General features: G+C 39.1%; 2 protein-coding genes and 1 long non-coding RNA gene across 5 annotated transcripts; 1 reads left to right on the top strand and 2 right to left on the bottom strand.

Moving 5' to 3' along the window:
- Positions 1-16896: 16896 nt before the first annotated feature.
- On the bottom strand, positions 16897-24082 carry THAP5 (THAP domain containing 5). 2 transcript variants are annotated; one of them, XM_039726745.1, is made up of 3 exons: positions 23974-24082; positions 20477-20666; positions 16897-19835 (listed from the first exon to the last, which is right to left on the bottom strand). In XM_039726745.1, exons 1-3 carry the CDS (start codon positions 24054-24056, stop codon positions 18900-18902), a joined length of 1209 nt encoding a protein of 402 aa, XP_039582679.1. In that variant the 5' UTR covers positions 24057-24082; the 3' UTR covers positions 16897-18899. The 2 variants fall into 2 exon arrangements, with proteins under 2 accessions (XP_039582679.1, XP_039582680.1); XM_039726746.1 differs by having other exon boundaries at positions 23943-24074.
- On the top strand, positions 24082-33360 carry DNAJB9 (DnaJ heat shock protein family (Hsp40) member B9). Of its 2 annotated transcripts, none has more exons than XM_039726748.1 (3): positions 24082-24114; positions 27714-27941; positions 29879-33360. In XM_039726748.1, the coding sequence occupies exons 2-3, from the start codon at positions 27725-27727 to the stop codon at positions 30307-30309; spliced, it is 648 nt and encodes a 215-aa protein (XP_039582682.1). In that variant the 5' UTR covers positions 24082-24114; positions 27714-27724; the 3' UTR covers positions 30310-33360. The 2 variants fall into 2 exon arrangements, with proteins under 2 accessions (XP_039582682.1, XP_039582683.1); XM_039726749.1 differs by lacking the exon at positions 24082-24114 and adding an exon at positions 24900-25023.
- A 4528-nt stretch (positions 33361-37888) lies between these two features.
- Positions 37889-39323, bottom strand: LOC120510804. Its single transcript, XR_005629594.1, has 3 exons — positions 39215-39323; positions 38414-38458; positions 37889-38124 (listed from the first exon to the last, which is right to left on the bottom strand). It is a non-coding gene; the product is annotated as an uncharacterized LOC120510804 (long non-coding RNA).
- Positions 39324-71893: the final 32570 nt, after the last annotated feature.

Genomic DNA, 71893 nt, shown 5'->3' with positions numbered 1-71893 from the left:
CCTATTCAGGGAACTGCTGTACAGACTCCCTTGGGAAACAGTCCTTAACAACACAGTAGGAGTCCAGGAAGGCAGGACATACTTTCAGAAGGAAATCTTAAATGTGCAGGAGCAAGCCATCCCTATGTGCTGAAAGATGAGCCACTGGGGCAGAAGACCAGCCTGGCTGAACAGGGAATTTTTGCTGGAACTTAGGTTAAAAAAGAGGGTTTATGACCTTTGGAAGAAGGGTCAAGCAACTTAGGAACATAGACAGAAAATCAGAAAGGCAAAAGCTCAGCAATCTGGCCACTGCTGTGAAAGATAATGGAAAGTGTTTTTATTAAAAGGAGAGCTAAGGAAAATCTCCATCCTTTATCAGATGTGAAAGGGAACATTGCCATAAAGGGTAAAGAAAATGTTGAAGTATTTAATGTCTTCTTTGCCTGTGTAGTTAACAGAAAGAATGAATTTCATCAGGCAAACCAGGCCCCTGAACTGGTGGACAGGGAGCAGAATAGGCTCCCTTGAATTCAGAAGGAAGTAGTTACCAACCTGCTCTGCCACTTAAGACACTTGCAAATCTATGCGGCCAGATAGGATTCACCCAGGGGTACTGAGGGAACTGGTGGAAGAGCTCACCAAACCACTTTCTATCATTTATCATCAGTCCTTGTTCATGGGGGAGGTCCCAGGTGGTGGGAAGCCTCCCTTCTTGCTAAACGCAGTGAGTTTTGCATGACTGATGAAAGTGCTGCTACTTGGCACAAAACATTCAGGGCCTTGTTAGAAAAGTTTTCTATGGAATATAAATCCTTGAAAGATTAAAGTATATGTTCAGCACAACTCTCTCTATCTCCAGAAATGCAACCAACAGTGTATTTCTCCTAATGTATGTGGAACAAGCAGCAGAAAGCAGTTTTCTGTAGTGGTGGCTTTTTTGCAATTTAGCCTGTAAAGTAAGTTTACCTGCTTACCTTATCTTCTGTTTTGCCAAATAAATCTAGTTTGTCAAGCACTTGGGTGGTAACTGCTACTGTTTAATTACTGAGCAAAGAATAACTTTCTTATTTTTACTTGAAGTTAAGGAAGTGTCTGCTTTTAAGAGTGGTACATCAAAGGCAGCACCTGCTCAGTACCTGTCATCAATTCAGAGCATCAAAGAAAGTGTTCCTTGAGACTGCAACCTTTGGCCATATCTCTTTTAGGTAAGATAGCTACCACAGCTTGAAATAAAGACTTGTTTCAAAGCTGAAAAATACTTATCCATGTTTCTAAATGTGAGATCATAGGACATTTTATTAAAAGAATATATGTTATGGCCAAAGTAAACTATTCAAAAAGAATCTCAAAGATCATTTAATGTTGTATAAACCAATGACTAAAAATTTAAAGATGAGATATTTAGATGCAAAGCAAAAACACAATCCTCTCCTTCAAGAGTCAAAAACTGCTAGAGAGAAAAATGAAGTGATAATAAAGAAAAAACCATTGATTTTATTTATGTTGTTCCAATTTTTGTAAGACCCTTTAAAATGCAATATTTAAAGTAAAGAATGAAAAAAAGAAGTATAACCAAGTTTGAGAGAGACACAAACAGCAGCTGAGGAATGCTGAGAGCATGTGGCTCAGAGGATCTGCTGCCTGTGCACTGTGTGACCTGGAGCTACACTGCCTTGTGGGATCACATCCTGCAGCTGATGGGTCCATGGAGAGACCCCAGATATGAGGGAGGAGGGGCATTTGCTGCTGAAAGATGCTGAAGGTTGTACTGGGATGCTGAAGCTCTTCAGGAATGGGGAAGGGTCTGGAGGGAACCTGTCACTCTGCCACTTGCCTCAACGCCCAGCAGAGCTGGCTGCGGTGGGAGTGGATGGTGAAATGATCCTAGTGGTGCAAACTTTTCTGGTTGGTTTTGTGGATTGGGGTTGGAAGGTACAAGAAGGCAGTATTATGAGAATAATTTAATTTTCTTTACATCTGTAATTGATATTCAAGACTATTGTCAGTTTTTGCTAAAGCAGATTTTAGGGGCTACGTTCTTCCCTGACAGTGACTCATTTATGGTCTGTATTAGCCCTGTTTTACATTTAGGAAGAAAATATAAGCTTTTGTCCTCAGGAAATGAAATGTTATCATAGAAAATATTTTGTTTAGCTAGTAGTCTTTGATATCTTCAAATCTCATGATAGACTGTATCAGCAAAAGTAAGTGAAAACACAACTTGGAATTTACAAGTGACTGTAGCAAACTTCATATGATACTTCACCTCACTGAGTTTGCTTTCTTGAGGTAAACATACATGGAAAATTGAAAAGGGTGTATACTGTGAGAGACAGAAAACCTTAATCCTAATGTTTGTGTGTTAAACTTCCATGGAATGTGCTGAAGCAGACAACAGAGTTATGAGCTTATTACTGTTCAGTTTCATGGCACCATTTTTTTTCCTCTGCCTGCTTTTGATTCGAGTTTTGAGCAATAATTGTTTTGCCAGTTTGAAGACTTTATGACAATACAAATAGGTTTAACCCTGTGCACACAATATTTTTTTCCCATATTCTAAAGCATGCAAGATCAAGACAAAATTTTTATTCCTGTGAAAAATAAAGCTGTGTTTTATGGCTCCTTAACAAAGCATCTTCAGAATCATTGCTGTCATACTCACAGATAAAGCAAGTGACTTTTTTCTCATTAAAAAGCATGGAAGACATGCCCCCAAGTTTTGTCCTAAAAATATTCTTTTAAAGGTTGCAGGCATTGTCATGAATAGTCCCATTGAAGTAATCCTTAAATGTATTTAACAATGCATTATTAATAATTATTAACTTCAATGTATGCAAAGGTCTTTTAGGTTCCCTTCATTTGAATAATAACTTAGAGGTTACTACAATAATTACCATAAATCAATGTCAGAACATGAGATGATGGTAGCAGCTCAAGCCAGAGGTCTGCTTAGCTTGCCATTTTGTCTCAACAAGGGTCAAAAGCACAAGACCGTGGCAAATGCAGATGACACTTCCCACCCTTCTGGATGTATTTTGCTTACTGAGTGAGTCCAAGCAGTAGAAGGTGCCCAGATGGTTCCTTTCCACCTCATCATCTGACTCCTTCTGCGCCAAGTTGACTACTTGTACCCAGTGTCCTCTGGCCAAGTCTCATGAAACTCCCTGTTCTAGAAAAGTTCTGTCTCATTGCATGATGCATTACATTTGATTAGTTCAAACACTTGTAGGTTATGGAGTGGAATGCCTGCTCTACAGAAAATTTAATGGAAAAATGTCACTAAATCTTTTCCTCTATAGTATGTGTTTTGTTGTTACTGATGTCTGGATGGTGTGACACCTGTAAGATAGGTGCAGTCATACACTGCAGACTTTTCAATCAATTCAATATGTATGGCCAACATAAAAGCTGAGCAGCCCCTACTTTTCAAAATAACAAACAAATGGTCCAGGTAAAACACAGGAGCAAAGCTTGAGCCATGTGGAAAAATCCCATATGGCCTATTACACCACCTGGAGCAGGTCTTCATGAGTGGTCTTTTCCCTTCCATGTACAGATGGAACCCCTTTGGCCTCTGCTGGCACATTCTGCTGCCAGCAAATGTTGGGGCTTTTCAGGGATGGGGAAAACTTGGGTGCTGGAATTAATACAAAATCTAATAAAATACTATAAAATACCATTTTTAATGTGGATAGCACTTTAGATCTACAAACTCTTATTTCAGAAAGTTGTTTTTCTTTGATCATAAGATTCAGATGCAAGAGGAAGGACTCAGCAGCCTGTGGAGCTGTAATGGGAAATTACAAAGCAGTCAGCAGACATCTTGGCACACACATGTTCTTCTGAAGGTGGCAGCTGCTGTAGTCTGATTAGCAGCCATGAAACTGGTTGGTTGTAAGCCAGGCTGATAAATAAAGTAACTCTTTCAGTAACAAATCTGCCTTTAGATGTTAGAATGGAAATATATTTTAAAAACTCTTGTTTATATTTTAGTCTTCCAGCATGTCTGTTAAACTAAAAGAAGGGTAAGACCCCATAATGCAGAAGAATGCTACCTGAATGTAGTGGGGTTTTTTTTGAACAATGAGACAAACAAATAAATGAGTTAAAATTGTAGAATGAGATCAGAATAATGTTGGTTCAGGTAGTGAAAAGTGATCTTCATTTCCCCTTGGTTCTAAAAAATGTGGCTTGCTTTCTGCAGTGTCCAAAACTGTTTTGATTTCCTTTTTGGCTAAGCTGGGCTTCTGAACAGCGTGTTTGATTCTCAAATCAGAATTAACATGTTTCTAGATACAGTGGTTTATGGGACTCTCTAGGCTGCCTACAGGAACTGCAAAAGCTGAGCATGCTAAAGAATGGCTCCTCTAATCTTTGGCACACAAAAGATTTTATGAAGGGATAACACTGACTTAAAGATAAGCAAGTTGCTACAAAAATTAAATCCCATTCAGTATGACGACAGCTGGGGAAACCAAGTAAGAAGATTAGCTGAAAATGTAGCAGTCATAAGTCTTAGCAAGTCAGCAACTCCTATTTGATCCTGGAAAGCATTTTGAGGTGGTGAAGAAAATAACTGGGCACTCCCTAGGTACCCTTCCTCATGGTATAAACTTTATTTACACTTAAATGGCAATGGCAAAGAATAGAGGAAAACACTAGAAAATAAATTAATTTTTATACAAGCGGCCAAGATACCTGCAAGGCACTTTGTTCTCAGTGAAAATTCAACCAAAAGAGAGCATATAATTAGTGCCCACTGAAACACCATCTCCCAGGAGTCTGCAAATTGTCAAAAGCTAAACCCTAGCCACATCAACATGGTACAGATCCCTTAGTCTGCTGGAGGTTGTAAGCTCCTCTCTGCTCCTTATGCTTGAGTACTACCATGCTGTGTTGATGAGCGTGGCAGCTGCTCACTTGGATGTCATAGTGTGCTGCTCGTGGTGATGTCTGATGGGAGCTGCTCAAGCAGAAAGGCTCTTTGTGTGGAAAATAGTGTCTGTCTGCAGCCTACCAGACTGTGTAAGGGCAGCTCAGGCTGTCAAATGAGACACTTTGCATATTGTAATAGCCATGCTGCTAAAAGCAGAGGTTTGCCTAAGAATCAAGGATTCAAAGTTATTAATAGTTGAGAATGTGTGACCTAGTGAAATAACTGGAATGGCACATGGGAAATAAGAGGGTTTATCAATTACAAGATATTTCTTTATCATTTAAGTTCTCTGTTACATTTCAGTCATTCCTGGGCAAACAGTGTGCCAATTAGTTCAACTTCCCTGGGGAAAGGATGTGACAGTTTTCTTTCCTGAGAGCATGTTTTCACACTTTTAATCAGACTATGCTGAGACTGCCTCGAATAAGAGGAGTATGTCAAAATCCATAATAAAGCCTGTAAAATGGCACTCACAGGTTGGCTTTCTGGTTTTACATTCCTTGGTGTTTTTACCTGTAAGGAAACAAACTTAAACCTGTATAGAAATATATATACATATATACAGATATAATGATTGGTGACAATTTTGGTGATTGACTTCTAGACTGGTTTCAGATACTGGCCAATAAAAGCAGAGTTTAGGGGTGACTGGCAGCCCTGGGGGATGCTATCAGAAGTAGGAATGACCCTGTTTATTCCAAAGAATATAAACTGATATCCAGGCCCCTTTTTACTCTCCCAGTGATATTTCTCATTAGGATCAGCATCACAATCTGAAAACAAAGCAGGGCTTAGTGTGGAAGGATTATGCTGTTCCACTGCCACTGAATCTAATGGATGTTCCTGGATTTCCCTTAATCATGCTGGGTGTCTCCAATGCCATTGTAACTTCAAAGCCTGAAAGAGGCTCTGCTGCCCCCTTGTTCTCCAGCCTTTCACCTACTATTTCTTGCTAAATATGGCAATGGGAAGGATGATAAAAGAATTGCAGAAATATTATAAAGTATCTATGTGTTAGCAAAAATAAACAGTTAGCACCAAAGTATTTTCTGTAATTCTGAGAAGCTGTGTCAAAGAATAGAGTACATTTTGTCTTTGCCTTTTCCTCTATCTGGAGAAGGTACAGTACAGTGCATTGTCTCCATTAATTCTGATGTTTTGCATGATGATGATTCACTTCCCTTTCAGCAGAATCATAGCTCTGCTTGCAATCTTAAAATAAAAATGGCATTTTTGCAGCCTCGGAGTACAGCTGGGACATGGATGGGAATCATTGTTATTTTGTTCCATCTTTTTTTTTTCCCTTGAAGACAAATTTTCACCAGTAGCAAAACCAAAGGAAAAACTGCTACTACTGCTCCTACTAATTTAAAATGCTTCCACCATAGAATAATGTCTGCCTGGTCTGTAGATTCTTGTGTGAACACAAGCACATCTTTGAGCCAATATTACAGTCAGAAATTATAACTGGGAACACTTGCCTTTTGTTTCAGGCAGTGTTTGTTGGCAGAAGAGAGAGTGTTTCAGAGTGGTGCTGTGGGCCATGCCAGCACCAGGACCCCTGTCCTCTCCCTGCTCCTGGCAGAGAGCTGCCCAGCTTGGAGAATCCCATTGCATCAGGGCTTCAGTGCTGGGAGGGGAAGGGCTGCTGAGAGAAGGAGCCACAGTAAGTGACCTCCAGAGCCCTGCTAGAATCTGCATTTCTGGGATTTTGTGGTTTTGTAATTTGTGCATGGATACTTAACTAGGTCTAGAGTTTGGAAGATGTAGCGTCTTTTCTCAGCTTTCCCAAAGCCATTCACATCTCTATCTGGTTATAGAACTATACAATAGGGGTGGTAAAATCATCTTTCTTGTACTTTTTAGTTGATTCTTCTATTAGATTCAGAACTGGCTGTATTTGCAGGGTCCATCACCCCTGAGCCATGTTCCCTTCATAACAATAATGGAAATTTAGCCAGTGGGCAGTCATATTGCAATTGTGATGGGTCATGGGAGATGGAATGTGGGTCAAAGTTTGACATTTTGTGAAAGTTTGGCCCTCACTCTCTGAAACTCTTTAAAAGTATTTTTATATGTTTCATAGTCCCTTCAGGATCATGAATTAGTTCCTCTTCTCTTCTGTTTTTCATATCAGATTTATCTTTTGGCTCAAATCAAAACCCAATGTTTTTAGCTATAAAGCTTTTTATCAGTTTTAAGAGCATTGTTTCTCTTTGCACCAAATATTAAACCAGAAACATGATATTCATGGAATTAAATCGTCTGAATATTTATTACAAACTATTATCTTTAGAAGAACAATATTGACCACTTAGGAGTTTTGAATAAAGACAAAGTGTGATGCCAAAGGCATGTTGTATGTGTGATTTGGTGAAGCTGTTCTAAAAGTAAGCAGTTGGCAATAAAGGAATAATGGAGCTTGCACATGGTATAAGGCATGTGGGTCATCTTTGCCAGGATTCATGTTCTTATAGAGCTGCATTTTACTTACGGTATTTGTGGTAGGTTACTGGTTTTGTGTTTCAAATGTTTTCTCTCTGGAAGGGAAGGTTTGCATTTCTTCCTTTGGCAGCTACCTTACAGTGACCTTTTTCAACATTGGATGTGACAATAGACTTGACAGAGAGCAAATATTTGTCCTTCACTGGGGTCGCTCTGAAGCCCTTTGCAACAAGAAGGGATCACAGCTGGCTGGGAGGCAGCTCTGGGCCATCCTGACTTCACTGGGAATTTCATTTCATGCAGGCTCTGATATATTTGAGGGAGAAGAAGGAGTAGCATTTCTCAGAGGGAGCACTGAGTATGCTGAGGCCAGTTCTGTTATTTCAGGTCTGCATACATTTCATGAGTATAGTGCTTGAGTGCTTTGTTATTGCGCCCTGTCAGGTGACAAAGGTATCAGCTCTCTCTCTCAGCATTTGTAGCATCTTCCCAGACCTGAGTCTGTGTAAGTTGCATCACTTCCTCTTGGCAGCTACTGCTGTCCCTTTGAGGGGCTGGTTGTGAGGAAGAAGTGTGCCTGGGGTGTGTGGTGTGGCTCCAGGCCACTGGCACGGACTGTCAGCTGTGGCATGCCACTTCCTGCCTCTGGCCAAGCATCTTGGATCTGCAGAGAATAAAAAAGATTAGTGGCATGATTTGTAAAGGCAGCCTAATGTATAACACCTACATACCTTTAAAATGCAACCTTTAGCTTCTTCTTAAGGAATAGAAATACTTGAGGAAAGTGCAGCAACATGAAAAGTTATATGTTTGGAATTACTTACATCTTGCCCTGAGAAATGGGGCTGGGGAAAAGTGCATTGGAAATTTGTAATCTTTGTTTTGCATAAAGGACATGTTAGAGGACCATGCATTTAGGAACTTCAGTGATGTCTTACATCTGACTAGGTCTCTGGTGAGTCTTCACACTGCTTGTGGGATCTAACACAGGGCTGCCTGCCTGAGCCTGGCTCAGAGAATTTCTTTCATAACAGAAATTGGCTTTTGCTGTAAAGGACAGGAAACAGTTTGTGTGGAGAACAAAGAATATCAGGGTTGGTTTAAATTTTTAAAATTCATTACTCTATTTTTGTTTATGGCCTTACTCATATCCCTTGAAAATCATAAACCTTTTGGGAAGAAAATCAAAATGAACAGTCACTTAATGCTTTTAATGTCCCTGCAGCTCTGAAATGTTATTTGCTTCTGCATTTTCTCTGGAGAACTGCAGAAATATGGTTGTTGTGCAGGTGTCAGCATTCATTTAAAATTGTTCATTCTCAGTTACAGCTTTTCAGGAAGATAACTTGATAACAGATAAACTTTCTGTTTCAAAATCCATCCATTTGCTCATTAGAAAGCAGTAAAGGGTATTCCCCAGAAGGTTATTGATCCTGTCAAATGTAAAATACTAATGTCAAATACTGCAGTTTTAGAGACTGTCCTGAATGAAAAGGAAGGGCATATTATTCTGTCATATAATATTTCATTACTGCTTCATGTTCTATTGTTAAAAACTTGTATAAACAATAAAATGCATTTTTACAACAAACGTAAAGAACCAAGAATGGGTTGGTTTTCATGCTTACAGGGAGAAAATAGTAGTGTGTCTGGGATTTGCTTTGGCAACATTATTAAAATATATTTTTGCTTTTTAAAGTGAGTACAGTATCTTGAGAGTTTTTGGGGTGTGAATTTGTGTATGACAGAGTAAAAGTCTTCTGCCTCTGTATCAGTTGCCAGCACTTCAGCATTGTGTTCATATTAATGCACAACACTCGCAGCATCACTTCCCCTCCAATTAAACTTATGTTAAAAACTCATACTTTAAATTGTTATTAAGCTTACTTATCTAAAACCCAAAGCAAAACTTTTATTTCTGGCTAAAACATAATTTGAGAAACTTGCAATATTTCTTTAACTGTCAGGTTATTTTTTTTCCTGTTGTGAGTAACTACAAAATTTAAAAAAACCTGCAGGTGTTTAGAACAGGCAGTTGTCACAGTGACTCCCAAAAGCTTTCCGTCTTTTATGTCTCTTGTGCTGGAGATTAGATCAATGATTTCCACTATTATATTATCTATGTAGCTGTTGATGGCAAATTTTTAAAATCTGTATTTATTGAAGAAACAGATCAAATAACTAGAAAAGCTCCAAAGCGTGTTTGTATTCTTTGCTTTTTTCTTCCATTTCCATATATTATCTGCTCTCAACAATGAGGGAGCTGAAGCTGCAGAGCCCCACAGTGACAGATTATTATAAGAAAAATCCTTTCAGACATAATGGAGAGTTAATTTTGAATAAAGTAGGTTAAAAAGCTACCCTACTCATTGAAAAGAACAACACCTAACATATTTACATCAGCTAGTGGAAGATTATGGACCTTGCCAGCCAGGGTGCAGTCAAAGGAAACTGAGGATTTCAGTGCAATAAGCCATGGGCATATCTACACCCCACAAATTTAACATGTGAGCTTGTGGTAAGACAAAGAGATGTAGGCTGTAAGCAGTGCCTGTTACAAGCAGCAGGCTCCCAGCAGCCTGGTGAGGGATTTTGCAATCGGATGTTGTGTTCTTGAGGTCCTGAAATGAGATTGGTGCAAAAAGTGGACAAAATAAATAAATAAAGGTAAACAAAGAATGTCTGCAATCCTTCAGTACACACCAAACCCCATTGATAAAGCTATACATTCATTTTAGATGTTAAATACAGAATAAAATTTATTGAAATCTCACAAAATGGATACTTGAAGAAGCAAATTTATGGTTTTAATGTGAAAGGTGTAAAATACAATTTCATTTGGATTTATGACTGTGATATCATTATGGTGATTTATGTTTAAAAGCTGTGAAATTAGTCATTTCATATGAAACTGTGGCTGAGCTCACGTTTCTGTAGCAAGTCTCAGATAAGTGTCAGTGTCTAATATATTTTTAAGTAAAAATCTAATTGTGATTTTTTATTGATTCTAATAATGCTCATAATAAAATGTAGCTTTGTGCTCATTATCTGTATGTTTCTTCCTTGCAGGATTTCCTACCCTAGTAAGTCTCAGAGCCTCAGATTATTGGTTCCTCTTTCAGTGCAGCAAGGGGGAGGAAATAAAGGAATATAAGCCAGCATCAGTCCAGGTTTTGCTGCTTCGTCAAGTCCCTGCTGGAGGTCTGAGCTGTGATTCAGGTCAGAGCAGATGTCCTCTGAGCCAGCCAAACCTCGAATATGTGCTTTCCTCACAGTGGGAAAACACAGTGTTTCTGTACCAGGGGGGAAGCTGAGCTCCTTGGGAGAGAGTCCCCCCACTTGTTAAGGGACTTCACAGGCGCCTTTAGCTCAGAGAGGGGCTGCTGCACTGCTAGTGAGGTGTGGGTGCCTTTCTACGGATGTGGGCTGGGGCTCTGGCCTGAAAAGAGAGTCTGTATTGTCATCATCCTTATCTGTCAGCAGCAGAACCTTCACCATTTCCTGCAAACAGTCTGTCAGTCTGCTGGAGCCAGCCCTGGGGAGGTTAATTCAGTGCTGTGAGAGTATTCATAGCCTGTCAGTGGGCACTGAGGCAATATGGGGCTGTCACTCCATGCCATGGCTTAACCCCAGCCAGCAGCTAAGTACCATGAAGCTGCTCGCTCATTCCCTCAGCTCCCTGCGGGATGGGAGAGATAACTGGGAAAAAAAGAAAAGGTAAAACCTGTGAGCTGAGATAAGAACAGTTGAAATATTTCAAATGTTCCAGGTTCTCGTACAGTTCCTCCCTAGCAGAGCATGGGAAACTGGAAACTCCTTGACTCAGGGTAAGCACTGTTTCACAACAATTAAAGAATCACTGAGTTATCAACATTATTCTCATAATGAATTCAAAAAAATGACAGCACTGTACCAGCTACTGAGAGGAAAATTAACTCTAGTCCAGCAAAAAAAAAAGGAGGACATATTAAAAAGCAGGTAGTCTGTATCTACCCCCCAGCTAGAGCCAGCTTTACATGGTACAGGACTTCTCACCACATAAAACACAGAATAAAGAAATTTGATGTAAGATTAATAACAGTTGCTGCTAAGTATAAGATCTAAAGGGCTTTATATATTTTTATTGCTGTGAAACTATCCCTCTCATGTCTTTATTATCTCCAATCAGTAGCTATTCTTGTCACTGAGAGCTCCTAAAGCCTAGTGGTTTCACAGTCCAGTGACTCGGAACGAAGGTCAGACTGCTGGTATTTGTGATCTATAATGTGCTTACCCAAGCAGACATGGCTGAAAAGGACCCCTCGTGGTGTGTGCTGCCACTCAGGAGAGGAGCTATAGCAGCAACAAGTTTGTTTTCAGGCCTGAGGGGCTGTCAGAGGTCAAATGTGTCTGACTGCAACCAGTTTGTACTATTAATGGAGGAGTGCAGAGCTTTTATAACTGATGTGCACCCAGTGAGGGTGTTTTGCAGCACCAAACTTGTGCTTTTGACATACTTTGACTAAGGCAGTCCCTGGTGAATCAGTTTTCCTACTTTCCTACAAATTTCTTACAGAGATAGAGATATCTTTCAGAATCTTAAGGAAAAAAAATGGATTGTATCTGTACAAATGATATATATGTATATATATATGACATATATGTATATATATATATATATATATATGATATATATATATAAATGATATATATGTATGATATAAATGTATATATGCAATATCCGAGCAAAATCCCTTCTAGAATTTTCAAAGGACTTCATCTTGTCACTGGTTGTACAGGAAACTTGAGGCACAATTTTGGACTGTTGTGCCCAACTCCTTCAATGTTAGACGTTAGTCTTTCTAATTAGTCCTTGTCTGAGAACGAAAAGTGATTTACATTTGGAAACAGGTGAGATCTATATTAGGGAACTTAGATATTTATAACATATTAGGTGTTTATAATATATATATATATATATATATATATATATAAATCTGAGATATCTGTCTAAAACATCCCCCTTCTATATTCAGTAGATGAACAGACATTTACTTAGTTAATTTCTTCTTCTTCATATCAAATATCTCTCAATTGTGGTGCACTTCATGGTGGAGACATACAGAGTCAGGTGAGAAGATTTCTTTCAGGAGGTTGTGATGGAAGGGCTGACCACCACTCCCAGGGGATTCAGAGAAACTGCAACACGTGGCCCCACCAGCCTTGAGGATCGTTTATACTTTTGAAGGCAGTGGCTGCCATGCTACATATCCCTTCACTCTCTGGTTTTGCAGTGCCACTGCTGCTGCCCCATTCCTTTCATTCAGACAATCACATGTGTACTTCTAACCTTTACTGTAATGCCCAAATATTTGCTAATATTTTGAAAGTAACAATGAAAAAACAAGAATCTTACTTGAATGTGCACGACCAACACTCCCTTATTCTGATCATCTCAAGTTGTATATTCTCAGCAAAATTTAGAGGGGATTATGCCACACATAAGCTGTTGTGCACATATCTTCCCAGTCTCAAAAGCATGGCTGCAGTACTTGAGCAGTGAACCAGACACCCCTGATGAAGGCTGTGATTAAACACTCACACTATTATCCTGATTTATATGCAAATAAGCAACATCAAAATGTTTGTGGGATTCAAACAGTAATCACTGACCCACTTCAACAAATGAGGAAGGCAATCATGCTCCACGTAAGGACAGTGAATACATTTCTTTTTGCCATTCATTTGAGCAGAAAGCTCTCGAATTTAATGTTTTATGTTCAGAATATAAATGAGTTTCCTCTTGTCTGAAGGTTTATTTCTGTAAGATTGAAGAGAATGTCACACTGTTTTGTTCATATGTTACCCTTCCTTATTAAAGATACATTTGAAATTCAAAGACGCATCTGAAATAAGGGAAAAAAACCCCCAAACCCCGCATAGTTAATCTGTTTGCAGATGTTTAATCAACAACAGAATAAAAATAAAATGCATGTCTTTAGTTTCACGTCTACCGCGTGATCCCGTAGCACCACCTGCTGTTCACAGAGAGCAGTGCTGCTTTAGTTATATGCAATAAATACTATTTTTATATAGAAATATACATACGTTCCACAGGCACCTCTACGGTTTAACCTTTTTGAATGGCTATGAAAAAGGCTTATAAATTTTGTACCATCAGAAATGTCAATCCTTTATAGGAAAGGCAAGTATTTAAACAGTGACAGACTTTTTGCAATGTACCCCATAATATTTAACAGTGCCAAGAGATTTGTTTACTGGAAAACGTCTATTTAGATGCTTTACTCTTACTGTTTTCTTTGTGGAAAATATTTTGGCTGAAACTCATATCTTGGCAGCAGCAAATGGTCTGGTAAATTAGAAAACCATTACACTGGTTCTAGTAAAGGAGAAAATAGAGCTGTGATTTTTTGTAAGTGGGAATACAATTCTAAAGCATTTACAGAGATCTGTTTGAGTTTACAGAAATTTAGTGTTAGTAAGTCAGGAAATTGTCTCATAAATGAACAAAGGATAATATATTTTTTGTCCAAATCTAAGCTCATTTAAAAGTAATTCATGAGCATATAATTTGCCCTTTTCCCTTTCTCTGTTTCTCTCCACTCTTGCCTTGGTGCTGGCAAATCATGACATTTAGCGCATTACTTGGTTTTCTCTGAAGCTTTGAGCTGTGTCTTGCGTTGGGAACACAACGAGGGGGACAGCACCTGCAGCTGGTGCTGCTGTGGTGCAGAGATGCCCCACAGAAGAGCACCTTTGCCAATGCCAATGCCAAAGCCTACTCCTTCCTCCCATTTCCCTGAGTGTCTCACAAGGTCCCGGTGTACAGGTGTTGTTTCTTCTCCAGCCTTACTACCACACTCCTGCTCATGGAATCTATGGAAAGGAACTAAGTCATTCACTTATATCTTATGCCTTTCCTCAAGGTTGGATGTGGAATTTGTCCAATTCTGCCTGGGTGGTTAAAAAATTCATTCTGCTTCTCACAGTGTCTCCTGGGTTGCCCAGAAAGGAGGTGGGTCTTTTGTGGTGTCTGTTACTGTGCAGCTGCAATCTCTCACAAAAGCATGCTCTGGATCTCATTGCTCCACTGTCATTATGATTAAGACTTTAACACCTTAAAGGTTTTAAAAAGTCTAAGACCAAAGAAATTTCAGCACTTTTTCAGTTGGTTCAGGAATAACATATTCTGCCATGCAGTCTCTTACCACTGCCATTGACATAATTATGGCTGTAGGAGTCCATGGAGTGCAGACAGCCTTGCCAGCATGAGCCCTGGCCTGGTGATGTGATGGGCTCCCTGGGTGTGTGATGGTCCCTGGGTGTGTGAAGGGCTCCCTGGGTGTGTGATGGGCTCCCTGGGTGTGTGATGATCCCTGGGTGTGTGATGGTCCCTGGGTGTGTGAAGGGCTCCCTGGGTGTGTGAAGGGCTCCCTCGGTGTTAGACCACCTCTCTGTGACAGGAAAAGGCTGCTAGGCTGTCCTAGTGCTTTGCTGAGGCAGCACTGGATAAGCTGAAGTGCAGGACGTGGATTTGTGCATAAGACATTAACCTGCAGTTCAGGGGCATCATCCAGGGAGAGGAGGCATTGAGCTGTGCATAAAGCAATCAGGAACAAGGTGTGTGTCATTGTTAAACCTCAGTCAGAAACTAAGACAGCCTCATGCTGCCACTTGCACACTTTTCCTGGTGGGATAGGGAGAGAGAATCAGAATAATAAAAGAGAGGGAATTTGTGGGTTGACGATAAAGATAGTTTAACAGGGAAAGCAGAAGTTATGCATGCAAGCAAATCAAAAATTGGAATTAATTCACCACTTTTCACAGGCAGGCAAAGAGAGTTTAAGTGGCAAGTGGTTTAAATGGAATAACTACAAATTCACTGTGGTAAAAAAAGTGAAAATAGATCAAAGACATTGAATGAGAGATCTAGACAGACTTCTAAGGAATGCTGGTGATGCATGCAAGAGTGCGGTCAGTATTTGCACTTCTGATGCAAGAAAGCACAAAAGAGAAACTGTGGACAGCTGTTAGTCTGAGAGGAATAAAAAATCCCCTGTAGCTGTTCCTGCATTCTGAATGAGAGATAAATTTCACAGCATGAGAGTGATAAATTCAGAAGATGGAAAATCATGGAAAATGAGCACCAGTTTATTCCAGATGGAATGCCTTGTAGGCATTACCTACTTCTTGAGGGTAAATTTAATAAAACTGGTGGAATTTAAATAAAGAGCCAGGAGAAAGCAAAAGCCAAATTTCTATAGTAGTCATTGTACAGTGGAAAAGAAAGAGCTGAACAATTCAACAGGTGCCTTAAGAAAACAGATTGCATCTGTCGAAGTAACTAATTGAAGAAATAGTTACTTCAGTGGAAGTGGAAAGATTTTTTTAAAAATTTATGTAAATCAAAATTTATTGGAAAGATAAACATGCACATTTGACTTGGATCAAGATAAGCCCAATACATTACAAAAGGAATGATGAAGATTCAGTGCACTACTCAGATGCAGGGCTCCAACTGTACAGAAGCAGTTTCCACTGGATTTTAAGGAGTAATATATAGCACAAGTGCCCATAAATCTTACTGAAATAAAATTGTGTGTGTGCCAGGCTTAATGACTGGGGGACACTGAAATGGCACTGCACATGTAGCATCTAATTCAGAGAGTTTGTTGATTCTCAATATGCTATTTCTCCTCACTTGCAATAATTATCCCAGTAATTCAGGGTTAGTGTATAACTGAAGCAAAGGACCCAGACATACCTTCCTGTCAGCAGCAACAGCCAACTGTAATGCTGAATATTTTTAAATTAATATATCCACCCTGGGCCCATTGGTCCTAAACACATTCGGAAGGAAAATTTGTAAACCTGGCGAGAGGCCTGTCAAGTAACTGAGTTTTTCTGCTATAATCTAGGACTGAGACAAAGTTCATTTCTCCAGAGCAGCCCTCACAGTGCTGTGCTGTGCACTGGTAGCTAGAAAGGCACTGGTAACACACCAGTGTTTTGGCTGCAGCTGAGCAGAGCTGGCACAGCATCAGCACAGTCTCCCCAGCTTCCTGGCCAGGGGTGGGCAGGATCCCAGGACAGCTGACCCAAGTAGTCCAAAGGGATATTCCATGCCATATGGTGTCAGCTCACATATAAAAGCTAAGGCAAGGAAGAGGAAGGGGGGAATTGGTTATTTACAGTATTTGCCTTTTGGAGCAATCCCTATGCGTGCTGAAGCGCAGCTTCCTGGGAAGCGGCTGAATGTCACTGCCAGTGAAATAGTGAATTAACCCTTCTTTTTCTCTTTCTTTGCTTGTGTATGTGGAAATTTTTGCTTTTGCTTTAGTAAACTACCTTATCTCAACCTATGAGTTGCTTTCCATCTTGTTTTCTCTCCCTTGTCCAGCTGGAAGGAGAGAGATAGAACAGCTTGGTAGGCACCTGGCATCCAGCCAAAGTCAACCCAAGAAATTCCATAAAAGAAAGAGAAATTGAGCATTTTGGGTTTTCCCCATGTTTAAAGAAATCTATGCCACAAACAATATTCTTAATTTTAATACTGTAAGTCTTAGTAAAAGCAAAAATGTATCAGCAATGCAAATCCCATGTTAAACCTCACAAATTTTGGAGGGAATAGAACTTTGCTAAGACAAAAGCTTATGGTGTTGCTATTCTTTTGCCATGTCTGAGTTCTCACTGCCATTCAAGGACTACTGTAAACTTTTGAAATGGGTTGTCAGTCTTAAAATATACAGCATCAGCAAAGGATTTGTAGTACATTCATGCGACTTCTAAAATTGCCAAATCATTTAGCAATTTCATATAGCATTTTGTAATAACTTTTAAAGATCTCTTACTTTGTAAAACATTACAAAATGTGCAGTTCAGAGAGGCCACCTGGACAATGCTCCCAAGACAGGATCAGATATGGCAGCAATGTTTCTACAGTATACATAACAGCCCTTGTGATTTCATAACAGACAAGGCAGAACAGGAATGTTCTCTTGTTCCAGGGAGGGCAAAATGAGTGAGTCAGAGACATGGTAAATAACTCACCATATTGTAAGTGACCTTTGTCCTTTAGCAATTTTACCAAGCACAGCCTGTGCTTCAAGTCTGAAAGAAGTTAACAAGTTGCAGGACAAAGCAAGCCTAATCCAGTGATTACTAATGCAGACTAACCTCCTACAGCACTGTGCTTGAGCAACCCAACTTCTGCCCTTTAGGATGTTTCAAGTCTCAAACATTTTGAAATTGGAACTTATTTTCTAGTTGGAGGCTGGCTTTGTAGCCAGTGTAAACTGATTCTCAATTCCTTATGAAAAGATTAAAAGAACAGCTTAGAAAGCATGTACAAGACTTTTCTAAATAACATTGAAAAGGAACCCATCTGCTTCAATCCTAGACTGAACTTGTGGTGGTGGGGATGAACCATTTCGAATAATGAAAAACACATTCTCAAGCAATCTAATGGTTGTGGAATATAATACACTAGAAAAGTTCAGCCGGAAGGGGTGTGACAAGGATCACCTAGCACAGCCATGATGTCAAGTCAGGAATCAGAAGATCTAGGACTTTTTCACTGTACTGGAGCATACAGCAAGGCACTCTGACAGAATAAGGAGAAAGTATTTAAGCAAATTAATTTTCCTTGAAATGAATTATAGTATGTGTTTACTATAGTGATAACCCATGCATTAGAAATAGTTAATAAAATCAGGAAAAGGGAGTAAATTTCTCGTTTTGTAATTCTGTTTCTTGCAAAGTAAAATTCTGGTACTTTCACTAGCAACCTGCTCTGCAGAACAGTTTCCTTCGGTGTATTATTAAGGGTATATGCATTGCCAAGCTGTATGCTGTAACAGAATCAATGCAGACAGCATTCACTAAATAGAGCTTGCCCTTTTACTAACTAGCAAATACATCTGTGATTAAGATTGCTTTCCACTTGAGCTGAATCATAACAAAAAAAATTAAAAATGAGATGTGCGCCTGTCCACTGGAACCATATTCTTATGAGAATTTTTGTTTCTAGAAACAAAATAAACACCCTTTATGCAGAAACAATTTTAATAAGATCAAAGTGTACAAAAAACTATCAGAACAAATGTTAGGTGAGCAGGAAACTGAAGAGCAATTTTGACCTCACTGGACAATGCATATATGTAGGTATATATGCTATCATATATGCTTCATCCTATATGCTTATTCTGTCCATTCTACTGCTGTCCCCAGCGCAGGCATTGCATGTTTCAGAGAAGCCTGCAGCTAAGAAAGGGTTAAATTATCTTTTACTGTCTTGATTCACATATTTAAGAAAATTCGCCCAATTCAGGTTTTTTTTTTTTAAATTTTACCTGCCTGTCATGTTTTATAGACAACATTCTACCACTTAGCTTTGTTTGATGTTACATTTTAAAGAATGCTATTCACATGATTTTCATTAGATGTTTAAAACACCACAACTGGAAAAAAGTTAATTTGTCCAAAAGTACAGTCAAAGAGGTTAAAAAGATATTCGAGAACCATCAACTGAAAGCCTTTACTGTATCATAGTCACTTCAAGTGTTGTAAAGTAGTTTTCTACCAACTTGAGCTTTTCTTCAGAAAGCAGGTTTTCTTGCTTCAATTGTCTAATAAGAGCTTCCAAGGACCTGAGTCTTCCCAAAGTTTTTACCTCTTGCATTTCAAGTAAAGTTACCTTAGAGTGGAGTTTTGAAATTTTTTTCCAAAGGTGATCTCTGTCTATGTCTTGTCTGCAGTATGAATGCTCAGTCTGCAGTATTTCATTTCCGTCATGTTCAATCACTTCTGTCTCCTCTATGTCAAGAAACTCTTCCTTAACAGGCAGGAAAGAAGTATTTACTCTTTCAGGCTCTTCTGGACTCTCAGCTGGCATTATAATAGCAATTACAGACTCTTCACTTCCACTGAACTGTTCAATAGTTTGTGTGAGTGTACTCAGTAAAACCGCATCTTCACTTGTCTGCGCTTCACCAGAACAGACCACGTGAGGGACAGAATTTTCAACTGCATAGTCAGTAACCGACCCTAAAGCACTGTTCAGTTTCAGAGATGAATTCAAGTACTCAGGGTCTGTAAATTGCAGGACTGTAGCTGTACAACCTCCTGAATCCTCTACAGAAGTATGAACACTGGTAGCCTCCACGCTCTGGACTGCTGCTGTCATTAGAATAGGATTAGGCTGATGCACGTACTGCTTAGATGAACTAGCAAGAACGGCACTGTCTGCCTGGAAGCCACCTTCATATGGAAACTGCAGGTTTTGAATTTGCAAAGGTTCACTCAGTGCAGTTGAGTAAACCACTTCTGCTTTTTCCTCTACATTTCGTGCAATTACAGAATTCTTTGGTGTACAAAGTTCAAGTGGTACAGATACTTTCTCTGACACAACATTTGTTTCTTCTTGGTCTTTTTTCTGTACCTGCTGCGAACTGTTCTGAGAAGAATCTTTTTCCTGGAGGAGGAAAAAAAAAAAAAAGAAAATCACCACCTTGTAACAAGAAAATCACTGAGCATTAAAAAATTACGCAGATATCATTTCATAGCATGGTATTGCAAAAGGACTAACTTAGATGAGCACGGTTTAAAAATTACATCAGAGGCCCAAGAATTCATGTAAGTATCTTTCACAACTTTGCTTCAGGTCCTACATGTTAAAATACTATTTTAAAAGCTCTAAAAGCAATAATAGTGTTTGGGTTTTTAGTTTTCTTTTTTTTTTTCTTACTGTGTTTTGGGGTTTTTTATTTGTTTTACTGTGGGTTTTTTCCAAACTCTAGGGAATTTGGACTGTTTTACACATGATGCAGTAATTATTCTCATAAGAAATTTAACATTTTCTATAGTAAATGCTTCTGTAATCTCCAGTTAAGAAAAGATATTGAACCTCCAATCAAACTAGGGGAAGTTGTTCTTCCTTTACATTATGGAATCGCATACCTGTTTTTTGTCAGTCCTGCTGACAAATTGTATTGATGGACAGGAATTCTATTTTTTAAATAAAATATGATGATCTGACAGATTAGAAAATCTGTATTACATCAATAGTTGGTTAGCTTCATACCACAAAACAAAAAAAGGATAGAAATAGATTACCTCATCATCTGAGGAAGAGAAAATAGTTGGCACAGCAGTATTTTTCAAGTACCGTATCCCCCACCGCACATCCAGGGAATCGGGGGTAAAGTGGTCACTGCAGAGGAGCTGGTGCTTACTTGGAGTCCATGAATCTCGCTTCATATTCCGCAACCATTTCTCAAGTCTCTCTTTATCATGAAGTGGGAATCTTTTTAAAGCAGTTGAAAAGACAAACAAGAAAATATACAAAACCCCCTGTTATTGTTGTCTATCTTTGTTTTAAATAAGAATATCTCATTGTTACTTAGAAGGTAGGCTTCCTTTAGAAAAGATTATAATAACATTTTTTTCAAAAATTTTAGCTATTAAATGCTAATTTGGATGTTATGTACACGTTAATCCAACCACGAGACAGATTGTTTCTAGTTATGATTTCTACTAGCCAAGGGTTTCAGAATCCATGGCCAAGATGTTTCGAAAGGTTTGATCCTAACACTTGCTCAGAAATCAGTTCTGCTGAAGGGAGATCAAATACTGAGACATAATTTAAAGAAAGTTAAGACTAGTCCTCATTTTATTAATAGTATTTCTGGGCTTATTTTTCTTTCTAGACACAACTAGTATTTTCTGTTTAACAGAGTACCTCCTAATACATGCCCTCTTTGGATTGTCAGATAATTTGGCAATGTGAGTATTTCCAATACAGGTTTTAAATTTTGTTCAAAAAGTAAATGCATGCAGATGCAAAGCACTTCTATATTTTGTGTTTCAGCAATTAAACTTTCTCACAGCATTAGGAGCCCACATCATATTTTATCATTTAGAATTAACTTTTCAATTATCTAACCTACCTGAAAAAGTAAATGATGAGTATACACCCTCATAGAAAAAAAAATTGACTTAAAAAATACATGCAAATGGTCAGACATCAGAATGAGAACTAAGTGAAAAAGAAAGTGTATGACGATATGTAATTTACTTAATGACAGGTAATACACAAATGAAAGGCAAATTAAAGGCTTATTATGATGCATGCACAGTCAAGAAGTGATGGTAACAGGAACATTCAGACCACTCTTGTCTCTCACCTCTTCTCAGTCAGGTATCAGGGTATTTGAAATGTACTTCTATGTTTCCCTGGTGCATAGCAATTTTACTTTAGCATATAACCACATATGATACATAAACCATAAGTTGAATTCTGAGCACTGTTAAGTGACTACTGTTCAGAAAACAATATCCCTGAGAATCATGAGCAACAATAATTCCAAAGGAAAAATCTCAGCTTTTGTGATGCACCCTCAAATCCCTGAAGCTGCAGGTTTCCTCCAAAAGCCACACATAGCAGCAGACTCATACACAGGCCCTGTGCTCCAAAACTGCAAACTCTGGTGATTCTGAGAGAAAGACACAGCATAAAGGTGCATGTCCTTACCCCTTCCCCAACCTTTTGAATTTGCTGCTATGTAAGTCTTCAAATTACCAAGGAAACAGAGCAGGCATTTGATGCATCCAGCTCTGCGTATCTGCAGGGATGCAAGGAATAACGCGAGGAATAATGCAAGGAATAAGAACACAGTAACTGGTGAAGGACAAGTTAGAGGTTTCAGGCTTTTCAAATCCTGTCTGCTTCCATCATGTGCACCCAGTAGCAGCATTACATGTGTGACAGAGCGTGCTCCTTGGTAACACAGCTTAGCCTGGCTGTTACTGTAGAGGCCCAAAAAAGTCTCTCAGGAAGACGATGGCTTCCTTTCACTGAGGGTCATGTCACAACTCTCTCTCTCCAAGAAGGTCTTGAGAACACTTGCTCCCACTGCAGTTACCCTCACAACACAACACCCACTGCTCTACCCACACTCAACGAGCTTCAGATAGAAAACATAACAATCTGTAGCAAGATAAGGGTCTGACAGTGAAAGTTATTATTTTAGCTTAAAGGCAACTTTGCTAAAACCTGCTCATGCTTCAATAATTCCTCACCAATCAACAGAATGTAGCGTAAACAAGACACAAAAAAAAGGGGAAATGGAAAGAGGAAATGGACAGAATTTATTTAGCAGCTGCCATCACTACACAAGTCAAAGAAGTGAAGAAATAAAACAAGGGCAGTTAGGCCAGTTGAGACTAGGTGCCAAAAGATTTGGAAGGGGCTCAGACCCCGAACACAGCGCAGCAGAGGACTTCTTTGGTGGTGGTAAGAAGAAAGGGAATAAAACTTGCAATTCATGTCAGCAGTAGTCACTAATATAAGGCAAGAGAAATCAATACATCAACTCTCAGCACCCCTTCTACAGGAGAATGAAACTCAGAATGGAGCACAACTCAAGGGCTAGATAAACCAGCTAAGATTTGGCAATCATCTCCATACTGATGCCATACATTTGAATATAGACATGTCTCAGTGCTCAAAATTCTTTTGATTATCCATATGACACTCACACTCTCTAAGGCATAAGGAAAAAGAAATAATTTTCCTTGTTGTTTTATGATGCATTCCATATTAGAAATGTGCCAGGGAAATAAGCTTTCCTTCAACCTAAAATAAAATTTCTTTCAAAGAAGTCTTCCTGTAGGTCTTCCTACACAGCCCTCCTGCTCTTGGAATAATTATGACTAATCAGAAACTGAAACAAAACCTAGTTGGAGGTATAAATTTTACCATAACCAGATTTTGAGGCTAATTGTGAAATTTATTTTTCAATTTTTAATTAAGTTGCTTCTGTTGACAAACAGTTTTGTACTATTCATATTTATTCATATTATTATATTTAGCTACCAGCACTATGCCTCTCTCAGGACTGTGAAGTACTGTTTACAACTCAGCATCCTGGGGAGCGACAGCCACATAACCACAACAGGGCAGAGGTCCCTGCAGGCCTGGGACGGCGATGCTCCGTGCAGAGTCTGCACGGCACAACGCAGCCACCACAAGCTGGTTTTTGGCAACCGAGGTAGCCAAGTTCCAGCCAACTCAGCTGCTTCCAAACAGCCAGCAATGCCTCTGTTCACAGTGCAGGTAAGGTAATAATTCTAGCGGCAAAGATTATTTTAAGTAATCATTTTATGTTTACTTGCTTACTCTTCCGGGCCCTTCACCTGGCATGTAAACCGCCATACACAAGACATTTCACCATCAAGCCAAAGCCTCCCCTACTGCCTGTCCTATCGCTTCCATAGAGGCAGCAGCCAAACAGAGTCAGAAGTGCAACTGTTATTTTTTAGTCCAATCTCCTTGCTCTTCACTTCACGGGCCCTCTGCACCTATTCCAGAGCGCTGCCGTGTCACCGCTCCCTCCCCAAGTTCCGTCTGTCTGTGTGCTACAGCTGTCCGCTCTTTATTCCCTACACCTTCCCTTCCCTCGGGGGGTCAGCGTCGTTTCCCCCCAGGCTCCCGGGAGCAGCCGGGGCTCCAAGGCGACCGCCAGCGTGCTCCACCCGCGGCACTGTCTTTCGGCCACTACCACCCCCGGCCAGCGCTCACCCAGACCCTGCCCCGCTCCGCGGCCACTCACGGGTAGAAGCTGAGCTTGCGTTGGTCCTTGGCGCTCTGGCCGCCGCGGTTCTTGCAGCGGGTGGCGGCGCAGTACCGCGGCATGGCGGCACCGCGGGCCGGGGAAGTCAGGCAGGCGGCGGACAAGGGCCGCGGCCGCCGGGTGAGGGCTCCGAGAAACTGGAAGGTTGCTGAAGTGGGTGGAGTGAAGGCGAGCGCGAAGGGGTCGGGAGGGGGGCGCTGGGAAGCTTGGGGCAGCGTGGGAACCTAGGCGGGGGAGCGGAGAGAGGGGACACTGGGGCTCGGTGCGGAGCATTAATTTGGAATTTGGGCCTCTCCGGGCCGCGCTGCGGTGGTGTTTCCCAGCCTGGCTGCATTGGAGGGGGGACAGCAGTGGCTGTTAGCGGCTGCCCAGCTCTGGCCTGGCCCCGCCCGGTGGTGCGGTCCGGCTCCAGAGAGGTCTTGAGGGGTCTGGTAGTAGGGTGATGCCAGGTTGATTCCTTCGTTTCCCTGTGCTCCAGGGCAAGATTCAAGAACCTTCTTCTGTATTTGCTTTTGAGTCAGTGTAGGAGAGGCCAAGACAAGTACAAGCCCCTCCGTTTGGCAGACTTGCCTGTAGCTGCTTGAGGACTGGAACACTTGCTTACTCATCAGATTAGTCGTGGTAGGAGAACCGAGAAGACCTTGGAGACTTTATTACTATTAGTAAATTGCTTGCAGAAATAATTACAGGACGTGAGCATTCCACAGGTTGTTGTATAGCAATTCTGTAATGAAAGCAGTAGCAGAGCACTAGTGATGCACTGTGTTCTCTGAGTATGTGAGACTTTGAATGTAAGCATTTATCCAAGATTTTGGTTAATTACTTTCAAAGAACGATGGAATAGGGCATTTGTGTTGCAAGGATTAGCTTCTTTTCTAAATCTGACAGGTTTTATTCTAGGTACATCATCCTCAAACATTGCTTCATTGTGCGGGTGTTGGTAAATGTTGATAAACTAATGAAGAACTGATTGTTATTGCCTCTGCAGTACTTTGGATAAACATTAGATAGTGCACTTCTTATACAAAGGTGAGCAGTAGTTGAGATCTGTACCTGCTCACCCAAGAGAATTAAATAGTTATTATGTGGCGTAAGGTCTCTTACTTCATTGACATATGTACCTAAATTAAGTATATAGATAATTATTAGAAGAGCTCATTAATGCATGAGCTTAATGCGTACAGAGTTTATTGAATTCTGGAATGGTTTAAGTAGCTGCAGTGTATGATCTGGAAAGTGCAACTTATATATCCCTTTTTGATTGACAAACAGAGGGTGAAGAGACAAGCAAAAAAAAGTATTTAAGAGACTTTCTTTTGAAAAGGGTTGTAAAAATAGCTTGGAATGGCAAGGCTGAAGTAGTTGGCAGTAGCAACGCTAAGATACTGATAGCATATAAAACAGGTGTTTTCTAAAAAGTAAATCCAATAAATGACAGTATCTAAATATAAGACTTGCTCTCTCTGATAACCCTGTGAAGTTTAAAATGCTGCTTATACTGGAGTTTTATTTGTATTTGGTTTTTATTTACATCTTAAATTTGATTTTGATTTGTTCAAGGGCAGCATTAAATCTGTGTTTGCTAGTTTAAAAAATTGTGAAACTTAAGTCCCGTTTTTTTACTATGCTTTAGAAATCAAATATAGCACAGAACTCCTAAGGTAAAGAACTGTAGAAAAAGAAAAATTCAGGTGTACTTTGTTATCAAAAATAGTACAAGTTGAGATGATGAGCCAGAGCAGAAGACCTGAAGGACTAACTTGATGATCTCTGGCTCTCATGACTTATGAAAGAGAGTTTTGCTCTTAATGGAGGACATGAACTGTTCCTTTTAGCTCTTCTCAGTGTTCAGGAGTAGAAGCAGGATGGTTGACCTTAAGAGAGTGCAGCAGGTGATTTTGCAAGCATGATGCATGTGTGGGTTAATGAAGTAAGTTAAAACAATCATATGTGTGAGATGAACACATAAGTCTGCATCTATAAAGCACAAACAGGAAGAAAGCCCTAAAAGCATGGAAGAAGGTACATGTGTGTAGTTCTTAGTGCCCAAGCAGTAAAATATCAGGTTAGTTAAGTGGTGAGAGAAGATATGTAGGAGAACTTGGTACTAAAAATATGTCTGATATTGTGCATGGAGAATACTGGAAAGAACTATCCATTTGGTATCTAAGTACACTGATCAAAATACAATTTGTTTCAACTGCTTCCCCTTAACACTTGATATCATCCAGGCTGCTGGCCAAATAAATGCTTAAGAGGGCATGGGTAGATTAATCTTGCAGGCCTTTTGGTCTTGTCTCACAGCATTCATTTTAGCCCTCTGACTTGCCTATTAGAAATGGTATTCTTTTTTCCAGTTTTGGTTCTTTTTAATTTTGTTTAGAGGAAATTCACTTGCACATAAATGTTTAATTTTCATATGTATCAGATATTCAAAGGTTTTGAATTCTGGCTGGCAAAAACTGCTGGCTAGCAAAAGTGTTCTGACTTTAATGGTGCTCAGACTGTAAGTTTGTTTATTCACCTTTGAGGAAAGTAGCACCAACCGTCTCTGAGTTGTTCTTACATTACATTTAAATCAGTGTAATCTGGTGGGGGGACATTTTACATCTGGAATGTTGTACAGGGTCTTGTTGTACTCCTTCTGGTCAAGTGTCAGCCAGCATTCTGTCTTTGAGCATTTGCCTTTCTGCACTCTGTTTTAAATATAATATGCAAAGGCATGTTATCTGTTCTCACCTTCTAGTAGGAACAGCTCACTCTGTCCTTTATGAAAATCATGAGATCTCATGTGGCTATGTGGAACTGCTTAAGCCATTGATATATGCCACAATTTCCCCCTAAGTTCTCATATATTTGTTTCAAAATATATTTTTGACAGATGAGTTGCTGAAAAAAATTACAGCTTTTAATTATTGTTGAAGCTATTTGTCATGTATAAAAGACTTTTTTTTGCCTTTAGTTCTAACACTGAGGGTTTCATATGTAAACCTTTTTATGCAGTGATATTTATCAGATGAATTTTTTAATATCAAAGATATGGTAGGTGTTGTCCTTTATAAAGCAATCTGATATGCAGATGAGCTAAGTCAGCCTGTTGTTAAATAGAGGAAAGTGTGCTTTACTTGGCTGAACTCTGGAAATGAATGATCTGCTCTTTATCATGTTCACCTTAGGGGGGTGAAACAAACTGAACCGGAGCATGAGTGTCAGCCTTGTCTTCCTGCACCTCACGGTCACCTCTAGGCCAGTTGTATTTTCATGCTCCTGTTGTTGCACCAGCTAATTGGTGACTCGGTCTTCCAGTAGGGTCAGGTTTTGCAGCCTCTGCTTAATTTAGGGGTACTCTGTTTGTAGTCCTAGAACTCAAGATTAATGGAAAGCTAGTTCAGGTATGGCAGTGTGAAATGTTAGATGCAATGGAATGGGCTGTGTATTTACTTTTGCAACTTTGTATGACAATGATCCGTTAAGTGTAAAACAAAGACGGACACTAAAGTGGTTAGCATATGAAATGTCACTTTGCAGTATTTTCACTTAGGTATTCTGTGCATATGAAAACAGCGTGATAGAGTTTGACAGGTGTAAACAGTGTGCTTACAAGTCTGCCATTGACTCCTGTACCATGCTGGTCTTCCTCTGCCAGCCTACAGCTGTAACTAAGTTGTTGTGGAATGTAAAATAACTTGTTCTTCGTGTATATTTCCTTTTGTTTTTAGGAACTGGAGAAATGGCTACTACACAATCTGTCTTCACATTTGCTCTCTGCATTTTAATGATAACAGAATTAATACTGGCTACAGAGAGCTATTATGATATCTTAGGAGTTCCAAAAAATGCATCTGACCGCCAGATTAAGAAGGCATTTCACAAGCTGGCTATGAAATACCACCCAGACAAAAATAAGAGTCCTGGAGCAGAAGCAAAATTTAGAGAAATTGCTGAAGGTAATATACACTGTGTTTGGTCATAATTTGATATGTGTCTTACATCTATAAACTATGTGCATTTTGTTTTAACTGAATAAGAGGCATAAAGGGTTTTTTTTTCTGAATCCCACTTAAGTACTGCATCAAAATCTGAGTTGTTTCTGTGTTCTTGCAATAGGAAGGCCTTTTACACAGTTTATGCATTTCTGCTTAGTAGGCTTTTGGCGTATTCTCACAAAAAATACTTAGTAGTAGAACAGCTTTAGGCCTAGGAGGTTAATTTTTACTTTTTCATCTTTTTCATAAGATCTGGCTCAGGATTACTACCAGGGCTTCAGGAGGGCCTAACAGCAACCTTGCAGTTACCATGGGGAGATTATTAGAAAACATGCAGCAGGTGCTTCAGTGGGTCATGGTGGAAATGCAGTAGACAACAGGAGCAAGAGGTTCAAGTGGTTATAGGGAAAAACTTTTTCACCTTGAGGATAATGGTTGGATTTGAGGATCTCGGAGTTCTTTTCCAGTCTTAACAATTCTGGTCTACAGGCCAGTGTTAGAGCAGATTACCTAGAGAGGTTGTACAGTCTCCAATTTGGACACTTTTCAGGAATGACTGGGTAAAGTGATGGCAAACTTAGTCTGATCTCGTGACTGACCCTGCTTTGAGCAGGAGGTTAGAGTAGAGACTGAGGTCACGTCTAACTTGAACTACCTCTGATCCTACAAATATAACACTTATAAGTATTGTCTGGTAAAATTGTGCAAGTGCATAATCAAGAACAGAAAGACTTGCTGAAAAATAAGGTATACCTGCTTCTATTCCCTGTAGACCCATGTATAACATCCATCTATTTGTGTAGTTCTCTTAACTAAGCTAAATGGGATTTCTGGCATTTACCTTGTCTGCAGAAGAGTTCTTTTGAAAGAAAAGTAATGAGTAATATAATGAAAGAGTGACAAGCCTCATTAGATACTACTGTTGTTAGCACCTACTACAGGAGAAGTAGGAACTCTTAAATGTTGAATTATATAGAATAATTGCAAATCTTTGACAGGTAAGAAAATGATTTTTTAAAATATTTAGTTATCAGAATGGGTGCATTTTCTAGCAGAGTTTCTGCCTGGGAATACCAGTAGCTGTAGTTCTAAACCAAAGATTGGAGGAAAATCTAATTTTGTTTTGAGTATATCCAGTCACAAAATCTAGATTTATTGCTGAACTTGCAAAAAAAATTGGTAATTGGCACATGGTGAAATTTTCCTTATCTCCTCAGTGTTTGTTGTTGCTTGTAATTGGTGTGGCTAGAATTTGCTGGGTGGCAAGTAGCTTTGCAGATGTTGCCTGTGTTTCTGTGATAGGGAATGCAGCAGATCCTTTGTCTTGTTAGGTAGAGGTCCTAATTTGGTGTGGCTAGAATTTGCTGGGTGGCAAGTAGCTTTGCAGACGTTGTCTGTGTTTCTGTGATAGGAGTGCAGCAGATCCTTTTTCTTGTTAGGTAGAGGTCCTAACTCATCTGTCCTCCTTCAGGATTTCTGATCACCACCTTTCATTGTTATTTTGTTTCAAATCTAAACACTAATATATATTGGTAATTAAACTGTGTTGTATTATGTGTAACCTGTCCTCATAATACAGCTGTTTTTGTTATTCTAAGTAACTATGTAGTTTATTTTGGTTTGCAGAAAGGTAGATAAATTTAGAGCTCTTGATTGGGCTTGACATTGAAAGTCTTGTTTGAAATTTATTTGGTTCAGGAAGAGTGGGCAGAAAGGTAAATAAATTTAGAGCTCTTGATTGGGCTTGACATTGAATGAGAGTCTTGTTTGAAATTTCTTTGGTTCAGGAAGAGTGGTAGAGAAAGCTGCTATTCTTTGTATTTGTGTATGGCTTTCTTTTTTTCTGTTTTGTTAAATGGAAATGAACTGTAACTTTTTTTTTTTTTACCCATAAATAGCATATGAAACATTGTCAGATGAGAATAAACGAAGAGAGTATGATCAGCTTGGCCGTCATGGAGGAAGAGGAAGTAATGGAAGTCCGTTCCATCAGTCATTTAATTTCAACTTTGATGATCTCTTCAAAGACTTTGACCTATTTAGTCAAAACTCGCGGTCAAAAAAGCACTTTGAAAATCACTTCCGAAGTCATCGGGAGGCTCATAACCGGCAAAGACGTTCTTTCCAAGAGTTTTCTTTTGGAGGTGGACTGTTTGATGATGTGTTTGAAAATATGGAAAAGATGTTTTCATTCAGTGACTTTGAAAATGCACACAGACACGCGGTGCGAACTGATGCCAGGTTCCATGGATCCAGCAAGCACTGCAGGACTGTCACTCAGAGACGAGGAAACATGGTTACCACCTACACTGACTGTTCTGGACAATAATGTTTCCTTTCTTCTAAGCTCTTCGTCTTTACTCAACATCTTCATAATCTTTCTTGGTTTTGTGCTAACATGGAAGAAATTCTCTAAACTGTATTTTCTAAAAAACACTTAAACTACTATAAAGAAGTTGTAGATAAAATTAATCTTCAGACTAGAAACAACATGCCGTTGGGAAGTAAATGTGTCAATAACTACTTAGAATGGGAGAGAAATAATCTCATGTGACAGAAAAAATTATATATATTTCAGTTGAGTAAACACTTTCCCTAAATTTGAACACAAGATATATATTGTTCATTTCAGAAATGTAATATAATTTTTTTCTTATAAGTCAGTTCAGGACTGATTTAATTACTGGTGTGTGGATTGAAGCAGAGGAGATACTTTAATTTTGATGTGCTGCTTTTTTTTAATAATTTCTTTCCAAGGTTGCGCTTGCAGTTTTTACCTGATACAGATTTATTGTGCAAGTTACATAATTTACACAAAATAGCAGCAGAAATATAACTTCCCTGGGTCTTTGTTACTCTCTCTAGCATTGCAGAAGTGTTAGTAATACCCTTAGTTTTTGAAGTTGAAAAATAGCAAGGGAATGAAGACTGTGAGTGATGTAGGAATCAGTTTCATTTCTGAATTGGCCTGAAACGATCTTAGGATTTGAATAACCCTTGACTTATTTAGGGGGATATTCATGTATGTAAATTTGTGTGCACACAAAGTTTTTGTTTTGGTTTTTTCACCCCCTCCTTCCACAGTATAAATATCTCTCTGACAAGGTTTGGAAGGGCACACCCAAAACAGTCTTGTTTGATCATTACTATATTACAACATGTGCAATGTACTTTTTATGACTCACTTTATTGAACTAAAATATCCCTCTGAGATCTTAGGAAGTTCAATAAGATAAGCTTGCCTACAGATTTGTGGTGTTCCTGGAAGGGCCTTAGTAAAAGCTACAGTGTTTAGATTGGCAGATTTATTACCTGTCAGCAGGAATTTTTCAGTGTTGTGATTTGAGAGGTAAATTCTTAGCCTAACCACAGAGTAAAACTGAAAATTAGAATCCTTGTATTCATCCAATGCCTTGTGGAGCTGGAAACAGCTAATAAGGACAGTACTACTAATGGGTATTGATTTTAGCACCATGGAAACCCACAAGCAGTGTAAACTACTTAAAACTAAAAAGGAAGAAAAAACCACCAGAAAATGCTGCACATCAAAGCCCTCAAATACTTTAGCTAATGTCAATGAAAAAGTTCTGTTGTATCGTAGTTTAACTAGTAACTTCTGTTTAACTAGTCATACAGGTTCAGTATTGGCTGTCCCTTTAGAACTGGGAAGTAAGAATTTACCTTTCAGGTTGATTGCATGAGCAAAATAAGCATTTTAGGTAGCAGTGTTCTAAATAGGCTTTGAGTTAGAGGTTTAACCCTTTGCTTCTCAGATGGATATTGAAAGCTGCCTATTTGTTAAGGAACTTTAGCCTTCCCCTCAAGTGTATTATCGCTTGTTTTCATTGCCTAATCCTTGGAATGGATTGTTGCGCTATATTAAGTGCTTTTCCTTTTCCATGTTCTTCTTTATTTATTAATAGACTAATACCTCATATATGGTCTTTATTAAAAGCCAGTAATTTGTGCAACATTATCGGAATGTGCAATATTCTTACAGTAAAAAAAGTGCTGGATTGAGTGTGTTTGTTTTTTTCACCTTTTTCTGTGTAAGTAGAGATTTTTGTTTCTGCTGTTTAATTAATATATGATTCAAGCAAAAGTTGTACTTTTCTGTAGATTTCTGCATTTATTTTTTTAACATAATCCTTTAGTCCTGTGCATGAATCAATCTGCCCAATTCATATCATATGGGCATCCAAGTGATCAAATCATTAACTTGAAGTTAGGAATTGCTTTCTCTCGCAAAGATTAAGTATTAAACTTGAGAGTATTTGTGAATGTCCTTTGGTGGGAGGCAACTCTAAAAGTGGGATGCACAGGTAAAATATTAATGCCTTTCTTAGTCAAGGGAATATTTTCTTAATTAAAAAAAAAAAAAAAGGAAATAGTAGAATGAGCAATGCACTTAGGTCCCTTCCTGAACTCTGAATTAAAGGGAATGAAAGCTAAAATGAACACTATCAATTGTAGGAAACACATTTTGGCCCAAAAACTCAAGTAATTTAGGTGACTGTACAATCTTTCAGGCTAAACTTTAAGGTGAAAATAAGGGTACTGGCTGCTTCTAGGCTAGTTTGCCCGCTTTAAGAATGCTCCAAACTTAGTACAAAGTGTACTTGTTTTCCTGATCTCTTTAAAGTGTAAGTATGAAACCGATAAGAAAACCAGTAGTGTTGCTATTTTTATAGCTGATCCACCTTAAAAAAACTTCTGCCTAGTCTATTTTGACTTGATTTCGTATTATTTCTCTTAATTACTTGTCATGGGAAAAAACAACAAAAGCTTTCCATTATTTCTATGGCTTCTCTAAGTCACCTTCTGGTTGTTTTTGTTGATCCAAGGTCAAATCTGCAGAAAGCAGTGTATGGCTGTCCCTGTGGTTTTCTATGATGATTTGCTTTGAATAGGCCTTAGCTGGGGAAATTCGGGCAGGCTTTCCTCAGATAAGAGTCTTCACTTTCATGGCCCTCAGAACACAAGCTTGCAAAACATGTTGTGCTTCTCACTTATTCGGAGCTCTTGCACATTCTTTCCCTATTTATAGTGTTTGCTTCATGGCAGGCTCCAGCGGAAGTCCTGGTATAACCTTATGCCACCCCTGACTTCAGAGTTTCTTAAGTGCCATCTTTAAATCTTATGAAAATACCCAACAAAATCAGTTTTTGTTAGATACGGGTGAGAAATAAAAGCCTGAACAATTTTTTGAAAGTAATTGATGCATATGTAACTTCAAATGATTTAGTTTTTAAAACTACCATCAAAGTGGTTTTTTATGTTTGTTTTCTTCCCATTATACTTTTGAAACACAGTATCTAGTGGAGATAAAAGTACTGTAAAGTTAATTTGAGTGCCACTACATTAAACACATGAAAATTAATGGTGTGGTGTGTCTTTTTTTTTTCAAAATAGAGATGGTAACCAAATTGAAGTGGTTTATGTGGTCTGTTTTGAACATTTTGACCACTGCCTTTTCTCTGAATGAGATGATGGAGTTGACAGGGAGAAGAGAGTGGGGCTGAAAAAAATGTGGTTATTTCACCTGGTATGTATTTTTTTTGAGATGTTTGGAATGGTTTGGAGTTCAGGTATTATGTCGTTAAACAAAGCAGGCAAAAAAGTCTGTGCAAAAGGACTTTTTTTTTTCTGAGAAGCAGGGGCTGTAAGAGCTGAGAGCTTCTGCCTGGATGGAGCTGGTGGGTCGCTGCCTGTGCTCTGCCCTGCTGAGGTGTGTGAGGGCAATGTGGCCAGCACTAGAGGCTTGGAGTGCCACAGGGAGTCTCAGGTTCTGAAGCCAAGGTCAGGTGCTGTTGTGCTGATTCACAAGATTGCTTGAAAGTTCTTGTTTTCTGGGTCAGATCTTTAAAAGGTGGAGGGTGTGAAAATTTTGGGACTTGGTTTGTCTCATCTGGCCATTTCTCCTTAGAATCATCTTCCTTGGAACCCAAGCACTGTCATCTTGATAATGCAAGCCTAGATTTTGGGGACTAAATGTTAGAAACAATGTATGATCTGTGTTATAGTTTTATGGTGAGAAGTGTAGGGGTTTTTAAAAATTATTTGTAAATTGAAAACTTACTAGAAGTATCTGTTTGACTTAAAAGCCATGAGTAGAGTTTTATCAGCTGTGGCACGTATAGGGCTCCTTTCAGAATAAATGCTGTTCAGAGGATTGTTTGGCTCTGGCAGCTGTTGTGGTTGAGCCTGACTGGTCTGCCCTCAGCTAGTGAGTGATTCACACAGCCGTGCTGCTGGTTTTGCTCCTGTGGGCACCTGTTCCTTCAGGAATGGGCAGAGACCAGCCCTGTAGAGGCCACTTAGCAGTTGTGATATCCACTGACTGTCAGTCACTCCTGGTACAGGTCTGAATCAATTCTAGGCTATGGCTGTGCTTCATCCTTGATTCCAGTTCCTTTTTTGAAAAGTTTTTCAAAACAACAAACTTTCACAAAATCAAACAAAAAATTGACACAGTAATTTAAAAAAATACCAAAGCTTAACAAATTTGCTTTGAAGTAATGTACTCCAAAGCTAAATTTGGGGCATGTTACCTATTATGCAGTGACATGGGATTCAACAGCACCTATTTTATGAACTACAGTGGCACTGAAATTAACATTACTGCTTGTGTTCCTGCTGAGGTTGCAGTCACACCAAAAGATGGTGTGGAGATGCTCATGTCCCTAGGGATGGCCGCAGGATTCTGCCAAGACTCTGAGACACTAGATGGAGATGGCAGACTGTCTTGTCCAAGAAGCTCTTCTGGGACAGTCCACCAAAGAATGAATGTGACTCTGGTATTAATATATCTTTTTTGTGTATTTGCATGAAAAAGGAGGGGGTTGTGCTGGGGGTTATCTTGACTTGTGTTGCTGGTCTGTTGAGAATCTGACTTGTGTGTTTCTCTAGGCTGTCAAAAACTGGTGCTCTTCTCAAAGGCATCCATGAGGGGAGAGAGGTGTCTGACACACTTTTGCTCAGCCTGACACCTGATCTCCATGAGCAGCTGGGAATGGGTGCTGACAACTGGCCCGGTGGTGCTGGTGCAGTGGAGCTACTGACCACTGCTGATCACTGATGTTAATATCTGGCTCTGTTACTAGCTGAAATCAGGAACCTGTCTTAGGTGGGCTGTAACATCTCATATATTAAGCTGCAGAATTCAGCCAGAAGCAAAAGCAGAGACTGTTATTGCTACTCCAGATAGTTAGGCTGGATTTAGAGGAAACAGAAGTAGAGTATATTGAATAGTATACATCAAGGGATCCTGAAGCTATACCTGTGTTGATGCCTTATGAAGATTTTTCTAATGCCACATTGAATGTTCTTGTTAAGCACCATTTATTACTAAAATTTTATCTAGATGCAAGAAAGAAAATGAAGTGTTAGTGGTTACTTGTTGGATGTTATTGCCGTTTCTGTTCATCTCCAACTGATGTAGGAAAGATGAAGTGAGCTATCTGGAGGTTACAATAGAGTTTAACCCATTTTACTTTAGGACTTGGAACTTGCAAGATTTTTAGCCTTCAATATGCAGGATTTTAGGTGGTGATCTAAATGACAAGTTGTGTGTTATGGCCACATGGCAGTAGTACCATACCTGTCTATTCTGTGCAGCAATAGGCACTTCAGGGAACTCACATAATAAAGTGGAGCTGAAGTGCCTGTGTGGTAGCAGCGTTTGCCAGACTCCACCTGCCTGAAGCAGGGGAACCCATTGCAGCACAAAAATCATTTATGTTGAGCATGCAGAGCTCCAGCTGAGGAAGAAGGTGCTCTCTGCCCAAATTGCTTAATGAATCCCAACAATTAATTTGATTCAGTCCTTCTGCTTTAATACGTGAATTTTTGCATTGAAAGGTGTTTTAAAATAACATGGATCTTCAGTCTGTCAGGCAGCCAATGCCTGCTTGGGTGGGTGGTTCTTCCACCTCTTGGTAGCTCGAACTTGGAGACAGGTGGGGAGGCAGGGCAGAGGAAGAGCTCAGACTGTTGCTGGGAGCAGAGTGCAGATGTTATCACTTGTGTACAAACAAATTAAATCATTACCTGTGCAGATGGAGCATAAATATAGCTTGCTTCTGCTGGGAGCTGAATGCAGAGTTTGTGGCTTGGTGGTAGAAATGTTATTACTATGAGCAACACATATTGTCTTCACCTCTTACACAGTACTCCCCTCTGGTTTTTTTCTGCTTTTGGTGACTGATGACTCTGCTCCAGTTGCTGTATTTCCCCCATTTGGCAGTGGCTATAGCAGTTATGTTTCTACTTGCTTTGCAAATTTCTATCAATTGACTTTAGTCCATACATACAAAACTTATTTTGCAAATCCAATTTAAATGGGTTTAGGGTTTTTTTTAATAGCACAAACCATTTAATTTCCTCCTGCCTTTTGCATATCCTGTTGAGTTAGCTACATGTGCAGCATGAGGTTTTGTACTGGTTTTCTGGTTTATTCCATCTGTGGGAGGACAAATGATACCTAATTTGGCATAAAGTGAGACAGGTGCTGGCAGATTGTATCTTATTTAAAAGCTGCTGATATAAATTTAATCTAAAAATTTTTGGTAAAAAATATCCCTGGCAGAATAAGTTGGTCTAATCAGCACTTAGCATGATAACCTTGAAGCTTAAAGATGAAATAAACCTGAAACCCTGCCCAACCAAACCCAAAACCAGTACCTTTGTGAGTGTGAAGGTTAACCTGAGCAGGGTAAATATTTTACACAATGTCTTCTGTGTTGAGGGAAACAGAGTTTTTAATAAATGATAAATAAATATCTGTAAGAAGTAATGGAAGGAAGTGGCTGGAGCACTTATAACTCCACAGGTAGATTTATGATTGCTAAAATAAGAAAGATTTATTTCAATTTATGGGTACCTAATGAAATCAACATAGGGCACTCTATGAAGTTATCCCTTTGGCAACTGAGTATTATTTACACTTTCTAAGTACTGTTTTGCATCTGCCCAGATTCTTGCATCAGCTTATGTATCCTTCACTGGCTATGAGAATGCAAGGAGTTATCATGAGTTATTGCTGCTTAGACCCACAGTAGCTTATTGCACACTCATAATTCAGTCACGCGTTTGAGCCCTGACCTGAGTTTCACATAGTTACATAAATAATCTGATATACAGCCATGAGGAGAGGCCAGATTTCTTGACTCCTGACATTGTACTCTTATCATGAAGTTGTTCTGACTATTCAATCAGGTTCTGCTTCCTGAACAAGTGTCAAATTAACAGACTGCTTCAGGTAATGTTTTTGGCTGTGTTACAAAACATGTCCTGTGTATGAAGAGCTTCTATTGAAAATAATGTGGTTTTTTTATGTGTGAACCTTTAATGAAGAAGATAAAGGTAGTTATTTTCATATCTGTGGATTTACAGTAATTTAATTGGTCTAAAATTGGTCCAATTTAATTGGTGTACTAAAAAGAATGTGGATGGAATAAACTGCAAGCTCAAAAAGACTATATTTGAAAACGGTGGATTGTGTCATAAAGAATGGATAAGAATGGAGAATGGGCAATTTGTCACAGAGCATCACAGCTGCCCACTAAGTGGTCTTGATTTTCCAAGGAGAGTGCATTTGAAAGAGGGTATATGACTGCATTATTGCATTTATGTGCTGCAGGACTCCTGTGGATACATATTATTTATGCCTGTATGCAGCATTTCCAGTAGGTGGCTGACTGTCACTTCACACTGACTTAAGTACTGTAAAATAACAGCTGTCACACCTCATGAGACCCACAGTCTATTCCAACAATGTCATAAATCTGTTTACTTGCTGTCCATGAAGCCTAAGAACCACAGAAATGCTACATGGCACAGCAGTACTCTATGAAATAAGCAACAAGCCATCTTTAGTGCATTTTTTTTTAAGGCATGCAATTCTTTTCCAGGCAAACAAATACACAAATTACGCTCAGAAAATATATTAGTCGCTTAACATAGTCTAGAAATACAGGCTTGTTTCTGTTGTACATGCCTAAAGGTTTTACTCCATTTCAAGCTGATATGTACATCCGAGGTGATTCTGACCAGAAAATTGTCGATTTTTTGCTTGTTTTGTTCATTTTTAATAAGCAAATTATTTGACAAGCTGATCTTTCTGTAGATACTGTGTTTCTTCTTCCTGAAACTGTTATAAAGAGCTGCTGAAAGAGGGGAAGAAAGTCACCTCTGAAATTTTGTTGGATTAAAAATGTGAAAAAGAGAAAGGGTGATCACTGTAAGGGTGGTCTCTTCACATTTATTGTAAAAGTAAATTAACAATATCAGTGATTATTTTTACTTCCAGTGAAGCTTGGATGATTAAACAGTGAGGTGGCAAGTGGAGATTGAAGTAGATGAATGTAAGGTGATGTTCGTGGGGTAAGACAAAAATTAATGAGCCTAGATTTGATGATCAGTGTTAGCAAGACCTTGGAGTTGTAGGGCACAGGTCCAGGAAAACATCAGCTCTGGGTCTAGGAGAAAAGAACAAAGCAAACCATATTTTAGGAAGGAGTAACTAATGAAGAGAATGTAGTTATGCCACCATATAAGTCCATGGTTTACCTAACCCTTGACTCTGGCCAGTTCTGATCCCCTAATCTTCAACACACAATGTTAAAACTGGAAGGCATTTGGAATATGGCCACAGGAATAATTAGATGAAAGAATTTGCATGTGAGATTCGACTGAGTAGTTTATCTTCAGCCTTGAGTAGTGGCCATGGGGTGATGCACAGGCCTCGTCAGTGGTAATGAGGTCATGAACAGATTGACTGTTCACAGTCTTTTGGGCTACAAGGACCAGTCAGTTCCAGAAAAAGAAAGAAAGTTGGCAGTTCTTCATACAAGAGGTAGTAGACTTAGAGAATTTGCAAAGAATAGGGTGATGACAAGACTGTGAGAGCGGTTCAGGTTGAAACTGGGCAAATCTTGGAAGAGTTTTCTCTTGGGGTTTAATAAACATATAAATGTCTTCAAGCCCAGGAATTTCCTGAGCAGAAAATATTTGGAGGAGTAGAAGGGAACACCAGCAAATGTGCTTGCCCTGTGCTAACCATCCAAGGGGTTTGCTAATGGAATAGTTGAGGAAAGAGTATTAGACTTGAAGGACCTTTGGTTTGAGCTAGTGCAGTCGTTTCGATGCATTAAGACTCTTAAAATTCCATACTATTTTAACATTTATTAATAATTTTGGGTTTTTTTATACTCACTTTTTTTTAATATACTCACCGTCCATCTTGTTAGTAAGCTGCCTTCTAGCAAGTGTAATTTTACAGGTGCATTCATGCTCAGCTTGATGGGATGTCCTCTGGCAGATACAGCTGTCTATCTTCTGTCACTCTTAATTCTGTTTTAGTACTGTGATTTTTCAGGACAAATTCTGACTGCACACTTAGAGTTATTCATTAATGTTTTTTAGTAGAAGAAAGAACTTTAGTCTTGTTCTCATTTTTTCACCTGTATTGGCAATTTCTTATGACCTAAGATACTGTGCCTGGTCTTTTGACAGCTAGATTGTAAAATCAATGGATAGCTGCAAGTTGCACAATCTGAATTCTATAGATTATGATTAAAGAGAAAAATTAAGGAATTAGATTGGGTTAAAAGAAAGGCAAATATATTTGAATGAACAGCAGAGGAATTTGAGTTCTATTTTCATTATTTTTGGTGGTTTTTTGCACTCTGCTAGAAACACGTATACTCAGGAGTATGGAAAATAGGGAGCACACACAGACACACACACACAGACAGACACAAAGTGCCTTGTGCTGCTGCTTGGTGGCTGTCAGGCCTCCCAGGCACTGTGCACCGCTGTGCTCCGAGTCGCTATCTCTGATGCAGAACTGTAAGCACAGATACAGCCATGCATAGCTGTGAGATATGGGAGTGCTGTCACACCAAAGGGTGTCCTGTCCCCCAGCCATCTGGAATTAGTGATTGTTTTGAAAGAGCAGCAGAGCAATGCTGAACTAAGTTCCCAGAGACACAGATATGTCCTAGTCTGGAAATACTGGAGCAGGGGTGGAGAAATCCCAGCTCCCAGCACAATAATGCCCTGACAGCAAGGATTTCTGATAACACATTGTTTTTCTTCTCAAGTTTCATTTATTTATCACAAGCTGCAATTGTAAGATATTAATCCTCCAGGCACAGGAGCAAAGTCAATGTTTACCAACCCTGTAGCTAATGATATACTGGAAACCTCAGCATATTTTTGCTTAGCACAGAGCAACACAGTGACTACAGTAGGCACCTAGAAGACAGGAAGCAAACTTTGCCTTAGATATGCAAACAGGTCTAGGGAGGGGATTCATTGGAAGTTCATTCAGGATTGCTCTTGCTTGTTCTTTACCACCTATTTGCAAGACCCTACCTCCAAGTTGTCATCTGGACGAGGGAAGGACAAAAATCCCTCTGGAGGGGTTCTCTAGCAGGGGTTAGGAAGCTTTCTGAATCCCTGGAGTGACCATCAGCACAGCAGTCTGTGCTGGGGGTAAGCATGGAAAACTTCAACTCCACTTAATCTTGAGCCTGGAGTTATTGACAGGGATGGGCAAGAGACATATCTGAGAAACAGAACTAGGCAAGGATCCAGTGATTTGTGGTCACTGCCAATTCTTCCAGTTACTCAGAACAAGGCTGGTATGATTTAAGCAAAGCCCTGCACTATAAGTGTGGGAGTCTGGGAGTCTGGAATCTCTTCAATCAGAATGAAGCAATGACTTGTTTTAGTTTAACAGATAGAGGAAGCTTTCCATGAAAATACTTCTACTACCTAATTTTTCTTTCCTTGGACAAAAGGGTGCATGAATAATCCCATGGACTAGAGGATTTAAATACAATGAGTGATTTATATGAGAGTTTGGGCAGTTCAGGGCCTTTTCCCTGGGGCACTGTAAATTGGCCAGAGTTACTTCCAAGTAAAGTATGGTGGAGAACTCTCAGGTTATTGCAGGCTGATGGGACCAGGGGATTTGTGAGTCACAAGGTGCAAGGCTGGGAACTGAGAAATCAGCTTAATGTCACAGACAGCCTGTGTCATCAGCAAGTGTCCAACATTTATGAGCAATCCCATTGTCTAGAAGTGCAGGTAGGTGATTACAAGTATCTCTTACAGCAAGTTTTTAGGAGAATGTATCTGTTAAAGAAGGTGGAAAATGAAGGTGAGTGTGAAAAATGAAATGTGGTGAGAGGGTCTAGAGCCTGGTTCACAGCCCCACTGAGTATGCACTTTTCAGTATGAAGTCTGTGCTCTATGTGCACTTGCTGATAGCTCTCATTAAGAGTTAAACCACCCCTTGGCACCATACTTTAATCCTTGAATGGCAAAGATAATAACTTTATATGATTTTTTTTACAATATGCATCTCTGTTAAGCAGTACAGTTCTTGTGGGATTCACCTAAACAGCAGTAGGGGCAGGAGTCCCCATGCAGAGGCAGGCTGGCTCCATTAGCATTGTTGCCAGACTTGCAGAACTGCTCCTAAGCAGAGGAGACAGCTCTCAGGTGCTCACATCTGCCTGTTTAAGGAATGCAGATGCCCTTCAGGGTCTTCTTCAAAGCACCAGTGGAACCATCTAAGTCCAACCTGAATGCTTTCCTTGACAATGTAGCCTGAGGATGGGAGCTGGTATGTGGGGGTGTACTCTTGGCCAGGAAGAGATATAGGAAAGTCCAAGGGACTTGGAGAACATTTTTTTTAAAAGGTCACATCTTTTCAAAGAACTACATAATCTATTTTAAAGAAATCCATGTGAAACAAAAAGGGAGATTGTTTAACCCTTAGTTTTATAATAAACTAATGATTTTCCTGATATAGATTTCCATCTGTAAAAATAAATATCTTTTCTTAGCACTTCAGTAATGAAAGGAGAATTATCCTCAGTACTTCCAGATTTGCACTTTGACCTAACAAGAAATTAAAACTAGATTTTCAGCATATTTTCATACATAACTTGGTGTGCTAATAGTACCTTACCAGTCCTGTTCAGTTTAGAAGGACCATCTGAATGAATGCTGTTATCCAGGAAGTGATCCAAAAAAAAAGGAGGTGCTCCAAACACTCCTGAACTTTCTGGTAAGACTTGTTTAAAAACTTTCTGGAAACAGGGGTTTACCTGGCAGCTGAAGGGAATAGCAAATGAGCATTCCACAGTGGCTCTCCAAATATCTCAGGCACAGCTTTACTGACAACTCTTTTTATCAACTTCAGAGCTATCACACCTTCAAAAGAAAATAGGCCGTACATGGGTTTATGAAATGCTGAAAGGCAACATTGATTTCTTCCCAATCCCACACTGCAGCTTCGTAGGCAAACAGCACATACAGTGGACCTGCACAGGCTTCAATAGTGTCCTCAGAATACAAAGAACCAGTCTGAACTGTGCCAGCTCTGCCTTGAGGGTAGTCCAAGGAGATGGGTTAGAAATGGATTTGCACAGTTTTTCAGCCTCAGGTTTCTGGAGATCAGCCAGGCTTTGGCATACTTGAAAGCAATTAGGGAAAACAAAACAAAACAAAGAGCAGGTCAATGTAATATTGCTGAGAGCTTGGCACAGGCCATTTATTGTCTGAATTAACCTTTCACACCATTTTTTGATAAAGTTGGTGTTGTGCTGCTGAGAAAACATTTTTTCTCTTCTTTGTGAGAAGAATCTGAGACTGAATGTTTCCTGAGGCCAGGCCAAAAAAACAAAGAGAAGGAAAACAAGAATGTGTTCCTGGAGGCCAAGGTAAGAGTCAGGCTGGGGCATCCTGTCTTTAAAAGACTTAAAGCACAAGCTGCTACAGTGAGGAATAAACCTGGCATTCCTTTGGGTACGGCTAGCCAACTGCCTGCATTTTGTTCTTTTCTGTCCATGGCAGCTAAAACCAATGTGGCATAAGAACGGCAAAGAATCAGGAGCTTAACTAATTACACAGTCTCTGCTGGCAAACCCACATTAATTCTTCTAAGCCTGCACTCTCTTTAGTGGTGCTCTCCTGCTGCAACACATGAAAAATGTGAACTGCCAGAAGCCTTTTTTTACATTAGCAAAGAGGAGGTTATTGATGTGGCTGTATTGAACTGGAGGTGGAAGGGGCGAGGGAGGTGTGTGAGGCTCTGCATTCTCATCTCCAGGAACAGTTACAATGGCAGAAGAACATCAGCTTTCAAAGACAAAGCTGAAATCTGAAGTGGGATGAGAATTAAAACCCACAGCATTTACTGATGAGATTTTTATGATAAAAATACAAAAGGGGTTTTTTTAATATGTGGAATGTACATTTTACGTCTCATTTAGGGTCTTTCAATGAAGTTTTCCAGTTTCTAGCTGGGCAGTTTAAAATCAAGACATCATGTGTTTCATGCTTTGCAAAAAGTCTGAAAAACTGAAGCTCCTGGAAAGCATCATTTTAACATTTCACCACTGGATGGAGACAGCACTCCAACTCTTGTGAGTAATTACTACCGGCTCTGTAATGAAATGCCTTGTGTTTAAGAGACTGAATAATTAGTGGACTGCAACTACAAACAGTGGAACACTAGCTAGATTTATGGCAGAAAATATATTGAAGGCACATCCCCCAGATTTGAGCTTGACCTATTTTTATGGTGAGAAAAGACAAGATTTAGCTGAAAAAAACTAATTCTACTTCTCCCTCCACATAAAGCATCAATGACACAGACTAGCAAAAAACAAAGGAAGTAAAAGCAAAGCTTTTTAGGACCCTTTCTATCTTTCCCCAGGTCACATTGTATTTTTCCTGACAGGAGGATCCTTCAGCCCTTTGTGGGTCTGGTATTGAGGGCTTGGTGCTGCAAGTAGCAGCTCTGGTTTCTCCAGCAGTGGTTGTAGTGGATGTCATGTTGCAGTGAAGAGCCTTCCTTACTTGAAACTAGCAGACAGGAGGTCACTGGAGGGGAAGATGCAACAAAAGGAATTACCACCATCTTGAGGGTTGGTAGGAAAATTTTCAGAGATTACTGCAGTTCAGGCATGATAGCATAGATGGGGGACAGCCTGCCCTATCAGGGTTAGTTTCTCTCACAAAGTATGTTAAGACATTAACACACATTTTCTTCTCTCTTTGTGTATGTGTGTATGCATATGAAGCTCATGTGCATGAGAGAGGGAGGGGGAAAGCCCTGTGGTGGATTTTAGCTCAGTCTCTTATTTAATCATACTGGGTTTCTCTGTTGTTAGCTATAATTTTTGAATTTTTTTTATTTTTTTTTTTTACTATTTAAAGACAAATAAATGAATCCAAAGATAGTTAAATTCTTATGAATTTTCTGAAATTAGCCAGCCAGATAGGTTGGACACTCTTGAAATACCCAGATTAAAGGCTGTAGAGTGAACTCATATAGTAGAGAGTGCACTCTGGAGTGAGCTCTTTAAAGTACCCCTTCCCTGGGAGAAGCTTTAATCAGAACTTGCAATCAACCACAAGATAAGAATAACCATAGGCAACCAGACTTCATCAGTTCAATAAGCACTAGAACTTTTCCTTAAAAGCAACAGAAAAGTTGACCTATTCCATTACCATTTCTCCTCTGCCTCCAGGTCACAGAGTCTGTACAGAGTTTAAAAGCTGAGAATTTTCACAAATAAAAGCAGCACAAAAGCAAATAACATCCACTGAGACTGATTTTTCATGTGTCTGCTTGTTATATTCAGGCGATGTTTTTTCCAGACAGCTGTGACATTGCATACTGATTACTGGGGTGAAGCTCTAGAGGGAAGGGGCATGAAAAAGGGAGGCTGAACATAAAAGGGCGTGACAGGTCCTAATGTATGCCTGTCACTTTTGTTCCCTAAATACAATATCTTTGGATCAATTATATGCTGATCTACATGAAAATGTCTTCTTTTTTTTTATGAAACCAAGATTTCAAGTGTAATTCCTTTGCCCACAGCCAAGTGTGATGTAAATCTTCAAGAATAGATTCTTAAAGGTATTTATGTTTCCTATTTCTGGGTGAAAATCTCTGCCAACTTCACCATCCAGGATGTCTAGGGAGATATTTGGTGCTGAGACAAGAAGCCTAATCAGTATGATGAGCAGAATTCTAAACCACCACAGAGAAATGCACAGTGTTTAGGCATGAGGGGGAGGTGACCTTCTGCAGGTAGGATACGTTTGCAGTGACAGACAGAGGTTTGCAAGCATGTGCCTTGTTATTTACTTATTTGTGTGCTCAGCTATTGATATGTACCCATCTCAACTGTTATTCATCTGCTATACTGCTGCTTGCAGAAAGTGCTGAATACAGAAAGGCTTGAGAACCACCTTTCCTTCACTATGTTGTAGGAGCTCTCTGACTTGAAGGAGGCTTGGGTTAGAGGGAGCCAGTGCCAGTTTTCCTGTCCCCTTTTTGCTGTTTTTGAGGAAAAACCTGATGTGGGAACTGGTCAGGAAGGGATATGCTGTTTTATGGCCAGTCAGTGTGAAATTATGGGCTGTGACTTTGGTCAGTGATAACAAACAGTTTCAGGGGAGAAGCCCTCTGAGGAAAGAAATATGTCAAGAAACTAACTCTGCTGTACGTGCTTGATGTGGGAGCAGGAAAACATACTTGATGGAATTAAGAGACTAGATAAAGACATGAGAAACAGAACAAGAGGTAGGCCAGGAACACCAGGAGCACCTGCTTGTAGTGGTGATGAGCTTGGACGTGCTGTAGGTACATTTGAAACATTGTGTGCATGATTGGCACAGGCAATACCAAAGCTCTAAGCAGTGAAGTGCAGCAAAATTCAGCTCCTTGTGATGGTGAGACATGACCTGCTAAATAGCATGGGACTTTGTGGGTGACCATCCATGATCATTAGAATGGATATGGAAGTTCAACTTGTGCTGTGATCCTAATCCCTCTCCTTGCTTCCTTTGTGATTGATTGATGGGTATGTGTGACCTGACTAATCTAACAGAGCCCTTTCTTTCTCTGCTTCATGCAGCAACTTGCAGTTCCATGGGCACCTCATAGGGTGCCACAGTGTGGTCAAATATGCTGGGTTTGCTCTGCAGCCTTCCAGGTGACCATGGGAATAATGTCCTGGCATCTCTCTCTGAAGTGCTCCATCACTCCCCAAGTGCCAAAGGCAGAGCTGAATGTGCTCTGAGTTGTCTGCTGTTGGATATCCCTTCATGCCAGGCAAGCACCTCAAACCTTCCCTCTGACAACTGATTTTGCAACTGCACAGAGCCAAGTAATGCTTGTGGCTAACTAATCCATGCATGGAAGAGCTCATACTTACATACAGGTATGGTTTCTTTGCGGGCGGATCTCTGTGCTCTAGCACTGGTACAAGTGCCACAGGAAGGCTTGTGGAAATTTCTCTCCTCATAAGGAAAATTCTGAGGTTATGTCCATTAGATCATATTAATTTGCCATTCACTGGTCTTTCTCCTGCTGTAGAACTGCAAGTAAATTCTTGAGGAGTAGGAGGAATTTGTTACTAGCATTTCTAACTCATACAGGATGAATGGGATTTCAAATCAATATCTGGTTCCTTCTCAGCTTCTTCTTCCTCCAGCCTGGCCCAATTCCATCAATCATGAAAAGCTTCCCACTCTCAGCAAATGGCCACTCCACATGATTAATCACTCAGGTCACAGCCATAAAGAGACCTGCCAGTCCCATAACTTCAAGACCATCTCAACCAGGCAGCATGCCAGATTGATTAAGAGGCTTGCTGTGGCAAATAGGAAAGTCGTTGATATTTGGTGCTGGGGAAAAATCCCTGACAAACAAACCAACAAATTTTTACGCAGAAAGGTAACCACAGCTTTTCTGAGAGCCTAGGATGCATTCACATTTATGAACAGCTAAAATATCCTGTGTTTGCAGGCAGTACTCTATCATATGACTGCCAGATCAGCTATACCAAGTACCTTTTCTGTTCATATGCTCTATGGGACCTAGATCAGTTCTCTCTCAGTCATGGAAAGGGAGACAGGAACACCAGTAACACCCAGTAATACTTAATAACTTACTGCTTAGAGCATTGCCAAACAATACAGTAGTTCCCACTGATGACACCCAGGGATTTTATACAAATAAATGCCTTCTGGCTTTGTCTTACACTGGGTCTTTGTTTATTAACTGAATTGCTTCAGCAGTTTTCTGTATGATGAATGATGAGAACATAAATCTTGTTGTGTCAATTGTCCTATGTGACACGCTAACAACATGACAAGGTTCTTGATCCAGCAATAGTGAATCTGAAACCCCAAAGGGTAAGGGAGCTATGTGAATATCCCTGAGAATCCAGGTTAATACTCCAGAATCCAGATATGTGGTTTTGTTTCATTTTGAATCAGCAATCTAGTTTTCATCCTTGTTTTAAACAAATCCTGAAACATATGTAGCAAATTTTGAGTTGACCTAGAACCTCCAAGGTCCCTTGAATTTGCCCTAGATACTGGAGAGTCTTGAACTACCAAAATGTTTTTCCTGAACCTCCATTTTCTCTGACTTGGAAGATTTGCAAGAAAATGTCATTCAATCATTTTTAAATTCTGTGTGAAAAATTAATCTTAAATGGGTTGATAGCAAATACTGGAATTTTCTTTTGTAAGAAAGAAAGTGGCAGTGTTAAAAGCATATATCCCAAAGCAACAGGTGGGATTTCTTTTTGTTTTGCCCTAGGGTAGTCAGCAGCCTCCTTTTAAAATAAAGGATTTAAAGTGAAAGTGAAGATAAATCTTGAACTGTACCTAGAGAACAGCATGTATAAAAAGAACCATGAAGGATATTGTAAAGTGTTTCAGTCTTGCTCAGAGTGAGTCCCCATGATTTTATGAACCTATTAAATGTTCCATTAGTTAAATGTGCCTCTACTCATATATAAAATGTTGAACCCATAGGGGATTTTCTCTGCTTTATCTAAAACTATGCCACTGTCTTGTGTGATGTAGGATTTGTACTCATATCCTGTTTGCTTGCTTTATGTTGTTCCTTTTCACTGGCTGTCCTTGCCTCCTGCTGCTGTGTGGACAGTGCAAAAAACCCATCAGCATGTGTGTGAGTCGGGTGTGTGGGAGCAGCCCCATCCACAGTGTGGTTGTGAAGTGTTTAGCATTTGGATAATACTGATCTACTAAGTATTTCTCTCCAGTGAAGATAGGTGTTCCTTAGAATGCTGTGGGAAGAGGCAAAAGGGAGTAAGGTGTTTTCAGCACACACAGGAAACTCTGTGGCTGCCACAAGAAGAGATCAGGCTGGCCACGATGCTTTCTGCCTTAAAGACCCTCTTTGTGTGGGGTTTCTGCTAACAGGAGATAATGACAGCTATTCTCAGGGTAAATGGGGAAGAGTACTTCAGGAATGCAACAGCTGTGGATTTTCTGATTAGTGCTCTTCAATAACCCAGAGAGATTTGTAGCAGTATTGTGGTTTCTACTTGTCACTCAAAATTATGCCAGTATCGTTGCAAAGGAGAAAAAGTTCCTGGTGTGTTAGCAACCTGTATTTCTGGTGCAGGAACAGAAATGAAACCATCAATCTCACCAGTCATTCCGCCTTTGCACAGGCAAAACTCTTTGTATTCAAAGGGTCCCAGGATGATAAAATGAGACATAAAGATCTCCTTTGATGGTCAAGCTCCCGAAGCCCATTCAGAAATGAGTCACTGGTTAAAAACAACCTTTGAGCAATTTTCAACTGCCATTCAAAAAGTCAAGCACTCCAGTCTGCCCACGTTCCAATTAGCCAAAGCCAGGTAGGTATTCTGAGGGAGCTACATACAGAGCATACAAATACAGGGGAAACTTCCTGATGAGCCATACAGAAAACAGAAGTAGAACAGAATAGTGATGTAGGGAATGCTACTGCTTCTTATCTCATCCTGCTCTCTTTTGTACTCTGTTTTCCGCATGTTATCATGTGAAATTAATTCCTAAATAATGACAGTAACACTCCCTTTAATTCAATGGTTTGTCTTTACAGAGCAGTAATTAAGATTCCACATTGTATGTGTTATTGCTAATTTTAATTTTAGTAATTAATTTTAATTTTAATAGCTACCTCATTGAGGAATGCAATGTAAGTGGTATCTATATATACCTGTGGTCTCTCTGATTTCCATTTAAAAGACAAATAAACAACATTTGCAAAATACTAGTTTTCCTATTGGCAGTATTGTGTTTCTGTTCCATAATATATACTGTATGTCTATGTGTTTGAACAATATACATATATATGTATATTCTGTATACATATACAGAATTCTGTCTTGCATGTGTAACAGCTTACTCTTAGTATTCTTTAATGAGTCACAGACACACAGAATGTAATAATCAGGCTTGGAAGAAGCAATTTCAGTTTCCCTTTGCAGCAGGAGGTTACAATCCTTAGTGCAGAATGTGTGTACTCTTAACCTGATGCCTTAGAACATATCAGAATGGTTTCCCATGTGAAAATCCTGCAGGAATATTTGCTTTTATAATTTTTATGCAGGATCTAATAATGCAGATTGAAAGACGAATCTGGAGAGGAAGTGACAGTTCAGTGCAGTCTACTTCTTTTCTTCATACTAATTATGTCTATTTTATTTTTGCCAAGGTGACGCAATCAGCACCACAGAAATGTTGGCTTTAGAGTAAGCCTGTCTCAAGGGGCAGCTGAAGTCATTCAATTGCATATCTCATCCTGAAAAGGTGAAATGAGACCTCGAGGGAGGAATTGCCACCCCTACCTGTAGGCCCCAGACACAGTTTCCATCACCACAGTTCTCCAGTGTGCATTATATTTGCCATGCAAAATCATTATATTTGCCATGTAAAATTTTGAGTCTGGCAAAAGGGGCTGGTTGGGACAAGGTGGATGTTTTCAGAAGGAAAAGGAAGAACTATAGTAGGCTGTGCTACGAGACAGACACTATGCCTTGTGCCTTCCAGGGAGGAAGTTCCCAGATGCAGCTCAACAGGAGTGTTTGCTAAAAGCAAAATAAAGAGCCCAACTTGTCTGAGGCCTCTCAGCTCCCAGGGACTTGAGAGAAGCTGACAGAAGCACAGAAGCAAATTGCATGAAAGAGCAAATAAGTAATATTTTTTCTCTGTATTGCTAGTGGAACTAAAGCCCATTTTTTTCTCCTGATACTGTGGTATTGCATACAATTATCAATTTCCACTCTAACAGTCAAATGATTTCTTTGCAAAATGGGTTACTTCTCAAGTAATTTGTATCCATTATTCATGTATGCATTGATATTTTCCATTAATTTCTTCTTAAAAATTGTCTGAGAAGCCAGTATTATTGAGTATAATCTTGGAACAATGTTTGACTAATTTAACATTTACATAGAGAAAATTTTTGAAGGTTTCAAGATGCCCCTATAAATACCATATTAAACGTTGTATTATAAACTTAGCCAAAGGTAAGCTATTTTATGTGATAGTTACCATGATAGATAGCATACCATGAATAGAGACTACTTTTGACAAGCCTAAAAACCATTGTTAACAATGTTTGAAATTATACAGATTGAATATTACATGAGCCAACTCCTATGCTCCAAACACAGAAGCAAGATCAAAATCTGATAAATAGGAGGACATAACCTCACTGATAGCATTGCATCTGTAAAATATGGTCAGTAATTAAAAGAGATTGATGCTGGGGACATGCTGTTGTCAGGAAATATACAATTTTCCTTATTCTGAAGTTATGGCAATTTTTATTTTTATTTTAAGTGTATTGTCTGACTTGGAATTGTCAGGCTGTAAAATATAGATCAGTAGACAAATGGTATACACTGAACATCACCTGCAGTAAGACAACTGCTCCCATCTGTATCCTTTCAAAACTAGACTGCAGGGATTGTGGTTGCATATCTGAAGATTTTGATGTATTTGGTGTTTTTACCTGTCTGGAACTGTGTAGCAGAGTTCCCAGACACATTTGCCTAAAAGTAAGAATTAAGACAGAAGGCTTTATTTGAAGAAGACTGTGGAACTACAAATTGAAAATTGCATTCACTGCTGAAGACCTGCACACCTCCTGGTGCGTTAAAAAACATAAATTCCATCATGATTTGCTCTTAGCTTTGTGTCTCACATTACCTTTTATTCTCTTTGGTGTCTAAGAACACAAGGTGCCTAATTAAGTGTCACTTTCTATTGAAGTCAGGTTTTAGATTTCCTGCCTTTGAAAGGACATCGAGAATAAGTTATTTTTCCACCCTTCCAGGAGACAGCATTTTTGTTCATCTGTTCTCTATTGGCTGAATAAGCCATTCAACATGATTCAACATTAAAAAGAAAAATTGCCACTGGTGAACATAACCAGAACTTTGAAATACCTTGGGGTTTGTTTTTTTCTTTTTTTTTCATGTTGCTTTTCATTTCATTGAACAACATTTGTGATGCTTCTTTGTAAACATCAAACACTGATTTGTGGCCCAAATTTGTAATTCTTTTTCAAGTGATGCTTTACTCTTTCTTTCTTTTCTTTTCCTCTTTTTTTAATCCTGTGTATATACATAAATTCTAGTAGAACAAGAAGCATCAATACTGCAGAGTTCTAATAAAAATGAATCTATCTTTGATCAGGTTAAACTGTTGAAAAATCATCCTAATGATGATTTTCTTTAGGTAAAGAGACACAATATTATTGCCTTCTTGGTCTTGAAATTAGTTGTATAGGGTAAGTTTCTGCTAGACTGGGGGTTAGATCTGTGATCAGTTAATGGATGATTTCACAGGGTGACAGAATCACTGAGATTGGAGGAAGACACCTCTTGGAGATCACCTATTCCATCAACCTGCTCAGTTCTGGGGCAGTTAGGGCAGGTTTCTCAGGGACATGGCTGGGTTTTGAGTAGATCCAACAAGGGAGGGTGCACCACTTGTCTAGGCCCCCTCCCAGTAGAAGATTCTTCTATATTTATATGGAATTTCCTCTATTTCCCTTTGTGTCCATTGTCTCTCATCCTGTCACTGGGCACCAGGGTCGAGCTCCTGGGTTCCATCTTCCTTGCTGCCCCCATCAGGTATTTATGCACATGGAGAGGATCTCCCCGAGCCTTCTCCAGGACGAACAGTCCCAGCTCTGTCAGCCCCTTGTATATGTCACCTACTGAAAATCTCCTTGGCCCTTTGCTAGGCTCACTCCAGTAGCTCCATGTCTGCCTGGCAGTGGGGAGCCCAGAACTGGATCCAACACTCTGGGTGTGTCTCCAGTTCTCAGTAAAGGGGAAGGGTGACTGCCCTCAATCTGCTGGCAATGCTTCTTCTAATGCGGCCCTAGATGCTGTTGGCCCTCTTCTGCTGCAAGGGTGCAGTGCTGGCCGATGCTTAATTTTGTGCCTGCCAGGACTTCCAGGTCCTTTTATGTAAAGCTGCTTTTCAGCTGGTTGGTCTCCAGCCTGTAATGTTGCCTGGGTTTTTTTTTTATTCCCAGGTACAGGATTTTGCACTTGCCTTTGTTGAACTTCATGGGAATCCTGTTTGTTTACTTCAAAGAGAGATGTTCAACCTCCATTCTGCTTTCAAATGTTAAAATTGATCATCAAGGAAAAGAACCCTCAAACACCCTTAAATGAAAATGTGTTGTTGCTGACAAAGGAGGATTAGAAAGTAAACAGGGAAATGCAACCCATCTCTTTAGATGTAATAGGATTTACCACATGTACATTCATTCCTAGTGTTAAACTTTATTGAAATAAATCCCATTATACTTAATAACTGTACAGATTAGAGAGTCTTCTAAAAGTGACTGATCAGTATTAAAAAACACAATTTGAATACCTTATGTGTCTATGCTGAATCTGAAAATTGAATAAACAATAAGCATTTTTAAAGGATTTTTCTGGGATCAGCACTCAGTATCTCTTGAAAAGAATACCTTTTTTTCAGTGAAAGGGAAGTGTAAAAAGAGATTACTATCTGTCTTGTTTTAAGACCTAGGAATGAAGGCTGAATAAATAAACCCTGTGGAGAATCAACTAAGAAGATTATTTTGCTGTATGAAAATCTGGGTTATTATAATTTGCACAGTGTCTTAAGAAAAATAACTAGAAGAGCAGTATAAAGCTGCCAGGTTGAATCACAGGAGATCTCTTATTAAATATGTTTGGAATCAGTGTGAAGGACATGCAAGAAGAAGTAGCTGGAATGTGTATTTTTTGTAATAATAATAGGCAATGCAGCCTATGTAATACTACTGTATTAATTACTACTGACTTGTATTTCTCTTAGTAGCACCCCTACACCTCCAGTGGCTTCAACAGGAATTTAGATATAATTTCAGAAATATCTAATCCTTCAACTTTTTGATTAGCTTTTTCAATTTAACATAACTCTCTTTTCTTGTTACACCTCATAGGCTGTAAATTTTGGGGTTTTTCTGCCTGGTGATCCAGCCTCACTGAAGAGGACTGATAGCAGAATCGGTCCCCAGGCATTTTGTACATTTAGTTGCTGTGTTTCATTTGTAACTACTACTTACAGAATTTACCTTGGTGTAATACTGGTTTATATCTAGAGAAAAGTGAAAATATTGCCACTAAAAACTAAAGAGACAATGTGCAGAGAGGATGCTTTATTAGGAACCATTGCTTGTCAAAAATTAAACAAAAAGAAGGGAACTGTAATTATGTCAGTGTCTTATCCTGCAACATCATCTTTTATTCAGTCACTAGTGGTTGCTAAAGGGATTGCAGGCTAAAGAACACCTGTCTTAAGGTGTTTTTGTTTGACTGCTTGGAAATTGAATACAAAGAAGGCAACAGTGACCTAGAAAGTGAACTGGTTTAAATTAATTTCGCACTGTGAAATATAAGAACTATAAAAACCTGAGAATAAACACCATGGACATCATTCCATCCCTCTTCCCCCAAGTCTTTCAATAGTGTGGCTTTCTGTTCAGGAAACTGAATTTAACATTCTGTGTGATTGTTGTGTTAAGGTAGACATGCAGCCACTCATTCTGCATAACCAAAATTCTCTGTATTTTCTGTATCTATTTTCTTTTCTTTATAATAAGTAATAAAAAGCCTATTGGGCTGACATGTTTAAAATGTATAATAACTGCCACCTTCAATTTTAAATGTAATTTTTTTGGTGAATTTACAGTGGAGTTTTCTTATTCAGAGACATTTAGAAGGCTAAAAGAGACCAATGGCTACATAGTGTACAAGAATATCCAGGCAAGGGCAATGGAAAAATTTAATAGAAATGGAGAAACTAAAATATTGAAAAACTAAACAGAAGCTTTATTGATGCACATTCTGAATACTAAATCTCTAAGAAGAGCAGGCATGGAAATCTCAGCACACAATTAAAATTTTTACCTGATGGGCATAGCAGAGGCTTTAAGGAATAACTCACATGACTGCAACATTGATATTCCAAGGTAGAGATGGCTCAAGAAGTTTGGGTTGATAAAAGGAGGAAAATATATTGCTTTATAATTAAGAATATATCGACAGAGAGACAGACATAAACAAACACCAGTGAAAGGCTGCTAACAATGGAAAGAGCAGAGAATTGAACAACAGCCTTTGCAAGGGTCAACTGTGAAGATAATTTTAAAGAGGTAAAGCAGCTGGTTCTGTTTTTTTAAAACATAATTTTCTCCAAAAAGTAAAGGTTGCACACCTCTTGATGAAGGAGGCTGGATATACAGGTTGCTTCTGCTCTGCTAGGCAGGAAAGCCTTCCAGAAAGGGTGAGAGCCCAAATTTGTTTTGAATTGCAGAACTTTGAGATGGTGCAGCACATACTTCTAGGTGGGAAAACTTGGAGTGTCTTTTTTCCTTCTTTTCAGACACAGGAACTTCTCAACCTGTGCACGTTCTTGCAATGTTATCAGGTGAGGTATATCGGCAGAGAGCTATCTTGGGCACAAGGAACACTGCCAAACAGGAGCTAAAAAGGCATTCCTGGCTGACCCCTGAGATCAAATGCTGTAGCAGCATCAGCAGCTATCAGTCTGCTGAGCTGTAGTTTTAACCAAACCATTTGAAAAGCTCCTGCAGCATGCTGAAAGCAATTTCTTGACAGTACGCTGAACTTGAAAGAAAGTAATTAAAACTAGTTATTCTTGATTATGAATAACAGACAAAAATGAAATGGAAATTTAAAGATGAAAGGCATGATTATTTGAAAAGAAAGGAGAATGGATTAAAAAATAAAGACAATAGACATACTTTCAAATGCCAGGTCATAATCTTTCTGCAGAAGGAAGGTAAAAGGAAAAGATTTCAGGAGAGTTAGCAGCCATAGAAAAGAAAAAAATGTGTGCAATATCTGTGCTAAGGAAGAATACGAAAAAAACTTCACTAAACATGAATACTTGACAGGCCTGAGCAAAACGTTGAATTGACAGCCTGGTATTGGGGATGAGAAGGCCCCAATATCATTCCAGCACCAGGAATGCAAGAGAGAACTGAGACACAAGGAGAGGGGTCTAAACTGTAACAGGAATACATTTTAAAAGCACACTGATAGTAAGGAGCAGACCAAGCAATGATTAACCACCCACCCCAAACAGCTCATTGCAGATCATACTAAAAAGGTGGGAAAAAATTGATATTCAGTCCTGTACTGGCCATCACATTGAGTGTTCATTGATCAGATGGTTAATGCCACTGGCACCAGTGACAGAAAGTCCAGAACAGACTGGTGAAAGAATGTGTTTGAATATTTGGATAGTTTAGTGTCTACACACTGAATGGCCTTGAAACTTCTTCAAGAGTTTTTCCAGAACAAACAGAAAAAATGTCAGTGCCATTAAGTATTATTCTGTGAACTTAGTCAGAAACGATGGCATTCCAGAAAGGGCAAATGTATTACCTGTCCTTAGAAATAGTAAAAAAAAAAAGACAGGAAATTACAGACCAGTCAGCTCAGTTCTGAGTCTATAATGTTCGCAGAAGAAATAATCAAAAAGCTTGGAAAATAGCTAAATGACAAATAATAGCCATAACAGATTTGGAAAAAGAAAAAAAAAAAGTCATATAGAATAATTTTTTTAATGAATAATAGCAGGTTTTTCAGATAGAGAAAAAACCCTAACTGACATTAGTAAGCTGGTTTGTTCTCTGTCATTTTTTTTTCCAAAAAACCTTAGGCAAAACTACTTTGATGCAATTACTGTGACATGAAAAAAGGGACTGGGGAGCTGTTCTCATAAAATGCATCCAAAAGTTCCTGGTCAAAGTGAGAAAATATTTCAAATTATGTTCTAAATACATTTTTCAGCGTCAGTCCAGTCACTCCTTACATCAAAGATGTTATGAAAGAGCTTATTTATTTCATCTGGGGATGGTAAAAGGGAAGCAGTTAGAAGAACTAGGGTGGACAGTATTTAGAATTCAGAATAACTGGCAAAAGGATACATTGTCTGAAAAATACTAAACTTATGACTTGATGTGGATAAATGTAATAAGGCTAGGACACGGCTATAAGAACACAAAATGTGGCCTGTGAGGGATGAATGGAGAAGGCAGAGAAGAGATGGCAAATGATAAGACTCCCCAAATGTGCAAAGGAAACAGGAATGAATGGCCTCCATGCATGTTAGTATGAAGAAGAAATGTGGTGGTTTTTAAATGATAAGAAGGGTGTTTCTGGATGCACATAGGGTAAAATACCTCTAATTATCCCTGTTAATCAGTGGTCATCTAAGAGAATATTGGATGCTGCAAGCTTCCTCTGCAAATGTGAATTAGAAACTGTGAGTATAGTTACCTTGCCTTGACATGCACTAGACAACCCCTGGAGGTATCTTTCATATCTGCTTTGCATTAGAGAAAAATTGTTAATTACTACCAAATTGAAATTTCATTGCATTGGAGAACCAATAAAATTTATTTATAAGTGACGTAAGCATTCAATTTGTTTTACAAAATGTGAAGAATTCTTCTCTGCATATTTTCTTCCATAGCTTTTACTAGCAAAAATATTACCTGTAGAAAATGAACAAGAGCAAAATCACACCTGAGAGGTATTTAAAATATCTCTAAAAATATTTTAATTATTTTCCTGTATTGATATAAATCATTTGCCCTAGGAAAACAATACAGCTGCTGGCTGTATTGAGAGTGGGTGAAACTGTGTTTTTGGTGGTGTTAAGTTCCAGCATCACCATGTGACCACTAAACATCCCTGTTGGGGTAGCATGTTTACTCCTCTGAGATCCAAAACTAGTGGATGGAGAAATGTATAGATTGGCTTGGGATTGGCAGATGCCCTGCTCAGCCGATGAGAATACGGAGCAAGCACGTGGGGGTGGAGGGTGGAGGACACGAGGGACTGTGCTTGCCTCCGAGGGCACGAGCCCAGTGCCAGAGATCTCTCTGATTTAATTTTGGCTATAGCACTGCTTGGGGCTTGTGGGCTCGCAGGTATGGCAGGGGACACACAGCTGCCACTGTGCTGTGGGGTCGAGAGACCACAGGAGCTGCCCTTGAGGATGAAGTCAGGGCATGGAGAGCTGGGGGTCTGCAGCCCTGCTGGGCAGGCTGGAGAGCAAGGTGCTGGTGAGAATGATGTAGGGAGAAACTTAGAGTATGGAGGATAGGCTGGATGACCCAAGCTTGTCTTTTGTGCTGTAAAATACCAAGCAGCAACAAAAACAACCAGCCAGCAAAACTTTGTTATTACTGTTTGTGATCAGGATCCTCCTTTGAGGTTTGTGTGGGCAGTTTTGACTGACACTCTGTTCCTCCTGAATATGCTGAGGTCTCTGCAGAATTCACTTGCTCCAGGTATATCAGGTAGCAGAATTTGCTGAAAATAATGTTGTAGTAGGAAAAAGAAAATCAAAATATGACATCTTTGGTTTTTAATAAATTAAGCTTTTTTTTCAGAGCTAAATTTTCTCAATGTAAAGTATGAAAAGACAATTTCAGAGGATTATTGAAAAATATAAATACACTGATTTTATTTACCATGGAACTAATTTACACATTACCTATAATTTTAAGAATCATTACACTCTGTATAATAGATATTTTTTGCTATGTTTTGGTGGCTGCATTAGAATACAATGAATATTGTAATCTCTGGAGTCAAACTGCTCTTATTTCCACTAGTGCCATAATATGGTAACTTCTGTTAAGTAAATGTCTGTACAAAAATATTATAGTTTTTGTCTCTCTTTACATATATTTTTGCTGTTTAAGGTGAGCAAATAGTTTCTTAAGGAAATATGCTTCTCTCTGCTAGTGACTAGGATAAAGGACTTAAATGAGATTGAGAGAAGATGAGATAAAATGCAGGGGTGGCAGCCGTGTGTCAGCAATCACAAAAGAATGATTTTGTTATTCTGTTCCTTTGGAACTTTTGATTCTTGTTATTTAGATGCACTTTACTACATTTAGCTGCCATTGAAAATAGGGTTCTGTGATGAGCTTTTATGATAAACATCCTTTAAACATCTTTTCTTGAATGTCTGCATCAGAACACCTGAACATTTGCTGCAGATGATGAAATAAAATTAACGCAAATTCCATTTCATTTCCTGGCTTCCAGGCTGTCCTGTCCAACTCAACAGCTTTGCCAGAACCAAGGCTTAGAAAAATTCAGAGCAGTTGAATGTATTTCAGACCTTTGTCATTTGTCACACTGCTCATATTCTGGTTTTCTGCTCATTTATTTGGTTTCAAAGACCTGCAATCTCACTGTTTTTTTCTTTTCTGGTACAAACTTAAAAATATGGATAAAATAGTGTTTTAAACATCCTGCACGAACACAAACATTTTGTTTGGTGATGTTGTCTGATCTAGTCATCTGCATTAAGAGGTGTTGGAGGGCTAAACATCATAAGTGGCCAGCAGGCAGAAGAGAAAATTAAAACTCTGCTTGAGGTCTCTTGCTATCGTGTCAAGGATGAAATGAAGTGCCTATCAGGCTGAAGAGGGAGTCAGAAGGCTGGGGCTTGCAGGCTCTGGGGCTGCAGGGCAGGCACATCTCCCTGCTCAGCAGGAGGAGGGCGAGCAGAGCTGTGCTGGCTGTGCAAGCCTTCATCGTTCTGGCGCTGCCTTGCACATGGGCACTCGGCAGAGGCAGCTGAAGAGAAGCCAGCTGCAGGCAGCAGGGTTGGCTGGTCACCAAGCACAGACTTGTTTCTGTCAGCCCTGACTGCAGAGTCGTGGCTGATGTAGTGTTAGTTAACATATCCCCTCAAGCCTTGTTCTCCCACAGCTCATTAGGCACTCTCCAGCTTTTAGTATTGACTGAGGCTCATGCATCCGTGGTTTGTTAACAGGCCTTTTTTTTAGGTCAGCTCTGTAAAATAACTTCATGTCATTTCACTAGCTTGTGCAGATATCTTAAAATTACCCTAGTACACAACTTATACATCTGTCACATCTTCACTTTTTTTTTTTTTTTTAAGACTGTATTTAATTTTTAAAAGGCACAAATTTTTCCATAAAATGGTCAGGTTAGAAAATCTTCCACTAGTGCAAGAAGAAAGAAAAAAATAGATGTTGAATTCTTTGACAGATTGTTTCAAGGTAACAGCCTAATATCAAGTCAATATAAGGTGAAATAATTACAAGTATCCAGCCTGAAAGGAATTAAATCCCTGCAGTGCTCATTTGCATCTGGACATTATGGCTTTAGAAAACATTTTTTGATCACAAATACCCTCCTTGTGCTTTTGTTCAAGAAAAAGTCTATGAATCCTGTTTTAATCCTGCAGTATCTTTAAAATTATGGAAGTCAATAAGTCCTCACTGTGTTATTTTCTACTTGGTATGGTAGAAGCCAATTTCTTTGCTTATTTGGAAAAATTAGATGAACATCTGGGCACACTTCATGTCTGCAAGAAAAGCAGATGATTTCAAAATCAAACACAATTTTAGAACACGTTTGGAGCAGTTAGTCTGTGTAGTAGATAGACAATTTTGGAAAGAAAAGGAAAAAGGAGAAAGGTGATATTTACATCTTTGAAAGAGAGACAATTATCAGGTGATGGATCATATTATGTGTGGTCCAAACACTAGCTCTGCTGAGCCCATGTTTTCTGTTTCCAGTAAAATTATGATTTTTAGCTCTTACTCTCTTTTTTTTTTTTTTTTTTTTTTTTTTGTAGGTATTTTGTGGGTTTTCTCTAAGATACAGAGCTGAGGATTAGAGAGAGGATGATCATTCTGTGAAAAATATTCATCCATTGGCAACTACCTAATCCTTTATAGATTGTTTGGATGAGTCCATTCTGCTGTGAAGTGTTTGCTTAGTTTCCCTGACATAATTACTCTGAGAGCATCTGATGTGCTGTTGGCTGAAGAATATAAAATGCCTGGATGTGCAAGAACAAGTCTGGCAGGATATTTAGGGTAATACTTTGGATTTGCTGATGGATATCAGAATTCAGGCACATGCATATATCAGTTTTATGTCTTGTCATCAAGCAGCCATGCCAGCAATGGGCAGACCCTGCAGACTGTATCAGGGCAGGCCCTACAGCCTGAACCTTCCTGTGCAAAGGAAGTCACTGGACTGCATTTGCTCATTGAGAGCTTTAGGGCTGAAGTTTGGCCCTTGTGGTGTAACAGTATGGAATTTCATCAGGATGCCTGGGGACAGATGGGGGTGTCTTTGTGCCTGCCAACCTGCCTTTGCAGACAGGATGTGCAGGACTCTCTGAGCATGGATCAATTCTTCTCCGGGAAACTCAGTGTCAATCAATGTCAAGTGAAATAGGAGCAAGCTGTAGCCCATGATTGTCCTGCTGTATTGATCTGTCTCTTTTCCCCCAAAGGATAGTAAAGAAGAACCACAAAGAGGTCAGGTGGCACTGGCAAAATGTGACAACCAGAGTGACAGAGCAGGACCCACCTGCAATTCCAAGCCATATTTATACTTATTGTGAATAAACAATGATCCATCAGTAGGTGGAACTACAGTTAATAACTGCTCTGCTGTTTGGGCTAATTACTTCAAGCTGATGCATCTCTGACCATGTTAGGCTGTTTTTATTTAGAGCACATTTTGGCTAGATTTAGATATTAGTTGTCACAAAGATGTGAGGAAATAGAAAGGAAGACTGTGGGGATTAAGTTTAAATTTATCATAGACCTAGGCTCCTGAAGAGGTTTTTGGCACCTGTTAAGTGACTTGATCTCTGAGAGCTGCAGGTGGCCTCAGAGTGCTCTGGTTACATACCAGGGCCCATGGGGATACCTTGGCCATGCCAAGAGTTCTGAGGCCTCTTGACTGCTTCAAGCATCAAACCTTGCCTGCTTTTGTCTACTATCCCAAATTAGTGACAATAATCTCTTAGCTCCTCTTTTTCTAGGGTACTGCTGTGGGAGGATATATAGAGAAGAAGAGGGTTTAAAGATGTGGCACTGTGAAATATGAATGACCACCTTTCCCCACTGCTCATACAACATCTCTCTCTTCTTCTGCAAGGCAAAGTAAAACATGCTGTGAAACATCTGCCCCTATCAGCTTGGCACTTTAATATCTGAATGGAGTGTCAGAATGCCTGAATAAGTATCAGGTCCCATGGATATGTCACTAGTTGACTTGGGTGTTGATTCATAATTTTCTGTAGGTAGATCAGTTTGTTACATCCTGAGAATATCAGACACCATAGACTTCATTCTGGCAATTTGTCCCAGTTGTTACTGTCTAGGATTTTCCTTCTCTCATTCACAGAGATAACAAATAAAAGGACTCTTGAACCCTCTCTGGCTCTTTCTCAGACATGTGTATGCAGAACACAATGAACACCTAATCTGTCGTAGCTGGATTCTCTCTATGGACTGGAATGTGTACAGGCAGAAGGGATGTGTCCCCAGAACCCCTCCTTGTGGAGTGTCATACCATTGCCAATTTGCTTCTCCCTTCAAGGGAGAAATTCCCTTGAAAATCCTGGAACACAAACTTCTGTTTTCCTCAGCCTGAGCTGTCCTGGAACTGATGGAGCTGGGTGTGTGATCTCTTGAAGAAGGAGTAAATAGATAAACAAGGGATCTGGGGTTGAAGAAAATGTGTGACAGAAGTTACAAGGATATTTCCACTCATATATTGAAGTCCATTCTTTGTGTTAATGGTTTTTCCAAAGGTGTGTGGACTCTAGGGATGTGTGAAGCCTAGGGATGCTTAAGCAGAAATGGGACCTGGGATACCATGAGAGAACCAGGCTGTCAAGCGTGTTTGCATTGAAATTTCAGGACAAGCTGGGGTCCCTCCCTGTCTCTAAGCACAGCAGGGCTACTCCAAATTTCACATATGCCCACCACATTGACTCAGCTGGGATGTGATTCATGAGAAAGGACTGGAAATGGGCTGATGAAACTGGTAATACTCTATGGGGATGCAAGGCACTGGGGAAGTTATGGATTCAGCTATTGAAGGGCTGAACTGACCCTGCTCCAGGAAGAGAAATTAGCAAGCAGACTTTCAGAGTGAAGCTATTGGCCTGTGCCCATCTACCTCACTAGCTCAAACTGTCTACAAGATTCAGCCCTCTTTCACATGGCATGAATAAGGGTACAAGTTTCATGGATACCCTAGTGGCTTTTGATTTCCAGTAGTGCAGTAAAGGTCCCACCTTTAAAGTGGGATACTTTATGGAATATACACGAAAAACTAACAGCAATACGGATGGGGTAGACATTGCTTTTGCTCAGTTCAGAGCTGCAGTGAATTCTGACTTCTGACAGTTCCACATGGACATGAGAGAATACTGTAAGACGACGTTGTTCTGTCGCAGAGGAGATGGCACTTTACAGACTTTGTACCAGTGGTACAAAGTAATGGTTCCAACTGTTCATAGGATGAGGGGGCTGAACTGAGTCCAATGTTTCTGACAGGATAATATTCATGAAAACCCTGTACTGTGCCTAGAGACATCAATGTTGAGAACAGGTTATTGATTCTTTATAGGGCAGATAACATTTATAATAATAATAAACCCCCCCCCCCCCATCCTCCCCAGCATCAACTGTAGTGCCTGGGTATAGGAACATTCAGAATGTTTAACAAGATATTCCAGGTTCTGCTATATGAAGCATTTAAAAAGTTTTCCCTTGGCATACTATGTCCATGTTGAACATGATTCAGAGCCAAAAACATGTCAGTTGTTACAGGGTTTGATTTTGGGGCATGCTGAAAGATAGAGTACTTCAGTCTTCAGTAGTCCTGGCACATGATTGAATGAATTAGTTCAGCCTAATGACATATATTCTTGTACTGTGCATGAGATTATTTTTACCTAGGATTTTTTTGGGGTTTATTACTTCATCAGTGTTTCAGAATTCTTTTCTAAAGCAATCAAGTCTTGAAATAAAAAGTTACTCTAGAGATTAGAAAACTCAAACAGAAATGACTAGAATCAATTTGTAGGACTAACATCTTAGTTTCAAGGCAAAAATCAGTTGGACAAATGAATATTAAACATTGAAGCAAAAAATATAATTATTCTCTTTTATGTTTAATAATAATCTACTGTTATTTTAATGATCTTCTTTAAAGTTTCTGGCAACCTTCATATACAGCACTGAGTTTTCTTGAGCATTTTGTCTAATTAGTTTGCAGAAGACTGACAGCTGACATGACTTCCATTAATCAATTCTGATACTCTACATTAACTTTTCTTTTACCATGTGTATTAATTCAGTGCTGAGGGCCTGTCAGGAAGTGGTTGAGGATCCCTCTGGGATTGTACATTTGCTTGAAACTGAAGTGCAGGAAGATAATAAATCATGTGAATTTCTGACACTTCTCCCCGTTTGTCATTAGGCTTTTGAAGCAATTAAAGTCTGACAGTTCAGCCACACAAATTCACTTGTTTTGCTCAAAAATGAAATGCAAGGATTGTTTTTTAACAAACAGAATCTTTGGGGTTTTTTTCCTGGATTTTCAGCTGCATTGACAAACAGCTCATTTCTCTGCTTCATCGATTGTAGTCTGTGTCATGAGAGGTCATTTTCAGTGTATGAATTTTCATTGTTTTTTATTTTTAATAATTATCAGGAGAATTGATAAATTATAGAAAATAATAATAATAACAACAACAACAACAACAACAACAATAATAATAATAATAGCAGCTATTGCTATCATCAGTGAGAATTTGTGTTTTATCTTATTTTCATTATATGAAGTCAGAAGGATTAAATTAAGATAACTGTTTGTGGTAGAATGTCCCATAGAACCTAAGGGAACAGAACAACCATCTTCAGTCTGACTTAGATATCTAGCTTCTTTTAAAAGTTTCCTTCTTCAATAAAAGCAAGAACACATAAAATAGAAATATGACAGTCATGGCTTCTGCATCAGCAAGATGATGACAAAGTTTTCCTTGCCCATTATTAAGATGTGTTCTCTGGTTTACCTTGAATATATCAGTTTCTTGGATTGAAAGAAGTACAAACATGTAGGTTCTGGATCCTGTGATCTTCCCTTCTTCCCTCCCTCCATGCTCCTTCTTGGTTATTTTTACTTAGCTAAACTACTAGAAACAGAAATGGGATTGAGATCTAGGCTTAGATAAGGTACACCACCTTTTCTCTTTCTCTCTCTCCCCCCAGCCTCCCCTTCTCCTTCCAAATAAAATTTTTATATATTGAAGCAGTTATAAAAATATTTAAGGTATGAATTTACATATTCATAAAGATAATAACTCAAAGTATTTTTCAAAAAAATAATAGAAGTTAAAGAGATACATTTGGTAATTGAGTTACTCTTGGATGAGAATATCTCTGTGTAGACTGAAGTCAGCATTCCCACAGCAAAACATGTCATTCCCACTGGCCTCTAGATAGACTTTACATTCTAACCAGCCTACAATTTGCATGACTTTTTTAGCAGTCGCTGCACTTGGATTTTTGCAGATCCAGTGACTGTCACATTATTTCTTGTGTTTCAGCTGAAAAAATTCTCACATAACATAATGTCAAATTGAATTTCCGGTATTGACAGGAAAATACGTGAGGACTTCTTAAGATCCAAGAAAATCTGTTATTTGTAGTCCCATTTTTACAGAAAGGAACTTTACTAAAGTACATTTACATAGCAGCACTTTTAATATATACATATGTTTCAAGATAGGAAGGCGACCATCCAAAAAACACCTTACCTCATGTTCCAAAACCAGTTTTTGTATGAGTTGAAAAGGAGTTCAGTACAGTCCTGGTCATAATCTAACAGTTTTACTAAAAAAGGTTATTTTTTATAATTCAGAGGAGAAGATTGTTGAAATTTTAAAATCTTTAGCGTTAATTGCAAACAAAAGGAAATACAGTTGAAACACCAGAAAAGAATCTTGAAAAACTACCCAGAATAGGTCAGGTTGGAAGAGACCACAGTGGAACATTGGTCCAACCTCCCTGCTCAAGCATCATCAAGGATCATCATGGAGCACAATGCATAGGAGTGTGTGCAGATGATTCTTGAATATCCCAGTGAGAGAGACTCCACACCCTCTCTAGACAATCTGTATGCACGATGTTTTTGAGAGGAAACAGATTTTTTTTTTTAATTCATATAATTTAACTCTGTTGTAAAGAAATTATAGAAAAACATTCCTATGGCAACTTACTTTGCTTATTAGTGAAAAAGTATAGCCTAGTAGATAAAGCTAGTCTGTGTCCCCTGCAAAGAACCTTGAATACATAAAAAAAACTTCCCAAAAACTTCAGCATTTGAATTAAGAAATAGAGGTTAAAGAACCCCTGAAACTTCAATTAAAAGAACAAACAGTGAACAGTCATATGGAAAAATACTCAGATCACAGCCTTACACTGCTTCATCCACAGAGTTGATGCTATTGGAGCCCTATTGATCAGCTGTGTTTTGTGTGCCATTCTCCAGCCCTACTCACACAAATTTGATCAGACATAATCATCAGATGTGATGGGAAAAATGTTTGAACTTTTTCCCTACTGCAAATAATTTGTTGGTGTTTGTGATGTTACTTGAGTAATTAAGAGTCAATTAGTCAGGTGAATAAAAACATGAAAAACTGGATATCAGTTTCTTCACTTGAAAGGCAAAGATCAAGATTCTAAATAAAGCCTACAATTTACAGAGTATGATGTATTTGATAATAATTTAGAGAAGCTGTGCTGGTTTGTATTTTGGATGGGAACATTAAATGATGAAAACAGCTAATTAGGGCATGGTAATTAATGTGTAAAAAGGAGACCAATGTGACAATGGACAAGATACTCCAATCTCAAAGCTGGTTGTAAGGCATGACTTACATTCACACTGCCTTGTAAGAGCAGAGAGCTACAGTTAACCTCACAGGGAAGATACACTTGTCAATAGTATGCTAATGGAATAGACGCTATTTTGATAGCTAAGTTTTGAGATTTAATTTGAAAGTAATTTTCAGCATTTTTTCAGTCTTACAGTCTCCAGTGACTCAAAAAAAGCATTTGCTTCTCTCATCAGGTTGAGACACTTCTGAAATCAGATAGCTAAAAGTGAAAACATCTCCCACACATAGTCAAGGACATGTTGCTGCAATAGGGAATTGGAGGACCTAAATTTATGTGCTTTTCAGAAATGGATATCTTAGTGCAAATTGGTAGTGATATACAGATGAATTGATTGAGTGCAACCAAGTGCATTTTGGACTAGTGTGCTTACCTTTCTGTGGGGGGAGTGGGGGCTGCAGTGGAACTTGAATGCACAGGACATCAATTTTTTAAAGAAAAAAACTGAATATTAAATGTTGTTTTTTTATCAGATAAATGGATGTATTATATATGCAATTGGAAAGTTTCAGGAACATTTATTTCAGATGTGTCCAGGGCCTCTGAAACAAAATTTCATCTCTTTAATAAATCGCTAGTAATAATTCCAGCTATCACATTTATAAGAAGCTTTTTGCTTCAGATCAATGGAATTGCTTTGTATGGCTAGGCAGCCAAAAAGATACTAACTCTTTGGGCTGATAACAGAGCTGAGCTGTGGGGCCTGAGTGGGCTTTGAGGTTTCTGTAGAATTGGGAGCTGATGAAGTGAAACAGCATCTCCAGGTAAGCTAAAAACACGTGAGACAACAAAAACTGAAACTCACAAATTCCCTCCATGAAGAGGGAATGTTATAGTTAATAGAATGTTATAATAAAACGATAATTATGGTGTTTATTGCACTTTCAATGCCTGCTCTAATTTTACTGTTGGGCTTGAGTTATCTATTTTTTCTTATTTTCCGTTTTATGTCTGTTAATTGTAAATACTAAATATGATATTTTATTGAAATGGTAATCATTTGTAGAACCATCAAATGATGAAGTGTAGTGGCACTGAATTACATGGACCTAGAAATAAAGGTTATACACGTTTCCTACGGAAGACAAAATTCTAGAATTATTTTCCTTTTAAATGTATGCATTACGGACTCTGTTAATGTTTGTTATTCCAGTTCTAATCTACCTCAGAAAAATCTGTATCCTTGAGGAGAGACCCTTTGATCAAAACTAATTAAACCTTTCTGTCAGCTTCTTCAGCCTAATAGAAGAGAGTTCTGAGTACCTGGAGAAACTGAACTTCTCTTCAAAAGCTTTTAGAGCATAATTTGATTCAGTCAAAGCTATCACCATAATCCTCTGCAAAAAAAAAAAAGTGAAATTCTGAAGTGTTTGAAAAGGAGTGAAGTTTAGTTTTTCTACTGTCACCTAGGAAGGTGTAGGGAAGTTATTCTTACCAAATAAATTTTGTAAAGCACAGAATGGTTAGAGTGTATAGCTCTTACAGAAAGCTAAAATTACATGCTTTTGAAAAAGCAAATTCAAACATTGAAGTAACAAAATAATTCTTAAATACTGGCTTTTTCTTAAATGAGTGTATTTTCTTTAAGCTGCCAAACAGGTTATGCTTTTTTAATAGTAGTTTATTGTACTCAAGGGGATCACTCCAGGACAGAATCTAAACAAAATATTTGAGTGGATGTAAGCATACATTTTTCTTACGGTCATTTTACCTGGGACACCTCTAAAGACTTTTAGCAAGAGTGATGGTAGAAAGGAAGGTGAAAAAACAGTTGTGGTAACTCACAGTACTGTGAGAACGCTTCCTCAGCAGAGAAGAACAACGCACACAGTTAGAAGATGTTTCAGGACAGACTTTGGCTGACATTAGGGGCAGCTTGCACCTGTGGCCAAGTAAAGAGAGTTAAACCCCTGTGAATTACGTGTACAACCACATCAGGGCCAATTTCTGTTGCCTCAGCAGTTATACTGCTGAGGTTACAATGATGTAATAAAAGTGGGCAGAGTGATCACACTGTAAGAAGTTACTGCTCAGTGTCTGAATCATAGTAAATGAAATGAGAGTGTGAAAGATTAACCCTCCCCTGTCATGAAGAAGGCAATTTAGCTAATACACCTCAGCCTGGCAGTTTCAAAACCTCTGTTGTGTAGCCTCAGATACAGAATGACTTGAGTTTGTTTGAGGCAGTGGGGGGAAAGTAATTTTAAAAGGCCTGACTTTGTTTTTTGCATCTGTAATTAACAAATTCAGACTGAAAAAAGTCAGAAGTAGAAATAGTAAATGATCCTGCTCTGCCCCAGGCAGGTGGTTAAGGAGGTGAGAGAGAGAGATCATGCAGGGTTCTGTCTGGATCTCAGTAGGCAAGGCTCAGTAATAAATGGCTTAATAAAATAACTGTTTAGACAGAATAAGAAGAATATTATAGTTAGTGGTATATTTTATATCTCATGACAATATGAGGCTGAATTTATGCCAGTGTAGGAAAGCTAGTAAAAATTTGTAATCCAATTAAAACCAGAACTTCTTTGCAAGAAGATATTAAAAGATTAATATTTATAAATTATAAAAATTATAATGTATTCTTGTTATTCCCATGTCTCTGTGTTCTCTGAAAAGATGAAATAATGAAAAAAATGGATGGTGAAAAAATAACTGGAACTACCTTTAGAGAAGACTAATGCTGGGAGTACCTTGAAAGAGTAATGTTAACTGCTTGCTTTCAGAAGTTGGTTTCCACTGTAGTCTCCTTCAATTAGCATGAAAACATCATGGAGATACAATTATACTTCATTAGGGATCCATGAATCCAGGAAATGCAACAGTCCATTCTCTGTAGACACTGCAGACAACGACAAGATATTTGCTTTGTGGATCTAAACTGATTTCCTTATGTCCCAGCCATGAATTGCAGCAGTTCATACAAAGATTGTCTAATGGATTTTTTTAGCCATATTTTCTACTAGCAGGAAAATGACTCCACCACTAACTGTTTCTGTTGTGTTTTTGTTTGTTTGTTTTTGTTTTAGTTCCCCCCCCCATAAAATAAGAATTCTATAGGAAAATGAGAGACAATTCATGTTACAGGAACTCAGCATGTTACAGTGGCAAATGACTCTGATAAAGTAATGATTTATAAACATTTCAGGATAAAAAGCAAGAGAGTAACTTATGGTTATCTTTCAGCATACTGAGTAAGCCACAAACTAACTGGCATTATGCAAAGTTTAAAAATTGCTCACAAAATCTGAACAGATTGTTCTAAACTTTTTGCTCTTCTGCATTCATCAAGGCCTAGTGCTTTGTTTGGAAAGAAACAAATTTGTTCTCAGAAGCTGAGTCATTTAACTGAATTTTCGTTGGCGTGTTCAGGTGCTAGTGCTTCAGAGTAATGTCCTTAATTAATGACTTCTGGAAGGAAGACAAAATGGAATGAAATTAGAGTCATTCAAGATTCTGACAGCAATAGTTTGAAAGTCAGCTGCTATAGGATTTCTGAATAGCTCATAAGAAAACAAAGATTCTGTCACTTTAAAAAAAACATTAAATGTTTTTATGAATAGTAGAGACACATGTTTGCACATGATTGTATAAAGAAGTGATAGGTAGGTTGTTTAGCCTGTCACATATCCACAGATGTGGAATTTATAGGCACAGGTTGAATTTTCAGGCTGGAGATGTCAGGGAAGCAATATGTATTTGCTGTGGTAGATATTGCTAGCTGGGAGTTTTCAGGTGAAAATCACACAACAAAAGTCAGTAAAAGAAACATTTTATTGCCATCATATGTGGATTTTGGAATGGATGGATAGGATTTCTTCTCATACTGAGGACTTGCATAACCAATGTAAGCAGTAACACAACACCACGGTGTGATACAAAGCCAGGATGTGAGATGGGGGTGGGGAAATTAGGTTTTAATTTTTTTTTTTTACCTCAGATTCAAACTGATTTCTCAAACTTGTGCATCTTGAGTGAGAAACCTAACTGTGGCCAATAAACTAGTATCTTGGTCTCAGTATCACTCTTCCCTGGTCTGCAATATTAATTAGGCTACCTCGAGACAGGACAGCCACTCATCCAGCAGTGATGCTCCTGTCATTGCTGTGGGCTACACAGAGCCAGGGCTTGCATTGTGCTGTGCTCTCTTCCAGACAACTAATTTGGCAAGCAGTTCTTCTGTAACAAGCAGGCTCATTTTCTGTCTCCCATTTCTAAAGGCTCTGGCTTTCCTAACTTCTAGAGGAGCTTTTCTTTGAATCCTGAAATTTACATTGAAAGAGTAACCACCTGTTTCCCCAGGTGGAATGGTTGTGTCTCAGAATTGACTCTTGCCAAGAGACAGCTGCTACCACTCTGGTTGAAAGCTGTGGGTAGGTACTTAGCACATCCACAGAAGGAAAGAAGCTAAAAGAAAGGCATTCCTGAGAGAAATTTGATGTGGCACCATGTTGCAGCAATGAGTTGTTTTTTTTTTTTTGTTGCTCTGGTGGGAAAAATGAGCTCTTTTCTCCCCAGTGGAAAAAACTACAAGGCAAAAACTTTTTTCATGCTGATGTCACTGTTCCTGGACTCTCTCTTCAGCCACCATTGCTCTCCTGCCCTCCCTCCCAACCTTCATCTTCAGTTCTAGAGCACAAGAAAATACGTGTGTCTCCATTCAACAGACAAGTTTAAGCTAATGCTTAGATCCCGGTGACTGTTGGAAGACAATATGCTGAAGCATATGGAGCATGCTGGGCTAAATCAACATTTCAGTAAAGAGAAATGGTGGCGTCAATAAAGTAACATTGGTGTCAGTGAGTTAAAAAGTTGGATAATGGAATTAGGCTAAGAAAAAATATGTTCCATCATTTTCCTCAGACCATTGTCTAAGCAGATTCACTCTAACCTCTTTCTCCTTATATTTTTCTTTAGATTTTATTAGCTTTTCATTAGTTTTATTTTGTAAAAAGGGAGAAGGTTGTTACCTCTCTGATGCTGTGTCATTTCTACATGAGTAGATTTTTACAACAGTATATGTTTCTGTTCCCAAGAAAGAAAGAAGTACTGACCTCTGCTTTACAGCAGAGTAGCACTGCCCTGTTTTGTGGTATTTTTCGTTACACTCCCACTGCACAACAATATGAGCTGGGATGAGTTTTGCAGTCATCCTTTGAGTTTTGGGTTTTGACACAGAGACCAGAAAATAGTACTGGCTTCTGGAGAAAGTGATGCTCAGAATATGTTATCATTCTTCCAGAAACTCAGGATGGATAAATCTTAAGTCTCAATGTAACCGTAGGAAGAAACAGTGATGTTTCAGCTTCGCAGTGGAGATCTGTCTGCATGTAGGGTCAAGAGCTAGCTGTACTTGAAGATATATAGGAGAGAACAGAAGTGAAGAGATGGAAAGACTCAATCCGAACTTTGGAGTTCAGAGACCTTTGAGATATAGGATTGGTTTGGAAGAAAACTTTTGGTTATGGACTTATAATTATTTTGACTTTCACAATGTGGCTTCCTTTCTTTTAAATATTATATTAATTTTGAAGATATAAAATCTGGTTTTCCCTGAACAGTGAATTATCCTCAAAGGAGCTAAAGGAGATCTCCAAATCAACAACTCCTGGTCTTACAGGCAACTTCAAATTCCTGGGAACGCCACTGAAGTGGGAACATTTCAACTTGGCTGGGAACACCACATAGCTGTGACAAACAGGTCCAGAAGACTCCTGAAATAGGTGGATGATAACTC

Source organism: Passer montanus, unplaced genomic scaffold, assembly GCF_014805655.1.
Source record: "Passer montanus isolate IOZ18808 unplaced genomic scaffold, ASM1480565v1 scaffold6, whole genome shotgun sequence".
NCBI lineage: Eukaryota > Metazoa > Chordata > Aves > Passeriformes > Passeridae > Passer > Passer montanus.
The sequence above is the reverse complement of the archived record's forward strand: the minus strand, read 5'-3'. Positions and strand labels throughout refer to the sequence as shown.

Coding starts and splice junctions, on each gene's coding strand:
- THAP5 (XM_039726745.1), bottom strand. CDS start 24,056: ATGCCGCGGTACTGCGCCGCCACCCGCTGCAAGAACCGCGGCGGCCAG. Junction 20,667..23,973: donor CGCAAGCTCAGCTTCTACCC/GTGAGTGGCCGC, acceptor TGCTTTAAAAAG/ATTCCCACTTCATGATAAAG. Junction 19,836..20,476: donor TCTCTTCCTCAGATGATGAG/GTAATCTATTTC, acceptor TTCCTCCTCCAG/GAAAAAGATTCTTCTCAGAA.
- DNAJB9 (XM_039726748.1), top strand. CDS start 27,725: ATGGCTACTACACAATCTGTCTTCACATTTGCTCTCTGCATTTTAATG. Junction 27,942..29,878: donor ATTTAGAGAAATTGCTGAAG/GTAATATACACT, acceptor ACCCATAAATAG/CATATGAAACATTGTCAGAT.